This window comes from Cetorhinus maximus, unplaced genomic scaffold (assembly GCF_964194155.1).
Source record: "Cetorhinus maximus unplaced genomic scaffold, sCetMax3.hap1.1 HAP1_SCAFFOLD_2053, whole genome shotgun sequence".
Taxonomy (NCBI): Eukaryota; Metazoa; Chordata; class Chondrichthyes; order Lamniformes; family Cetorhinidae; genus Cetorhinus; species Cetorhinus maximus.
In genome coordinates, this window is record NW_027597993.1 from 2,501 (window position 1) to 57,997 (window position 55,497).

The following is a 55,497-nucleotide window of genomic DNA, read 5'->3' on the forward strand; positions in this document are numbered from 1 at the left end:
ATCAACCCCTCTCTGCCTGGACCCCCAATCCCCATCACCCCCTCTCTGCCCGGACCCCCAATCCCCATCACCCCCTCTCTGCCCGGACCCCAATCCCCATCACCCCCTCTCTGCCCGGACCCCAATCCCCATCACCCCCTCTCAGTCAGAAAGCAGGACCCTCTCTCGCACCATCTGCCCGCCCTCACCCTCTGCCCAGGAACCCCCTGCCCCTCACAGAACACGAGCCCCCCCCCCACCACCATCGCCGCACCCCTTCCTGTACATGAACAAGCCTCTCCCAGTTTTGCTGCCCTCTTTGTCCACGGAGGGGGAGAGTGCCAAGGTCCCACCCCCCCTGTTTGCTCTACAGTCCATCACAGTTCCCTCAGAGCGGAGAAGGTTAAGGGGGAGATTGAATCGAGGCGTTCAGAATCATGAGGGGGGGGTTTGGATCGAGTGAATAAGGAGAAACTGTTTCCAGTGGCAGGAGGGTCGGTAACCCAGAGGGGAGGGGGACACAGATTGAAGAGAATCGGTAAAAGATCCAGAGGTGGGGGAGATGAGGAGAATGTTTTTGACCCAGCGAGTTGTTGTGATCTGGAAGGCGCTGCCTGAAAGGGCGGTGGAAGCAGATAAGAACATAAGAACCAGGAGCAGGTGTAGGCCATTCAGCCCCTCGAGCCTGTCCCACCATTCAATACAATCATGTCTGATCTCATTTCGGCCTCAACTCCAATTTCCCGCCCTCTCCCCATAACCTTTCAACCCGTTACTAATTAAAAATCTGTCTATCTCCTCCTTAAATATATTGTGTCCCGGCATCCACTGCACTCTGAGGTAGTGAATTCCACAGATTCACCACCCTTTTGAGAAAAGTGATTCCTCCTCATCTCTGATTTAAATCTACCACCCCTTAGCCTAAAACTATGGCCTCTCGTTCTAGAATGTCCCACAAGGGGAAACATCCACTCACGTCTACTCTGTCTATCCCCTTTAGCATCTTATATACCTCAATTAGATCTCCTCTCATCCTTCTAAACTCTAGCAAGTATAGGTCTAAACTGCTCAATCTCTCCTCATAAGACAAGCCCCGCATCTCTGGAATCAATCTAGTGAACCTCCTCTGAACCACCTCCAATGGAACTACATCCTTCCTCAAGTAAGGGGACCAAAACTGTGCACAGTACTCCAGGTGCAGTCTCACCAATGCCTTACGCAGTTGCAACAACATTTCCCTATTTTTATACTCTATTCCTTTAGCAATAAATGCCAAAATTCCATTTGCCTTCCTTATTACCTGCTGTACCTGCATACTAGCTTTCAGCGATTCATGCACCAGGACACCCAGATCCCTCTGCACTGAAGCATTCTGAAGTTTCTCTCCAATTAAATAATAAGCCGCCTTTTTATCCCTCCGACCAAAATGGACAACCTCACACTTATCCACGTTAAACTCCATCTGCCGAATTTTGGCCCATTCACCTAACCTGTCCATATCCATTTGTAAATTTATTTCTTCATTGCAATTTACTTTCCCACCTATTTTGGTGTCATCTGTAAATTTAGCTATAGTACCTTCTATCCCTGAATCCAGGTCATTAATATAGATTGTAAATAGTTGGGGCCCCAAGGACTGAACCCTATGGCACCCCACTAGTCACAGCTTGCCATTCAGAAAAAGACCCATTTATCCCGAATCTCTGCTTTCTGTTGGTTAGCCAATCCTCTATCCAAGCTAATATATTTCCCCTAACTCCGTACGATCTTATCTTGTGTACTAATCTTTTGTGCGGCACCTTATCAAAGGCCTTCTGGAAGTCCAGATATACCAAATCTACAGGATCCCCTGCCCGGTGGGCACCGCGGGGACTGGGGTGGTTTGTTGACCCCTTTAATCACATTTTGGTTTAATGTTGGTAAGTTTCCTTTAAACTTTGTCCTTGGTTTTACAGCTGACCTGACTTCGGGGCTGTGCTTGATTTATCCCTTATTTTGTTAATTTAGTTTAATTGGTTGACTCATAAGAGTTACAGGATCCCCATGATCCACTTTGCTTGTCACATCTTCCAAGAACTCTAGCAAATTAGTCAAACACGATTTACTCTTCATAAAACCATGCTGGCTCTGATGGATTGCATTCTGACCTTCCAAATGCCCCATTACTGTTTCCTTAATAATGGATTCCAATAATTCCCCAACGACAGACGTTAAACTAACTGGTCTATAGTTTCCTACTTTCTGCCTCCCCCCCACTTTTTGAATAAGGGCATTATATTCGCATTTTTCCAATCCATTGGAACCTTTCCAGAATCCAGGGAATTTTGGAATATTACAGCCAATGTATCCACTATCTCCACTGCCACTTCCTTTAAGACACTGGAATGTTGGCCATCAGGTCCTGGGGACTCGTCACCCTTTAATCCCAATAGTTTGCTCGGAACTCTCAATAGGAACATTCAAAAGGGGGAATTGGATAAATACTCGAAGGGGAAAAATTGACAGGGCTGTGGTGGTGGGGGGTGGTGGTGGTGCGGGGAGTGGGATTAATTGGATAACTTGCTCTTCGTCATTCTGAACGCCTCCATTCAATCTCCCCCTTCGCCTTCTCCGCTCTAAGGAGAACAATCCCGGCTCCTCCACACATGAACTGAAGTCCCCTCATCCCCGGGAGCCGTCGTGGTAAAAAAATCTCCCTCCGTGCGCGCCCTCTCCGAGGTTCTGGGACATCCTTCCCAAAGTGCGGGTTTGGGGTGGCCCTGAAATCGGGGCCACGGGTTCCTGGATAAATCCCGAGGGAATAAGAGAGGCTCCTCACAACGATGGTCATTTTTTTTTAAAAAAAAAGGTGTTTACTTAATTTAATGAACAGTTTGACACAGGCTTATGAAACACACACACACGCTAACGCACACACACACACACACACACACGCGAAGTTTCGGGCATGTTCTGAGCGGTTGAGGGAGTGTGTGTTCAAAAAGGAACCAACACCCAGTACAACAAACGTTCCATTTGGCAGTAACACTGCTCGGAGCAAATATCTGTTTCAGTTCCCACTTCCGTCCGAATGTCAAATATTCCCTCAGAGTTTCCATCGCTGTGTAAATGTACCCCTCAGCAAAATGTAAATATGACAAGACGTGTATTTTTACAGTGCATTGAACAGTCCTAGGACGCTCCACAGCCCTTGACAAACACTGATGTATGTCCTTTGAAGTCCGCTCCCTCTTGTAACGTAGGAAATGCTGCACCAAATTTACACACACCAAGCTCCCACAAACAGCAATGCGACAATGACCCAGATCACCCGTTTTTTTAAGCGATGTCGGTCGAGGGATAAATATTGGCTCCAGGACACTGGGGCTGAACTCTTCCCCCACCACCCACCACCCCCAACCCATCTCTGCTTCCAACAGTGGCCGTGGGATTGTTTACACCCACCCGAGGGGGCAAACAGGGACTCAGTTTAATGTCTCATCCTGAATCTTGGTACCTCCAACAGTGCGGCGCTCCCTCAGCACTGACTCTCCGACAGCGCGGCGCTCCCTCAGCACTGACTCTCCGACAGCGCGGCGCTCCCTCAGCACTGACCCTCCGACAGCGCGGCGCTCCCTCAGCGCTGACCCTCCGACAGTGCGGTGCTCCCTCAGTACTGACCCTCCGACAGTGCGGCGCTCCCTCAGCACTGACTCTCCGACAGTGCGGCGCTCCCTCAGCACTGACCCTCCGACAGCGCGGCGCTCCCTCAGCACTGACCCTCTGACAGTGCGGCGCTCCCTCAGCACTGACCCTCCGACAGCGCGGCGCTCCCTCAGCACTGACTCTCCGACAGTGCGGCGCTCCCTCAGTACTGACCCTCCCACAGCGCGGCTCTCCCTCAGTACTGACCCTCCGACAGCGCGGCGCTCCCTCAGCACTGACCCTCCGACAGTGCGGCGCTCCCTCAGCACTGACCCTCTGACAGTGTGGCGCTCCCTCAGCACTGACCCTCCGACAGTGCGGCGCTCCCTCAGCACTGACCCTCCGACAGTGCGGCACTCCCTCAGCACTGACCCTCCGACAGCGCGGCGCTCCCTCAGCGCTGCCAATGGGAATTGTTTTGGATTCTCGGGTTTAAGTCCCTGGAGTACAACTCGAACCTTCTGACCTCCCAGTGCCCATGAGGGGTGAAAACCACAACTGACAAATGGAAATCCCCACAGCTGTGTCCTCGTTCAGTGAATCTATTGACGGTCAGGATTAAGAACCCGTAACCCAAAGAAAGTTGCCGTGGACACAGAACAGGGCCATTCAGCCCCTCGAGCTGCTGCTGGCTCCCTGTAGAGCAATCCAGTGAGTCCCACTACCCGCCATCGCCCTCCCCTTAAGTCCCCCATCCAGGTCACTGCCTCTTGCTTCCACCACCCTGGGTACCGAGTTCCAGGTCATTCCCGCTCGCTGTATAACAAAAACTTTTCTCGCATCCACCCATTGCCCAGAACCTTCCATCTGTGTCCCGTCCACCATCCAACCCTTGTAGCATCAGGCTTTTCCTTGTCTACCTGGTCCTAACCTCGCACACCTCCATCGAATCTCTCCCTCTCTTCGAGGACAACAACCCCAGCTTCTCCGGCCTAACCCTGGAGCTACCTCTCCCTCGTCCCTGGAGCCCTTCAGGTAAATCTCCCTCCGTACCCGCTCTCAGACCCTCACATCCCTCCTCAGGTGTGGGGACCACAGCTGGGCGCTCTGCTCCATTGGGACTGTCACCAGAGTTTCACTAAGCTTCAGCACCAGCCCCAAAGTTCAATGTGCTTCCCCGACCCAGTCGCTCAATACCTCCTCCGACCTTCAACCCCAGCTCCCTCTCAGCTCATCCCCCCTGCTCGATCCCTCCACCCCACCCCCCCAGCTCTTTCCTGCCTCCAGATTCAACTGTTCACACCTCCTCCTGCCCGGACTCCCGTTCCCGGTAAACTTCAGCTCATCTGGAACTCTGCTGCTCCCATTCACCCCCCACCCCCTCTGTGTTCACTGACCCCACACTGGCTCCCGGTCCGGCAACACCTCCATTTTCAAATTCACACCCTCGTTTTCCAATCGCTCCTCCCCCCCCCTCCCTATCTCTGTAACCTCCTCCAGCCCCTACACCCCTCCCTATCTCCGTAACCTCCTCCAACCCCTACACCCCTCCCTATCTCTGTAACCTCCTCCAACCCCTACACCCCTCCCTATCTCTGTAACCTCCTCCAGCCCCCTACAACCCTCCCTATCTCCGTAACCTCCTCCAGCCCCCTACAACCCTCCCTATCTCTGTAACCTCCTCCAACCCCTACACCCCTCCCTATCTCCGTAACCTCCTCCAGCCCCCTACACCCCTCCCTATCTCTGTAACCTCCTCCAACCCCTACACCCCTCCCTATCTCTGTAACCTCCTCCAGCCCCCTACAACCCTCCCTATCTCTGTAACCTCCTCCAGCCCCTACAACCCTCCCTATCTCTGTAACCTCCTCCAGCCCCTGCATCCCTCCCTATCTCTGTAACCTCCTCCAGCCCCTACACCCCTCCCTATCTCTGTAACCACCTCCAGCCCCTACTCCCCTCCCTATCTCTGTAACCTCCTCCAGCCCCTACAACCCTCCCTATCTCTGTAACCTCCTCCAGCCCCTACAACCCTCCCTATCTCCGTAACCTCCTCCAGCCCCTACAACCCTCCCTATCTCTGTAACCTCCTCCAGCCTCTACACCCCTATCTCTGTAACCTCCTCCAGCCCCCTACAACCCTCCCTATCTCTGTAACCTCCTCCAGCCCCTACACCCCTCCCTATCTCTGTAACCTCCTCCAGCCCCTACAACCCTCCCTATCTCCGTAACCTCCTCCAGCCCCCTACAACCCTCCCTATCTCTGTAACCTCCTCCAGCCCCCTTCAACCCTCCCTATCTCTGTAACCTCCTCCAACCCCTACAACCCTCCCTATCTCTGTAACCTCCTCCAGCCCCTACACCCCTCCCTATCTCTGTAACCTCCTCCAGCCCCTACACCCCTCCCTATCTCTGTAACCCCCTCCAGTCCCTACAACCCTTCCTATCTTCGTAACCTCCTCCAGCCCCTATAACCCTCCCTACCTCTGTAACCTCCTACAACCCTCCGAGATCTCTGCGCTCCTCCAATTCCGGCCTCTTGACCATCCCCCGATTCCCATCGCTCCGCCATTGGCAGCCGGGCCTTCAGCTGCCTGGTGGGGGAGGCCCTAAGCTCAGGAATTCCCTCCCTAAACCTCTCCACCTCTCTCTCTCTCCTCCTTTAAGACGCTCCTTAAAACCGACCTCTGTGACCGAGCTATCGGTCGATTGTCCCTCGTGTCTCCTCGCGTGGGCTTTGGGGTCACTTTAATCGTTCCTGTGACGTGCCTCGAGGACATTTGGATTATATTACAGGCGCTATATAAATGCAATTGTTGTTGTGGAGGAGGGGAATGTCGTGTCTGTGCTGGGCGGGGCCGCGAGGATACGTGGAGCAGTTTTTAGGTTTGCTAGCATTCCATCGCTTCCCCCTCTGCTTCAAGGGCAGGTCGGCAACGTGAGGCCTCAACGGTCTGCGGCTTTAACACTCGGACAACTGCACACGGACAGAACAACCCAGGCTCCTCCATCTTTGGTATCGCTACTGAACGCCTACACGTGAAAGGGATACAGGACTATGTACAAGACAGAATAAATAGGTTGACAGGAAAACCAAATCAGCCAGGGTTTGGAGGGCGAGGTCAGCCTCGCACCTCCTGATTGCACAGAGACATCTCAGTGACAGTGACAGCGACAGCCTTTTAAGGTGCAACCAAGGATGCAAGGAAAAGGGCCAGCAGGCGAGAAACCCTCAGGACCACAGGCGGGGAGAAGGAAACATGAACTAAAGTGCGGCCCCACGACTCCGGAGTGGATCCCGTGGCCACGGCGAGGCAGAGGACCCCACCTTGGCCCTGCTGCGGCCCTTTACGTGCTGCACAGCTCGCAAAACACACCGCGCCACCCCCCCCACCCCCATCGGACGATCCCAACCTCGCGCCTCTGCCCCTGAGCCTAAAATTTCTTCGAAAGGTCCCCGTGGGAGGAGAGGTCACGGGACCCGGAGAGTGCAGAACCAGGCCATTCGGCCCACCCAGCCTGCGCTGGTCGGGGCGGCAAAAAGGCGGGGCTTATCGACAAGCTCACCACCGGCCGTCGCACGGGAGTGGGGGGGGTGGACTCACGAGTTCCGTTCCCTACCCCCACCCCCCACCACCCACCCGTAATGGTCTGGCCCGGTGGGTAGGGTCTCATTAGCCCGCATTCTGGCTGGGCGCTGGTAGGGGGGTGAAATCAGTCAGGGTTCCCCTCCCTTCGCTTCTGGGGGTGGGGTAATAGGGGGGGTCGGGGGTCGCTGGGGTACAACTCTGCCAACTCCTGCGATGCAGACTGTAGCCGAATATCCGTCGCGGCGTTCATTCGCCCCTCCCCCACCCCGGCACCCACCAGAGCTGGTGGGCAAGGCGGGAGGGGTGGTTAGGGGAGGGGTGGCGGAATGAGATACCACCCCCCAGCCCCCGCCAACTGTGGGTGGGGGGGTGGTCTGCCCGACAGGGGAGGAGGGGATATGGGTGGATTGGTGGTGGGGGTTGGGGTGGGGTCGAGGGGACAGGGCACAGGGGGCGGGCGCCAAATGCCAGCGGCGCCCACATTACCGGGGAAAGAATCAACAGTCAGTCGGCCGTCACCACTCGGTCCTGACCCGGCTCAGTCAGCGACCACGCCGCACGCTCAAGCCGAATAGCAGGTTTCCAGTCCTAGCCTCATCGTCATGTCGGCCGCAACCCCCCACCACCCCACGCCCCCCCACCCCCGCTAGCCCCTAGGAGGCCCTCTTCGGTCTCAGAGAGCGTCTGATCTCCAGCCAATAGTCCTGGCAGTACTGGTTAATGGCCCCGGCTTCGGTTTGGAGGCGAGGGGGTTTGCCGCCAGCGTGGGGCTCGGGGGGGCTCCCCCCGGCCGGCGGGGCCTCCCCGGGGGGCTCGGGCCCGGGACTCCAAGAGGCGGCATGCACGGCGGCCCTGTCGAGGACCCGGAGGTCCACCCGGCCGGCGGTGTGACTGAAGCTGTTCTCGGTGGTCACGCAGTGGTAGATGGCAGTGTCCCGGAGCTCCAGCGAGCGGACGAGGAGGCCGTGGTCCGTCTTCAGGAACCTCTTGTCCCGGCGCAGCTGTGTGGGGGGAGGGGGGGGAAAGCGGAGAGGCCGTTAGCGGCAGCGAGAACCACGGGACATCACCGAGCCCAGAAAGCGGCTGCTGCAGCCCTTTAAGTGCTTCGCAGTTACAGATAAAAACTGAATGCAACAGCCAGCATTCCTGCAGCAGATTTCACTGCCTCAGGACAGGCCTCAGGGCAAGTGCGATCACGGGGGGCAACACAGGAAGCGGGACAGCCAATGCGCGCACAGCAAGATCCCAGAAACGTTGTGACCTGCTAATACCCAGATCATCTGTTTTTAGTGACTGTGCAGCATTCCCTCAGCACTGTCGGAGGGTCAGTGCTGAGGGAGCGCCGCACTGTCGGAGGGTCAGTGCTGAGGGAGTGCCGCACTGTCGGAGGGTCAGTGCCGAGGGAGCGCCGCACTGTCGGAGTGTCAGAGCTGAAAGAGTGCCGCACTGTCGGAGGGTCAGTGCCGAGGGAGCGCCGCACTGTCGGAGGGTCAGCGCTGAAGGAGCGCCGCACTGTCGGAGGGTCAGTGCCGAGGGAGCGCCGCACTGTCGGAGGGTCAGTGCTGAGGGAGCGCCGCACTATCGGAGGGTCAATACTGAGGGAGTGCTGCACTGTCGGAGAGTCAGTGCCGAGGGAGCGCCGCACTGTCGGAGGGTCAGTGCTGAGGGAGCGCCGCACTATCGGAGGGTCAATACTGAGGGAGTGCTGCACTGTCGGAGAGTCAGTGCTGAGGGAGCGCCGCACTGTCGGAGGGTCAGTGCTCAGGGAGTGCCGCACTGTGGGAGGGTCAGTGCTCAGGGAGCGCCGCACTGTCAGAGGGTCAGTACTGAGGGAGCGCCGCACTGTCGGAGGGTCAGTGCTGAGGGAGCGCCGCACTGTCGGAGGGTCAGTGTTGAGGGAGCGCCGCACTATCGGAGGGTCAGTGCTGAGGGAGCGCCGCACTGTCGGAGGGTCAGTGCCGAGGGAGCGCCGCACTGTCGGAGGGTCAGCGCTGAGGGAGCGCCGCGCTGTCGGAGGGTCAGGACTGAGGGAGACCGCACTGTCGGAGGGTCAGCGCCAAGGGAGCGCCGCACTGTTGGAGGGTCAGTGCTGAGGGAGCGCCGTACTGTCGGAGGGTCAGTGCTGAGGGAGCGCCGCGCTGTCGGAGGGTCAGTGCTGAGGGAGCGCTGCGCTGTCAGAGGGTCAGTGCCGAGGGAGCGCCGCACTGTCGGGAGTGAGAGAGGGAGAGGGAGTGAGAGAGGGAGAGGGAGTGAGAGAGAGAGAGAGACTAAGTGAGGAGACTGGACCTCGATCGGGTCATCGTTCCTCTTACCAGTTTCCTGCGAGCAGACCGATCCTGCTGGACAAGCCATTTGGTGGTTGCCCGGGGCGATCGAGGCCGACACTCCAGGAACGTGCTGCTTCCCTCCACTCCAAACTGTACCGTGTCCGAAATCATCCTGCTCACTGCAGAAGAAAATCCGGGGAATTAACCGGGAGAGAACACAAGCTAGAGCGGTATCTCCCTCTGGTGGCACATCAGCTACTGCGCCCTTCGATTTATACAACCCTTAATCGGCAAGGAATTCATAAAGTTTCACCCTCTCCAAAAGAAAACTGAGCAATTACATTAAACTTGTACCAAACCTTGGCTATAGCCACACTCGGGGCACTGTGCACAGTTCCGGTCTCCGTATTCCTCGGTTAGACCACACTCGGTGCACCGTGCACAGTTCCGGTCTCCGTATCCCTCGGTTAGACCACACTCGGAGCACCGTGCACAGTTCCAGTCTCCATATCCCTCGGTTAGACCACACTCGGAGCACGGTGCACAGTTCCGGTCTCCGTATCCCTCGGTTAGACCACACTCGGAGCACTGTGCACAGTTCCGGTCTCTGTATCCCCTCGGTTAGACCACACTTGGAGCACCGTGCACAGTTCCGGTCTCCGTATCCCTCGGTTAGACCACGCTCGGAGCACTGTCCACAGTTCTGGTCTCCGTATCCCTCGGTTAGACCACACTCGGAGCACCGTGCACAGTTCCGGTCTCCGTATCCCTCGGTTAGACCACACTCGGAGCACCGTGCACAGTTCCGGTCTCCGTATCCCTCGGTTAGACCACACTCGGAGCACCGTGCACAGTTCCGGTCTCCGTATCCCTCGGTTAGACCACACTCGGAGCACCGTGCACAGTTCCAGTCTCCGTATCCCTCGGTTAGACCACACTTGGAGCACTGTGCACAGTTCCGGTCTCCGTATCCCTCGGTTAGACCTGGATAAGGGGTCACAGTCTCTGGATAAGGGGGTGGACCATTTTGGACGGAGATGAGGAGAAACGTCTTCACTCGGAGAGCTGGGAATCTTGGGAATTCTCCAGCCCAGGCATCGAGTATGTTCGAGACGGAGACCGAGAGATATCTCGACTCTCTGAGAATGAAGGGATAATGGGGAGACTGGGGGGTGATGCGGGGGAGAGAAGGGGGTCAGCGGAAACTGGCCTGTGACTGACTGAAATATGGAAGGGTCACTCAGGGAGCGTCCGTGTCGGGAGACAATGTCGGGAAGGTGAAGTCCAGGGCGCGGAGCTCCCGAACGCCACAGAGGACGGGAGTTACTGTCCACCTGGATACCCACTGACCCGGAGAGGGTGGGAGTGACTGTCCACCCCGATACTCACTGACCCGGAGAGGGGGGGAATTACCGTCCACCCCGATACCCACTGACCCGGAGAGGGGGGGAGTTACTGTCCACCCCGATACCCACTGACCCGGAGAGGGTGGGAGTGACTGTCCACCCGGATACCCACTGACCCGGAGAGGGTGGGAGTTACTGACCACCCCGATACCCACTGACCCGGAGAGGGTGGGAGTGACTGTCCACCTGGATACCCACTGACCCGGAGACGGGGGGAGTTACTGTGCACCCCCACCCCCACCCCCACCAGCTCCACCTCCGGCCGGTCTCCGCACCTTTCATGTTGTAGCCCCTGCACTGCCTCAATGGGTCACCGTGCCGGACGTCCTGTCTCCGACTGCGCCTGGGGAGAGAGAGAGAAAGGCAAGCAAGCGGTCAGCTGTCGGAGCGTGGGCCATCGCTGACCCCCCTCCCCGGTCCCTCCCCCTCCCCCACCCCTCCCGCACCCTCCCCCCTCCCCCTCCCGGTACCTACCGCTTCAGTGTGGGGGTGTAGCGGGAACAGGCCTGTCCGTCCCAGGCACAGTAAGGGTCTCGGGCCAGGCAGCAGTCCGCGCACCCCAGGCCGTATCGGGCACATCGGTGCAGAGTCAACTGGGTCACCCCCACGTCCGAGGATACATACAGTTGTTGCTGCAGGGAGCAGAGACCAGGCATTATTACCGGCTTATAACCTGACCCTGACCCTGCACAGAAAACACACTGACCGTCCACTCTCTCTCTCAGGGAGATATCTGTACACTGACTGGTGTCTCTCAGTCCCTCTCTCTCTCTCAGGGAGATATCTGTACACTGACTGGTGTCTCTCAGTCCCCCTCTCTCTCAGGGAGATATCTGTACACTGACTGGTGTCTCTCAGTCCCCTCTCTCTCAGGGAGATATCTGTACACTGACTGGTGTCTCTCAGTCCCCTCTCTCTCTCAGGGAGATATCTGTACACTGACTGGTGTCTCTCAGTCCCTCTCTCTCTCTCAGGGAGATATCTGTACACTGACTGGTGTCTCTCAGTCCCTCTCTCTCTCTCAGGGAGATATCTGTACACTGACTGGTGTCTCTCAGTCCCCCTCTCTCTCAGGGAGATATCTGTACACTGACTGGTGTCTCTCAGTCCCTCTCTCTCTCTCAGGGAGATATCTGTACACTGACTGGTGTCTCTCAGTCCCCTCTCTCTCTCAGGGAGATATCTGTACACTGACTGGTGTCTCTCAGTCCCCTCTCTCTCAGGGAGATATCTGTACACTGACTGGTGTCTCTCAGTCCCCTCTCTCTCAGGGAGATATCTGTACACTGACTGGTGTCTCTCAGTCCCCTCTCTCTCAGGGAGATATCTGTACACTGACTGGTGTCTCTCAGTCCCCTCTCTCTCAGGGAGATATCTGTACACTGACTGGTGTCTCTCAGTCCCTCTCTCTCTCTCAGAGAGATATCTGTACACTGACTGGTGTCTCTCAGTCCCCTCTCTCTCTCAGGGAGATATCTGTACACTGACTGGTGTCTCTCAGTCCCCTCTCTCTCAGGGAGATATCTGTACACTGACTGGTGTCTCTCAGTCCCTCTCTCTCTCTCAGGGAGATATCTGTACACTGACTGGTGTCTCTCAGTCCCTCTCTCTCTCTCAGGGAGATATCTGTACACTGACTGGTGTCTCTCAGTCCCTCTCTCTCTCTCAGGGAGATATCTGTACACTGACTGGTGTCTCTCAGTCCCTCTCTCTCTCAGGGAGATATCTGTACACTGACTGGTGTCTCTCAGTCCCTCTCTCTCTCTCAGGGAGATATCTGCACACTGACTGGTGTCTCTCAGTCCTCTCTCTCTCTCAGGGAGATATCTGTACACTGACTGGTGTCTCTCAGTCCCCTCTCTCTCTCAGGGAGATATCTGTACACTGACTGGTGTCTCTCAGTCCCCTCTCTCTCTCTCAGGGAGATATCTGTACACTGACTGGTGTCTCTCAGTCCCCTCTCTCTCTCTGGGGGATATCTGTACACTGCGGGATCTTGCTGTGCCTAACGTGGCTGCCATTTTCCCGACATCGCGGCTCTGACTGCAATGGAAACCCGCTCCGTTGGCCAGAGGCGCTTCGGGACGATGCTGAGGTGGGAACGGGCGCCAGTTGAGCTGATTTCTCCTCCCGCTCCCTGTTTAACCCTCTCGCTACCTCTCCCCTGTTATTCCAAGTCCCTCCTTACCCTTTTCGAGGAGATCTTCATCGTTCTGACAGCCGCCGGGTGCTGAAAGTGTTATAAAAGAGTAGAAGACGTCAAGAAATATATTTCGCTGCACTCCCCAAGTTGGCACCTTCCACCCCCAACCCCACGGATCACCACCTTGTCCCCTGTCCACCCCTCTCCGACTCTGTCACCCCTTCTCCTGAGTTCAGTATCTGAACTGGGACCAGCCACATAAATACCGTGGCTCCAAGAGCAGGTCAGAGGCTGGGAATCCCGCAGAGAGTAACTCACCTCCTGACTCCCCCAAAGCCTGTCCACCATCTACAAGGCACAAGTCAGGAGTGTGATGGGATACTCCCCACTTGCCTGGATGAGTGCAGCTCCCACAACACTCAAGAAGCTCGACACCGTCCGGGACAAAGCAGCCCCCGCTTGATGGGCACCCCATCCACAAACATTCACTCCCTCCACCACCGACGCACAGGGGCAGCAGTGTGTGTACCATCTACAAGATGCACTGCAGCAACTCGCCAAGGCTCCTTCGACAGCGCCGCCCAAACCCACCACCTCTACCGTCTAGAAGGACGAGGTCAGCAGACACATGGGGAACATCACCACCTGCAAGTTCCCCTCCGAGCCCCTCACCATCCCGACTTGGAAATACATCGGCCGTTCCTTCACTGTCGCTGGGGTCAAAATCCTCCCTCCCTAACAGCACGGTGGGTGTACCTACACCACACGGGGACTGCAGCGGCTCAAGAAGGCGGCTCACCCCCACCTTCTCAAGGGGGCAATTAGGGATGGGCAATAAATGCTGGGCCCGGCCAGCGACGCCCACCTCTCTCTTGTGGAAGTTCCAGGGACAAATTCCATGGAAAGACTGTTTCTCTTACCCTGAAAACCTGCACCTCCTCCAGTGTGAGCTCTTCAATCTCCTGATCACCCTTGGGTAGCACAATGACCTTCTGCACGGTGCCCCGGTCTGTAACAGAGAGAGAGAGAGGGAGACAGAGGGCCAAGCACAGGCTGTCAGACAATGCGGCCAGTCCGCTCCGGCGATATTCCTGTGCCCTGCCCCGTGAGCGCCTCCCAGTGGTCTTGACCTCCACGCGCGCGGCCCAGGGAGGATCCAAAGGCCCCACCCCCTGCCCCGCTGAGCTGTGCTTCGGGGGGGTGGGTGTGTCGGCTCGATCCCCCGTCCGGTCAGGGAAGGGTGGGGGGAGGGTGCAGAAGGGCAGCATACATATACCCCACCCACCCACTACCCCCCCACCCCCACCCCCGATCAGCACCCAGCAATACCGGTCAGTCACCGGGGCTCTCCACACCGGGTGCAGCCCATTGCCTGGACGGCGATGGCGCCCCTAGCCGAATAGCCCGGGGAGGCTGGGGGTCGGGGGGGGGTGGCCGCTCGGGGAGGTAGAGGGGGCACTCCCGGAGCTCCCGAAATTCCAATCGATTCCTCCTGACGCCCAGTGAAGGGCGTTGGGGTGGGGGGAGGAAATGGGTGATTTCTGCACAGCAAGATCCCACAATGATAATGACCCAGCCCCATGTGGGTTCGTTTTGTTTTTATCTATAAGTGATGTTAGTCGTTGGGGGAGGTGGGGGGATAAATAAAGTCACCCCTCACCCCCTCACCCCCTCACCCCCCCACCCCCTCACCTCCTCACCCACTCACCCCCCACCGCTCTCCCTCTGGTAGTTGCCGTGTGGGGACAGTTACCCCTCCTCACGCGCTCTCTCTCTCTCGGGGGGCCCTACCTGTCCCGAGGAACAGCACCGGGTAGCGGCCGTCGACTGCGTCCACCTGGTCCACGGCGATGGTGGTGAATTTGTAACCCACGTTGGTGCGGATGACCAGAGGCTGCCGGTGAAGTGGGTAGACGGGGTTGTACATCAGAGGGTGCGAGCGGATAAAGTGCGTCACCTCGTCCGGATAATCCCCGGTCGACCCCATCCCCGGGGTGAAGGACCCGCCCGGGCACTGCGGGCACAGAAAGATCCCACAGTTTGACCTCAGCCGCTTCAGCCCTAACTCAGAAGCCGGAGTGGGGTCAGCCCATTCATCCTCCGCCCCCCTCAATCGAGAGCCTGCTTCCCCCACCCCGCTCACTAAGACCGTGGCCTTCTTGAGTCCCCGCCCGGGTGGTGTAGGTACACCCCACCCCGCTAGTGAGGTGTCAGCTGTGGCTCAGTTCATAGCACCCTCACCTTTCGAGTCAGAAGGTTGTGGGTTCATGTCCCACTCCAGGACTTTGAACCAAAAAAAAAAGTCGAGAACTGTGAATGTACTCGAAAGAGTTACACCCGCCGCGCCACGAGGGAGGGGAGTTCCCAGGATTCGGACCCAGCGACAGTGAAGGGACGGCCGATTATATTTCCAAGTCGGGATGGAGAGTGCGGGGCTTGGAGGGGGGAACTCGCAGGCGTCGGGTGTTCCCCATGTGTCTGCTGCCCTCGTCCTTCTAGCAAACCATAAGACATAGGAGCAGAAGTAGGCCATTCGGCCCATCGAGTCTGCTCCGCCATTCAATGAGATCGAGGCTTATCTGATCAGCCTCAGCTCCACTTTCCTGCCTTTTTCCCCCATAACCCTTGATTCCCTTACTGATTAAAAATCTGTCTATCTCAGCCTTGAATATACCTAATGGCCCAACCTCTACAGCCCTCTGTGGGTAAAGAGTTCCAGAGACTCACTACCCTCTGAGAATAGAAATTCCTCCTCATCTCTGTTTTAAATGGGCGCCCCCTTACTCTGAGATTATGCCCTCTGGTCCTAGACTCTCCCACAAGGGGAAACAACCTCTCAGCATCGACCCTGTCAAGCACCCTGAGAATCTTGTATGTTTCAATAAGGTCGCCTCTCATTCTTCTAAACTCCAATGAGTACACACTAGGTGGTAGAGGTCGTGGGGTTTGGGCGGCGCTGTCGAAGGAGCCTTGGTGAGTTGCTGCAGTGCATCTTGTAGATGGTACACACACTGCTGCCCCTGTGCGTCGGTGAGTGGAGGGAGTGAATGTTTGTGGATGAGGTGCCGATCGAGTGGGGGCTGCTTTGTCCCGGACGGTGTCGAGCTTCTCGAGGTATGGAACAGGTTGGCCACTAGATGGGAGCATTTCTCCACATTACAGAGACGGTCAGCGCTCGAGGATTCACTATGAACAGCGCAGTTAAAAGCAGAAAGAATAGAAAGCAAAGCAAAAACTGCCTTCAATTCGAGACTGATCGAATAAGAAAGAGGTAATTTATGCCAAACTTGTTTTGAACTTTGCTTACATCACACATGGGATCCCTGTGCACAGCTCTGCTCTCCAAGATACACAGTGCGGCGCTCCCTCAGTACTGACCCTCTGACAGCGCGGCGCTCCCTCAGTACTGACCCTCCGACAGTGCGGCGCTCCCTCAGCACTGACCCTCCGACAGTGCGGCGCTCCCTCAGCACTGACCCTCCGACAGTGCAGCGCTCCCTCAGCACTGACCCTCCGACAGTGCGGTGCTCCCTCAGCACTAACCCTCCGACAGTGCGGCGCTCCCTCAGCACTGACCCTCCGACAGTGCGGCGCTCCCTCAGCACTGACCCTCCCACACTGCGGCGCTCCCCCAGCACTGACCCTCCGACAGTGCGGCGCTCCCTCAGCACTGACCCTCCGACAGCGCAGCGCTCCCTCAGCACTGACCCTCTGACAGCGCGGCGCTCCCTCAGCGCTGACCCTCTGACCGTGTGGCGCTCAGTGACTCACCGCTCCTGGTCTGGGATAAGGGACCTTCCCAGAGTAGGGCACCCACTGGTAATTCAGGCCTTCCTTGTGGGCGAAGGGACCGTTGAAGACAGTGCGAATGTCCATCATCGAGTAAACACAGACAGCAGTGCCTCGGAACACAGAGCTAGAGGGCAAAACAAGGAGAGGGTGAGGGGGAGAGTTTGCGGGGGCAGAGAGAGAGATACTGGGGAAGGCACAGGCAGTGAGGGAGAAGAGGAAGAGTGGGATATGGGGAGGATAGGGAGGGTTGTAGGAGTTTACAGAGATAGGGCTGGGTGTGGGGGCTGGAGGAGGTTACAGAGAAAGGGAGGGTTGTAGGGGCTGGAGGAGGTTACAGAGATAGGGAGGGTTGTAGGGGCTGGAGGAGGTTACAGAGATAGGGAGGGGTGTAGGGGCTGGAGGAGGTTACAGAGATAGGGAGGGTTGTAGGGGCTGGAGGAGGTTACAGAGATAGGGAGGGTTGTAGGTGCTGGAGGAGGTTACAGAGATAGGGAGGATTGGAGGGGCTGGAGGAGGTTACAGAGATAGGGAGGGTTGTAGGGGGCTGGAGGAGGTTACAGAGATAGGGAGGGTTGTAGGGGCTGGAGGAGGTTGCAGAGATAGGGAGGGTTGTAGGGGCTGGAGGAGGTTACAGAGATAGGGAGGGTTGTAGGGGCTGGAGGAGGTTACAGAGATAGGGAGGGTTGTAGGTGCTGGAGGAGGTTATAGAGATAGGGAGGGATGTAGGGGCTGGAGGGGGTTACTGGGATAGGGAGGGGTGTAGGGGCTGGAGGAGGTTACAGAGATAGGGAGGGGTGTAGGGGCTGGAGGAGGTTACAGACATAGGGAGGGGTGTAGCGGCTGGAGGAGGTTAGAGAGATAGGGAGGGTTGTAGGGGCTGGAGGAGGTTACAGAGATAGGGAGGGTTGTAGGGGGCTGGAGGAGGTGACAGAGATAGGGAGGGGTGTAGGGGCTGGAGGAGGTTACAGAGATAGGGAGGGTTGTAGGGGCTGGAGGAGGTTACAGACATAGGGAGGGGTGTAGGGGCTGGAGGAGGTTACAGGTTTAGGGAGGGTTGTAGGGGCTGGAGGAGGGTTAGGGTTAGGGAGGGTTGTAGGGGCTGGAGGAGGGTTAGGTTTAGGGAGGGTGTATCTCGGGCTGGGGGTCTCTGTACTTACCCGGATGTGGAGAAAACGCCAAAAATAAGAGGATTCTTCTCATCCTGACTCGGCTGAATAAACACATCTCCTGGAGAGAGGGAGAGAGAGAGAGACAGAGAGAGAGAGAGAGAGACAGAGAGAGAGAGAGAGAGACAGAGAGAGAGAGAGACAGAGAGAGAGAGAGAGACAGAGAGAGAGAGACAGAGAGAGAGAGAGAGAAGGTTGGAGAGAGAGAAAGAGAGAGACAGAGAGAGAGAGAGACAGAGAGAGAGAGAGAGAGAGACAGAGAGAGAGAGAGAGAGACAGAGAGAGAGAGGGAGAGAGAGAGAAGGTTGGAGAGAGAGACAGAGACAGAGAGAGAGAGAGAGAGACAGAGAGAGAGAGAGAGAGAGACAGAGAGAGAGAGAGAGAGAGAGAGACAGAGAGAGAGAGAGAGAGACAGAGAGAGACAGAGACAGAGAGAGAGACAGAGAGACAGGGAGAGAGAGAAAGAGAGAGAGAAGGTTGGAGACAGAGAGAGAGAGCGCGAGGAGGACAGAGTTAATGAGAGGGGGGGTGTTGATGTGGAGAGTGAGGTCGGGGGTCAGAGAGGAGCAATGAGACAGAGGGAGAGTCCGCGGGAAGGACGGAGGGCGAGAAACAGAGGGAGAGAGCGAGACAAAGGGAAAGATGGTTAATTTTACCAAGCTTTTCGCGCTCCGACGATGAACTGCAGCCCGACCACCTGTGCCCTCTCTCCCACCTCCCCCCCCCACCACCACCCCCCCGCGTCTCCTCCAGGCGCCCCAGGGCATTGAGAGGGTTCACTTACCCAGCTGGTCAAAGTGTGTCTCCACGTCGTCCACTCCTCCCACCGAGCAAACCAACCTCGCCTTCAGGAAACTCGTCCACTTGTTGACCAGGGAGCGCTTCCCCCCACTGTCGTTCTGTGGACGAGCACATCAGACTCAGCGTCAGTGACCTGCTCCCCGCGGCTGCTTTTAACACACCCGACCGGGCAGGGAGAGTGTGTGTGCGTCAACACCCAGTGAGAGATCTCCCCAATCCCACCCGATAGCGTGGCCAGTGCAGAGATACCGGGAGTCGGGGGCTGAAAGGGTTAAGCTCCAAGGCTAACTCGCACAGACTGGGCTCCCTCGAGTGTCGGACATTTAGAGGGGCGGGGGTGATCCGATCGAGGGGCTTAAGATGGTTAAAGGATTCGATGGGGAGGGGGGGGATGTCAGGAAGCACATCTTCACACAAAGGGGAGCGGGAATCGGGAACTCTCTCCCCCACCTCCCAGCTACAAGAAGCTGTCCAGGATGGGAGGGCAGCGGGATGGTAGGGGGTCCATCAGAAATATCAAAACTGGGACTTTCGTTGGGTCAGGGGGGATTTAAGGGTTGTGAAACCAAGATGGGTATATGGAGTTAAGGGACAGAGCACCGTGGTCTGATTGTGTGGGACAGCAAGTGCGAGAGGGGCTGAATGGCCTCCTCCTGTTCCTGTGTAACAGGCTCGAGAGGGGCTGAATGGGCCTCCTCCTGTTCCTGTGTAACAGGCTCGAGAGAGGGGCTGAATGGCCTCCTCCTGTTCCTGTGTAACAGGCTTGAGAGGGGCTGAATGGCCTCCTCCTGTTCCCGTGTACAGGCTAGAGAGGGGCTGAATGGCCTCCTCCTGTTCCTGTGTAACAGGCTAGAGAGGGGGGCTGAATGGCCTCCTCCTGTTCCTGTGTAACAGGCTCGAGAGGAGGGGCTGAATGGCCTCCTCCTGTTCCTGTGTAACAGGCTTGAGATGGGGGCTGAATGGCCTCCTCCTGTTCCTGTGTAACAGGCTCGAGAGGGGGGGCTGAATGGCCTCCCCCTGTTCCTGTGTAACAGGCTCGAGAGGGGGGCTGAATGGCCTCTTCCTGCAACATTGTGAGTCAACGATTCGGGGTAGCGCGCACTCACCAGGCAGACGCGGCCCACTCTGGAATAGAACTGACCGCTCCCGGCCTCGGTGGACCTCTCCCGGAAAAAGAAGTAGAGTTTATCGTCGGTCCGCTCGGCGCTGTCCGGGATCACCTGAGCCCGGAGGAAGATGGGATCTGCGAAACAGGGAGACTCCATTAACAGGACGGTGATCAGCAGTGTACGCACTTCCTCAGGACGTCCCCAAAACCCCCACGGCCAATGATGGGGTATTTTTTTTTTTTTAACCAAATTGTGCCCCCTGTTGGAATGCAGCAACCTCAGCCGTCACTGTGCGCACAGCAAGATCCCACAAACAGCATTGTGATAATGACCCGGATCATCTGTTTTTTTGGTGATGTTGAATGAAGGATAAATATTGGCCCCAGGACACCAGGGAGACCTCTTCCCCCCCACCCCCCTTCCACACTCCCTCAGCGCTGACCCTCTGACAGTGCGGCGCTCCCTCCGCACTGACCCTCCGACAGTGCGGTTCTCCCTCAGCACTGACCCTCCAACAGTGCGGTGCTCCCTCAGCACTGACCCTCCGACAGGGCGGCGCTCCCTCAGCACTGACCCTCCGACAGTGCGGCGCTCCCTCAGCACTGACCCTCCGACAGTGCGGCGCTCCCTCAGCACAGCGCAACACTCCCTCAGCACTGACCCTCCGACAGCGCGGCACTCCCTCAGCGCTGACCCTCCGACAGTGTGGCGCTCCCTCAGCGCTGACCCTCCGACAGTGCGGCGCTCCCTCAGCACTGACCCTCCGACTGTGCGGCGCTCCCTCAGCACTGACCCTCCGACAGTGCGGCGCTCCCTCAGCGCTGACCCTGGATTACTACTCCAGTAGGTGTGCGTTTCCCCAGATCCATACCAGCTCCTGCTTTGCGTTTTCTTACCGTGTAACCATCGTGAATCGTATTGTTCTGTACGAATAGCTGGGCGATTTCCCAAACTCCGGAATAAGGCAGCATCCATTCCCATAAAATCTATGTGCACTCCAGCGTACAGGTTCCCGTCTGCGGGAGGTTCCGGGGGGGTGGGGAAGTGGGAGTGGGGGAAGAATCAGAGCCTTAAACAGCGTCCAAACTCAGAAAGCACATGTCAACTGACCGGGCGGTGTCCGAAATATTTCAGAGCGTTCGACAGCGCGGTATGCATAGCAAGATCCCACCAACCTCAGTCAGGTAAAGCAGCCGTATCATGGTGATGGTTCAGGGGTAAATATCGGCCCCAGGACACCGGAGAGAAATCCCCCCTCCTTTTATACCCACCCAAGAGGGCCAGACGGGTGCTCGGCTTAAAGTCTCACCCTGAAGGACGGCACCTCCGACAGTGCGGCGCTCCCTTAGTACTGACCCTCCCACAGTGTGGCGCTCCCTCAGCACTGACCCCTCCGACAGTGCGGCGCTCCCTCAGCACTGACCCTCCGACAGTGCGGCGCTCCCTCAGCACTGACCCTCCGACAGTGCGGCGCTCCCTCAGCACTGACCCTCCCACAGTGCGGCGCTCCCTCAGCACTGACCCTCCGACAGTGCGGCGCTCCCTCAGTACTGACTCTCTGACAGTGCGGCGCTCCCTCAATGTTCACCCTCGGACAGTGCGGCGCTCCCTCAGTACTGACCCTCGGACAGTGCTGCGCTCCCTCAGTACTGACCCTCCGACAGTGCGGCGCTCCCTCAGCACTGACCCTCCGACAGTGCGGCGCTCCCTCAGCACTGACCCTCCGACAGTGCGGCGCTCCCTCAGCACTGACCCTCCGACAGTGCGGCGCTCCCTCAGCACTGACCCCTCCGACAGTGCGGCGCTCCCTCAGCACTGACCCTCCCACAGTGCGGCGCTCCCTCAGCACTGACCCTCCCACAGTGCGGCGCTCCCTCAGCACTGACCCTCCGACAGTGCGGCGCTCCCTCAGTACTGACTCTCTGACAGTGCGGCGCTCCCTCAGTGTTCACCCTCGGACAGTGCGGCGCTCCCTCAGTACTGACCCTCGGACAGTGCTGCGCTCCCTCAGTACTGACCCTCCCACAGTGCGGCGCTCCCTCAGCACTGACCCTCCGACAGTGCGGCGCTCCCTCAGCACTGACCCTCCGACAGTGCGGCGCTCCCTCAGCACTGACCCTCCGACAGTGCGGCGCTCCCTCAGCACTGATCCTCCGACAGTGCGGCGCTCCCTCAGCACTGACCCTCCGACAGTGCGGCGCTCCCTCAGCACTGACCCTCCCACAGTGCGGCGCTCCCTCAGTACTGACCCTCCCACAGTGCGGCGCTCCCTCAGCACTGACCCTCCCACAGTGCGGCGCTCCCTCAGCACTGACCCTCGGACAGTGTGGCACTCCCTCAACACTGACCCTCGGACAGTGCGGCGCTCACTCAGCACTGACCCTCCGACAGTGCGGTGCTCACTCAGCACTGACCCTCCGACAGTGCGGCGCTCCCTCAGCACTGACCCTCGGACAGTGTGGCACTCCCTCAACACTGACCCTCGGACAGTGCGGCGCTCACTCAGCACTGACCCTCCCACAGTGCGGCGCTCCCTCAGCACTGACCCTCGGACAGTGCGGCACTCCCTCTGTACTGCAGTGCGAGTGTCAGGCCTGAGGATTTGAAATCCTGGGCTCAAAGCCACAAGGTCTTGGTCCAGAAGTGGGTGAGAGACCTCCCGAGTACCTGCCAATGCCCTTGTGAGGCATTGGAACTCTCAGCCATGGGGAGAGTGAGAGGGGGAAGAGAATGAATCTTACTCACTGATTAGGGCTGCCATACTCTCCTCTCTGGGGTCGTAGGGACATTTGCCCTTCCCTGATTCTAACTGTCCTGGGACCAGCCGGAAGATGTAGTCCTGTGGAGAAGAGAGGGCAAATCGTGAGGTTAACATGGGTCACAGGTCGTATGGCCATTGAGGCATGGGGGCATAATAAATGGCGGAGGGTAATGGGGTCAGTATCCGTGGAGATCTCAGCGATATTGTCACTGGGCTACCAATCCAGAGGCCTATTCTAAGTGTTATTTGTTGTCTGACTGAGAGCTCTGGAGGCTTCTATGGTTGAACATTAAATGTTTATTAACAACTCGGAACTATATCCAATGTCCAGGCCTCCATGAGTGTCGTCTCCACGCTGACTTGTTCCAGACTCTTCTACACACAGTCTACTATCACCTGACTCTCTACATCAACTATGTCGGTGGTACCATTTCCCCAGTCCCACATTAACTCTTGCTCTGCCGACCAACCTTATACTACACCTCCCCCCTCCAAGTCCTTACCCACATATATTCACGATCCAGTCTTTATCTTTATTTCCATCGCTACGTGGGTGGTACCATTTCCCCAGTCCCACATTAACTCTCGCTCTGCCGACCAACCTTATACTACACCTCCCCCCAACTCCTTACCCAAATATATTCACGATCCAGTCCTTATCTTTATTTCCATCGCTAGGTGGGTGGTACCATTTCCCCAGTCCCACATTAACTTCGGCGGGAGTGGGGCGATGCCAGCAGCGGGCGGGCGGTGGGGGGGCGAGCCGGAAACTCCCGCCCCGTTCAGTTCCGGGCGGCGACAAGCGCTGGCCCCGCCCCCAGGCGGAAGCCCGAGGTCCCCACGGGCGAATAGTAGACCAGCCGAGAAACGAAGGAGGAGAAGTACGCGCAGAGGGATTTGTCATGGGGATTCCCTATGTAAACGTGTCACGCTGGGAGGGCCGCGATGCACACTGCAGTCGGATAGCCTGCTCACACAATTCGGCTGGTGCGCGTGATAGAGAGAGAGAGAGAGGGAGGGAGAGGGCGCGGCACAGATAGACCGCAACGCCTTTAGGCTATAGACCCCACCGACCAGTCCCACCCCTGTACCCACCTCAGAGCGCCAACCTCGATGGACGAAGGTGCAGGCCGGGTTGAAGGCGCCCGTGCCGCAGGTGTAGAGGTGGGTCCGGTTCCAGCGCTCGATCAGCCGGACGTAATTCGCACACTCACCCTGGGAGCGGTGGGGAGGGGAGAAACAGACAAGAGACGTGACCAAGGCAAACTCACTTCGACCCTCCTCCCCGCCACCTTCAGCCCCTGGCCCACCCCCTCACACCCCCCCACTCCAAGAATGCCAACCTCCGTTCCCAACCGGACAGGAACCTCTCTTCAGCCCCCTCGCACCCTCCGGCCACAACGCAGAGACTCAGGAGGGATATATCGGCCTCGGAGAGCGGGGGTGGGGGTGGGGCCAGCGCAGGTTCGATCCCGGGGCGCTGAAAGGGTTACACTACGGACAAATCGCACAGACCGAGCTTGTGTTCCCCTCGAGTGTCGAAGATTAAGGGGTGATCCGATCGAGGGGTTTAAGATGATTAAAGGATCCGGTCGGGTCGATAGAGAAAAGCTATTTCCCTCTGCTGGGAAGGGGGCGTTGGGGAGTCCGGAACGAGGGGGCTCGAGAGGGGCTGAATGGCCTCCTCCTGTTCCTGTGTAACAGGCCCAAGAGGGGCTGAATGGCCTCCTCCTGTTCCTGTGTAACAGGCCCAAGAGAGGCTGAATGGCCTCCTCCTGTTCCTGTGTGACAGGCTCGAGGAGAGGGGCTGAATGGCCTCCTGTTCCTGTGTGACAGACTCGAGGAGAGGGGCTGAATGGCCTCCTCCTGTTCCTGTGTGACAGGCTCGAGGAGAGGGGCTGAATGGCCTCCTCCTGTTCCTGTGTGACAGGCTCGAGGAGAGGGGCTGAATGGCCTCCTCCTGTTCCTGTGTGACAGGCTCGAGGAGAGGGGCTGAATGGCCTCCTCCTGTTCCTGTGTGACAGGCCCGAGGAGAGGGGCCGAAAGGCCTCCTCCCTGTCCCTAGGTCTCCCCCCCCTGTCAGACAGCCCTCTCCAGCCTCGAGTCTCCTCTCGGCTTCCCACCTGCACTAGGGAACAGTCTGCCTCCTGGGAGCGGCCGCCCAGCAATGGGGGCAGGGGTGAAGCGATGGAAGGGAGAATGGGACTAAGATCTCGTTACTTACATCCCGACCTTTCCCGGCCATTCGGCATTCATCCCGACGAAATTCTGAAGCCGGCCAGTGGATCTGTAAATTAACAGTAAATATTACCCGGTCTGCACAGGGAGCGGGTTCCAAATTGCACAATAAACTCACAAGGCACAGGAGGAGGCCATTCAGCCCATCAGTCAGGTGCCCGCTCTTTGAAAGGTCTGTCCAATTAACTCCGCCCTCGCCCAGTTGGCTCCATCCCCTGCAAATCTTTCCCCTTCAAATATTATCCAACTCCCCCCCTTTGTGAAAGTTGTTACTGAATCTGAGGGTCAGTGCTGAGGGAGCGCCGCACTGTCGGAGGGTCAGTGCTGAGGGAGCGCCGCACTGTGGGAGGGTCAGTGCTGAGGGAGCGCCGCACTGTCGGAGGGTCAGTGCTGAGGGAGCGCCGCACTGTCGGAGGGTCAGTGCTGAGGGAGCGCCGCACTGTGGGAGGGTCAGTGCTGAGGGAGCGCCGCACTGTCGGAGGGTCAGTGCTGAGGGAGCGCCGCACTGTCGGAGGGTCAGTGCTGAGGGAGCGCCGCACTGTCGGAGGGTCAGTGCTGAGGGAGCGCCGCACTGTCGGAGGGTCAGTGCTGAGGGAGTGCCGCACTGTCGGAGGGTCAGTGCTGAGGGAGCGCCGCGCTGTCGGAGGGTCAGTGCTGAGGGAGAGAGAGAGAGAGAGAGCGGTAAAGATTGACGAGAATGGTTCCAGGGATGAGGAACTTCAGTTCTGTAGACAGATTGGAGACGTTGGGACTGTTCTCCTCGGAGAAGAGAAGGTCGAGAGGAGTTTTGATGGAGGTGTTCAAAATCACAAGGGGGTCTGGGACAGAGTGGACAGAGGGAGAAACTGTTCCCAGTGGCGGGAGGTTTGAGAACCAGAGGGATGCGGATTTAAGGCGATCGGTAAAAGAAGCAACGGAGACGCGAGGAGAAACATTTTCACGCAGCGAGTGGTTAGGATCTGGAACGCGCTGCCCGAGAGTGTGTGGGAGAGGCAGGGTCAATCAAGGCTTTCCAAAGCGGGAATGGGATCGCTGTCTGAAAAGGAAGAATGTGCAGGGTGACGGGGAGAAGGCTGGGGGAGTGGGTCAGATGCTGACTGGGAGAGCATGTACCGACCCGACGGGCTGAATGGCCTCCTTCTACCACCCCCCATAACCATTCGGTGACTCCAGACTCACAATGAGAGGCTCCTTGTTAATGTTGTGCATGTCCAGAGCCACCACGTATTCCCGGGTTCCCAGGTACATCCGGTCCTGATCCTGATCCATCATCAGGATACGGAAATCGCTGGTGTTCAGCATGAAGTTGAGTGGCCGGGCAGTCCCTGTCTGTAAAAGCTCTGCAAGACAGATAAACACACACGCCCGTATTCACCAAACCGTTTCCTAATGCACATACCCCACACACACAGTCCGGCACTGAACTTCACACCCATCACATTCAGTGCCCTTAACTCGAGTGACAGACCAGGCAACACTCCCCAGTGTCAGCGCTGAGGGAGCGCCGCACTGTCGGAGGGTCAGTACTGAGGGAGCGTCGCACTGTCGGAGGGTCAGTACTGAGGGAGCGCCACACTGTTGGAGGGTCGGTGCTGAGGGAGCGCCGCACTGTCGGAGGGTCAGCGCTGAGGGAGCGCCGTACTGTCGGAGGGTCAGTGCTGAGGGAGCGCCGCACTGTCGGAGGTTCAGCGCTGAGGGAGCGCCGCACTGTCGGAGGGTCGGTGCTGAGGGAGCGCCGCACTGTCGGAGGGTCAGTGCTGAGGGAGCGCCCGCACTGTCGGAGGGTCAGTGCTGAGGGAGCGCAGTGGGGAGTTCTGCCTGGTGTCCAGGGTCCAATATTTATCCCTCAACCACCCTCACTAAAAACAGACAATCTAGGTCATTCTCACATTGCTATTAGTGGGAGCGTGCTGTGCATAAATTGGCTGCTCCATTTTTGAGATTGAGCGAGAGTTGGAAGATTCAGAGAGAGAGGGTGGCACAGAGAGAGAGAGAGAGAGAGGGAGACAAAAGAAAGTGGGAGACGGACAGGTGGACAAAGAGAGACAGAGAGAGAGGGAAACAGAAAGACAGAGAGAGACAGGTAGAGAAAAAGACAGAGACAGAAAGAGAGAGAGAGAGAGACAGGAAGAGAGAGAGAGAGAGACAAGTAGAGAAAGAGAGACAGAGAGAGAGACAGAATGAGAGAAAGAGGGAGAGAGACAGGTTGAGAAAGAGAGAGAGAGACAGAAAGACAGAGACTGGCAGAGAGAGTTTGAGAAAGAGGGAGAGAGACAGGTAGAGAAAAAGAGAGAGACAGAAAGGGAAAGAGAGAGAGACAGGTAGAGAGAGAGTTTGAGAAAGAGAGAGAGACAGAAAGAGACAGAGAGAGAGGGAGAGAGAGAGACAGGTAGAGAAAGAGAGAGAGAGAGACAGAAAGAGAAAGAGAGAGACACAGAGAGAGAGAGAGACAGAAAGAGAAAGAGAGACAGAGAGAGACAGAAAGAGAAAGAGCGACAGAGAGAGAGAGAGAGAGACGGGCAGAGAAAGACAGACAGAGAGAGAGACAGAAAGAGAAAGAGCGACAGAGAGAGAGAGAGACAGGTAGAGAAAGAGAGAGAGAGACAGGTAGAGAAAGAGAGAGAGAGACAGGTAGAGAAAGAGAGAAAGAGACAGGTAGAGAAAGAGCGACAGAGAGAGAGAGACAGGTAGAGAAAGAGAGAGACAGAGAGAGAGAGACAGAAAGAGAAAGAGAGAGAGAGAGACAGAAAGAGAAAGAGCGACAGAGAGAGAGAGAGAGAGACAGGTAGAGAAAGAGAGAGAGAGAGGGACAGAGAGAAAAAAAGAGAGAGAGAGACAGAGACAGACAGATAACAAAAGCCTGGCAGAAATAGCTCATCCCTTTAGCCTCTGGTTAACAAGTGAATCCCTTGCCTGTGCTGCCAAGGCAGCATACTTTGTGATGCAGGCTCTCGCTCCCAGTGCTCACTGGGCAATGAGCCCTCGCTGACGTCAGTTGGGACTTTGGAGCACTGACTGATCTGGTGCCAGTTCGCAGTGGGGGGAGCGGTGGGGAGGAGGGGGGGGGGAAGATTCCCTCTCCATTCCCTGGGAACTGACCTCGCTGGCAGGGCTGGCGCTCAAGCGGACTGGCACCTGCTGATCGCGTCGGCATTTCAAAAGGCTTGGCCAGCTCAGGGGGGCGATGGGGGGTCTCTGTCAGGGCCCCCTCGGTGAGCCTCCCCTCCTGCCTCTCCCCAGCCTCCGCGCCGCCTCCCTTAGTCTGTCAGTCTGATTAATAACCACCGACACTAGGGAGTTTCAGGCCCTGTTTGTGGCCTTGGTTCTGAAGGACATGGGCCGCTGTTCCCATTCAAACCCCACCCCATCCCCCCAAATCGTTCCGCCGCGGCAATTCGACTATGTGGGGCATCGCAGCCAACCCCTGATCAGCACCCCACCCGACGGTCCCCTGTGTATCTGCCTCAGCGGCGGGTCGGAGTGGGGATCAGGGGACAGTCAGCTCCCTCTCCCGCCACCAACCCCCTACCCCTGCCCCAGGGGCCTCGAGGAAGCTCTGGCAAAGCTCCACGGGATCCTGCTGTGCCCCGCAGTGGTGACCTGATCCACCGCCCCACCACTCCACATCCCACCCCACCCACCAACTCCCCCCCCCCCACACCCGTCCACAATCCCCCTCCCCCCTCCGCACGCTCCTGTCCAGGCCTTTGGTCTGAGGAAACGGGTTCTGATTTTGCCCAGGGAGAGAGGTGGGCTAGGTTACGCAGGGAGGGCCGAACAGGCTCCCCTCAGGGGTATCAGCAGCTCAAAGGGGGTGCAGGAGCAAAGAGACCCGGCGGGGGGTGAGGGGGGGTGGGCTCAGAGTGAGAGGCGGAGGGCTATTCGACTGCAGTGTGCATCGTGTCGGCTGCCCACGGGTTATCCATCGGCCCTCGTCGCTGTCACATGTGCTGCTCCGGTAGGGATCGCTGGAAACGGCTCAGATACAGGAGCCATTGTCGATTCCCCCCCATCCCTGACACCAGGCTGGGGGGGGTGGTGGTGAGGATGGGAGTGGGAGGAGATGAGCTTCCTTGCAGGACCCTGTCCTTCTGATGTTGGACAAACCGCACTGTGAACTGTGGGCTCTTTCTCATCCCATTCATCCAGTCCCCGCTACCACCCCCCCACAAAATACTCCCTATCTCTGTAACCTCCTCCAGCCCCTACAACCCTCCCTATCTCTGTAACCTCCTCCAGCCCCTACATCCCTCCCTATCTCTGTAACCTCCTCCAGCCCCTACAGCCCTCCCTATCTCTGTAACCTCCTCCAGCCCCTACAACCCTCCCTATCTCTGTGACCTCCTCCAGCCCCTACAACCCTCCCTATCTCTGTGACCTCCTCCAGCCCCTACAACACTCCCAATCTCTGTAACCTCCTCCAGCCCCTACAACCCTCCCTATCTCTGTAACCTCCTCCAGCCCCTACAACCCTCCCTATCTCTGTAACATCCTCCAGCCCCTACAACCCTCCCTATCTCTGTAACCTCCTCCAGCCACTACACCCCTCCCTATCTCTGTAACCTCCTCCAGCCACTACACCCCTCCCTATCTCTGTAACCTCCTCCAGCCCCTACAGCCCTCCCTATCTCTGTAACCTCCTCCAGCCCTTACAACCCTCCATATCTCTGCAACCTCCTCTAGCCCCTACAAACCGCCCTACCTCTAGTATCCTCCTCCAGCCCCTACATCCCTCCCTATCTCTGTAACCTCCTCCAGCCCCTACAACCCTCCCTATCTCTGTAACCTCCTCCAGCCCCTACAACCCTCCCTATCTCTGTAACCTCCTCCAGCCCCTACACCCCTCCCTATCTCTGTAACCTCCTCCAGCCCCCTACACCCCTCCCTATCTCTGTAACCTCCTCCAGCCCCTACACCCCTCCCTATCTCTGTAACCTCCTCCAGCCCCTGCATCCCTCCCTATCTCTGTAACCTCCTCCAACCCCTTCAACCCTCCATATCTCTGTAACCTCCTCCAGCCCCTACAACCCTCCCTATCTCTGTAACCTCCTCCAGCCCCTACAAACCGCCCTACCTCTAGTGTCCTCCTCCAGCCCCTACATCCCTCCCTATCTCTGTAACCTCCTCCAGCCCCTACACCCCTCCTTATCTCTGTAACCTCCTCCAGTCCCTACAACCCTCCCTATCTCTGTAACCTCCACCAGCCCCTACACCCCTCCCTATCTCTGTAACCTCCTCCAGCCCCTACACCCCTCCCTATCTCTGTAACCTCCTCCAGCCCCCTACACCCCTCCCTATCTCTGTAACCTCCTCCAGCCCATACAACCCTCCCTATCTCTGTAACCTCCTCCAGCCCCTACACCCCTCCCTATCTCTGTAACCTCCTCCAGCCCCTACAACCCTCCCTATCTCTGTAACCTCCCCCAGCCCCTACACCCCTCCCTATCTCTGTAACCTCCTCCAGCCCCCTACAACACTCCCTATCTCTGTAACCTCCTCCAGCCCCTACAACCCTCCCTATCTCTGTAACCCCCTCTAGCCCCTACAACCCTCCCTATCTCTGTCACCTCCTACAACCCTCCGACATCTCTGCACTCCTCCAATTCCGGCCTCTTGACCATCCTCCGATTCCCATCGCTCCACCATTGGCCCTCAGCTCTGGAATACCCTCCCTAAACCTCTCCACCTCCCCGTCTCTCTCTCTCTCCCTCCTCCTTTAAGAAGCAACTTAAAGTTGACCTCTTTGACCGGGCTTTTGTTTGGCTGCCTCAAATATCTCTTGATAACTTTGCACTTTTGAACCCACTTGTGGTATTTTTATATAAAAAAACAACTTGATTTTGGAAAGCATCTTTCGCAATTCCAGGATTCCTCAAATCTCCTCTCAGCCAAAGACGCAGTTGTTTTTACTGAAATCTGCTCCCTGTTGTAATGTAGGAAACATGGAAGCCAATTTGCGCTCAGCAAGATCCCACAAAGCGCTACCCCACAAGCAGCAATGTGATAATGAGCCACATCATTATGTTTTCAGTGATGTTGGTTGAGGGATGAATATCGGCCGCAGGACACCGGGGGAGAATTCTACCATCCACCCCCGCCTCTCACACCGGTCTTCTTCCAATACACCCACGTGAGGGGGCAGATGGGGATTTAATGTATCATCCTGAAGACACCACCTCCGACAGTGCGGCACTCCCTCAGCACTGACCCTCCGACAGTGTGGCGCTCCCTCAGCACTGACCCTCCGACAGTGCGGCGCACCCTCAGCACTGACCCTCCGACAGTGCGGCGCTCCCTCAGCACTGACCCTCCGACAGTGCGGCGCACCCTCAGCACTGACCCTCCGACAGTGCGGCGCTCCCTCAGCACTGACCCTCCGACAGTGCGGCGCTCCCTCAGCACTGACCCTCCGACAGTGCGGCGCTCCCTCAGCACTGACCCTCCGACAGTGCGGCGCTCCCTCAGCACTGACCCTCCGACAGTGCGGCGCTTCCTCAGCACTGACCCTCCCACAGTGCGGCGCTCCCTCAGCACCGACCCTCCAACAGTGCGGGGCTCCCTCAGTACTACACCGAGGTATTGGGAATTATTAGATTGTGTATTTTGCAGTGGGGTTGAACCCATGATTTTCTGAATCACAGATGAAACCTTCCGGTTCTCTCGGCCTCCAGGTTGACATGGACATGAGGCGGAGGGAGTGTGTAAAGTGCTCCAGCATAATTCCCAGGTTCCCAAGGCCAATAACCTTGATCCCAGCAGAACAACATCTCACTCACCCTTCCGGGATATCAGTTTGGGAACAGCAGACGACAGGATAGAAATGCTGCAATTCCCAGAATTACCTCAGGAAGCCGGAAACAAGTCATTTCCCAAGGTTTCGATTTAAAAATAGTCCCATTTTACGCAGGTTTCACCAGGAAGTTCCTGCTCGGCACAATCTTCCCTCAAACACTCCCAGGACAGGTATAGCACGGGGTTAGATACAGAGTAAAGCTCCCTCTACACCGTCCCCATTAAACACTCCCAGGACAGGTACAGCACGGGGTTAGATACAGAGTAAAGCTCCCTCTACACCGTCCCCATCAAACGCTCCCAGGACAGGTACAGCACGGGGTTAGATACAGAGTAAAGCTCCCTCTACACCGTCCCCATCAAACTCTCCCAGGACAGGTACAGCACGGGGTTAGATACAGAGTAAAGCTCCCTCTACACCATCCCCATCAAACACTCCCAGGACAGGTACAGCACGGGGTTAGATACAGAGTAAAGCTCCCTCTACACCATCCCCATCAAACACTCCCAGGACAGGTACAGCACGGGGTTAGATACAGAGTAAAGCTCCCTCTACACCGTCCCCATCAAACACTCCCAGGACAGGTACAGCACGGGGTTAGATACAGAGTAAAGCTCCCTCTACACCGTCCCCCATCAAACACTCCCAGGACAGGTACAGCACGGGGTTAGATACAGAGTAAAGCTCCCTCTACACCGTCCCCATCAAACACTCCCAGGACAGGTACAGCACGGGGTTAGATACAGAGTAAAGCTCCCTCTACACCGTCCCCATCAAACACTCCCAGGACAGGTACAGCACGGGGTTAGATACAGAGTAAAGCTCCCTCTACACCGTCCCCATCAAACACTCCCAGGACAGGTACAGCACGGGGTTAGATACAGAGTAAAGCTCCCTCTACACCGTCCCCATCAAACACTCCCAGGACAGGTACAGCACGGGGTTAGATACAGAGTAAAGCTCCCTCTACACCGTCCCCATCAAACACTCCCAGGACAGGTACAGCACGGGGTTAGATACAGAGTAAAGCTCCCTCTACACCGTCCCCATCAAACACTCCCAGGACAGGTACAGCACGGGGTTAGATACAGAGTAAAGCTCCCTCTACACCGTCCCCATCAAACACTCCCAGGACAGGTACAGCACGGTGTTAGATACAGAGTAAAGCTCCCTCTACACCGTCCCCATCAAACACTCCCAGGACAGGTACAACACGGGGTTAGATACAGAGTAAAGCTCCCTCTACATCGTCCTAAGTTGCTGACAGGTGCTATGGAAATTCAGTTCCTTCACTTTCGACTGTGACTGGGCAGAGGGGAGTTCCCCCCGTTGCCCTGGGAAACAGGTCATCCACAATGTCACAGGCAGGATTACGTGGGGAAGGGAGAAGGACTGGCAGCTCTGAGCAGTCAGGAAATTGTCCGCTTCCCGTCCACTTCACTCAGGAAGCGGCTGGGATCCGACAGGAAGGAGCCAACAGCTCGGGAGACTCCATCGCACCCACTGGGGACAGGTACTCAGCTCAGCGGACAGATTGAGGGAGGCTGGGATCATTCGCGGAATCCTCGTCACCGCCAGTGACCCAGAGGACTCACCGCCAGTGACCTGGGGGACTCGCCGCCAGTGACCGGGGGACTGGCCGCCAGTGACCTGGGGGACTCGCCGCCAGTGACCCGGGGACTGGCCGCCGGTGACCCGGGGACTCGCCGCCGGTGACCTGGGGACTGGCCGCCGGTGACCCGGGGAACGGCCACCGGTGACCCGGGGACTCGCCGCCAATGACCCGGGGACTGGCCGCCGGTGACCCGGGGACTCGCCGCCAGTGACCCGGGGGATTGGCCGCCAGTGGCCCGGGGACTGGCCGCCAGTGACCCGGGGATTGGCCGCCAGTGACCCCGGGGACTCGCCACCAGTGACCCGGGGACCGCCCGCCAGTGACCCGGGGACTCGCCGCCAGTGACCCGGGGACCGCCCGCCAGTGACCCAGGGACTCGCCGCCAGTGACCCGGGGACTCGCCGCCAGTGACCCGGGGACCGCCCGCCAGTGACCCAGGGACTGGCCGCCAGTGACCCGGGGACTCACGCGTGACTTGCTAAGTCGCCTGGAGCTCTGAGGAGATAAGACCCTGAATAACAGTCTCCATCGCCTCTCAACACCTCAGTGCTCCTCGCAACCAATGGGATGTTCTGATTTTCCACTGCGCTCCCTGTTGTATCGCAGCAGCCAATTTGCGCACAGCAAGATCCCACAAGCAGCAACGTGAAAATGACCCAGATCATCTGGTTTTTTTTTTTAGTGACATTGGTTGAGGGATAAATATTCGGGGGCAACTCACTCCCCCCCCAAGCCCCACTTTCTTCCAGTAATGGCCGTGGGATCTTTTACACCCACGAGAGAGGTCAGACGGGTCATTGTTTAATGGCTCAACCCGAAAGATGGCACCTCCGACAGTGCGGCGCTCCCTCAGCACTGACCCTCCGACAGCGCGGGCGCTCCCTCAGCCACTGACCCTCCGACAGTGCGGCGCTCCCTCAGCACCGACCCTCCGACAGCGCGGCGCTCCCTCAGCACTGACCCTCCGACAGTGCGGGCGCTCCCTCAGCACCGACCCTCCGACAGCGCGGCGCTCCCTCAGCACTGACCCTCCGACAGTGCGGGCGCTCCCTCAGCACTGACCCTCCGACAGTGCGGCGCTCCCTCAGCCACTGACCCTTCGACAGTGCGGGCGCTCCCTCAGCGCTGCGCTGGTCAACGTCGGGCCTGACTTGTGGGGTCTCGGGTCTCTGGAGTGGGGGCTCGAACCCACAACCTTTCGACTCGGAAGCTGGGGAGGGGGAGGCCCCCTGAGCTGAGGTTTACCCCCTCCTGTCAACGTCGCGAAGTTGGAGATGAACAGAAGCCATTTAAAGGGACGGCAACGTGTTGATGGTGCTTAGGAGGCTGAATCGCTCCCCTCTGTGCATTCTGAGCTCCACAGGCTAATAAATGCCACGTTTGTGGACTGGCATTCAGTGCTGGCCTCACCCACACAGGCGCCAGCGCTGGTCGAACTGAAGGAATTTGAGAAGGACATGGTGATATCAGAGGGGATTGTTGTTTGGAGCGACAGCCCTGGTGAAATTACTGACCAGCTCAGCTCCTCTGAATGGGGCCCTTTCAGGAGAGCTCACGGACTGTGAACCTATCCCTCCGTTCGCCTCTTTTGTTAAAGGGAGACGTGGGCGTCGCTGGCATCCGCTGCCCGTCCCCTAATCGCCCCCTTGAACTGAGGGTCCTCCGGCTCGGCCGTTTTAAAGGGGCAGTCACGCGGCTGCGCGGGGGCCTAGAGTCACGTGTAGGGCCAGACCGGGTAAGGACGGCAGGTTTCCCCCTCCCCCTGAAGGGACACGAGTGAACCCGATGGGGGTTTTTTTTTTTTTTTTTTACAACAATCGATGATCGTTGGACTGGCTTCCGATTCCAGATTTTATTCACTGAATTTAAATTCCACCAGCGGCCGGGGTGGGGTTTGACCCCGTGTCTCTCTCCCACCCCCCACCGCCCCCAGAGCATTAGCCTGGGCCCCTGGGGTTACTGACCCAGTGACATTACCCACCAGGCCACCATTCAAGTTTGCGTGTGAGAGAGCGTGTGTGTTTATGTGTGTATGTGTGTGAGAGAGGGTGTGAGTGTGAGTGAGTGTGATTGTGTGTGTGTGTGTGAGTGATTGTGAGAGTGTGTATGTGATTGTGAGAGTGTGTGTGTGATTGTGTGTGTGTGTGTGTGTGTGTGTGTGTGAGTGATTGTGAGAGTGTGTATGTGATTGTGAGAGTGTGTGTGTGATTGTGAGTGTGTGTGTGTGTGTGTGTGTGAGTGATTGTGAGAGTGTGTGAGTGATTGTGAGAGTGTGTGTGTGATTGTGAGAGTGTGTGTGTGATTGTGAGAGTGTGTGTGAATGAGTGTGAATGTGTGAGTGTTTGTGAGTGTGTGTGTGAGTGATTGTGAGAGTGTGTGTGTGATTGTGAGAGTGTGTGTGAATGAGTGTGATTGTGTGTGTGTTTGTGAGTGTGTGTGTGTGTGTGTGTGTGATTGTGAGAGTGTGTGTGTGATTGTGAGAGTGTGTGTGTGATTGTGAGAGTGTGTGTGAATGAGTGTGATTGTGTGTGTTTGTGAGTGTGTGTGTGAGTGATTGTGAGAGTGTGTGTGTGATTGTGAGAGTGTGTGTGTGATTGTGAGAGTGTGTGTGAATGAGTGTGATTGTGTGTGTGTGTGTGTGAGTGATTGTGAGAGTGTGTGTGTGATTGTGAGAGTGTGTGTGAATGAGTGTGATTGTGTGTGTGTTTGTGAGTGTGTGTGTGTGAGTGATTATGAGAGTGTGTGTGTGATTGTGAGAGTGTGTGTGAGTGAGTGTGATTGTGTGTGTGTGAGTGAGTGTGATTGTGTGTGTGTGTGTGTGCGTGATTGTGAGAGATTGTGAGAGTGTGTGTGTGTTGTGTGTGTGAGTGTGTGTGTGTATGTCTGTAAGTGTGTGTATGTGAGTGTGATTGTGTGCATGTGTGAGCGAGTATGTCTGTGAGTGTGTGTATGAGTGTTGTGTGTGTGAGTGTGTGTGTGTATGTCTGTAAGTGTGTGTATGTGAGTGTGATTGTGTGCATGTGTGTGTGAGAGTATGTCTGTGAATGTGTGTGATTGTGTGTGAGTGATTACATCATGAATGCAGAATTGGATCTGCCTGTGATGCTTCCTGCAGTCGATCAGCTCACCAGCTCTCAGTCCCCAGGTGGAGAAGGGCTGAGTGCAGCGGTTGATGGCGGAACTGCAGGCAGCAGCTCGGGCTACTTGGGAGGCTGTGGGGATGGAAGTGGGAGTCTCAGTGAAGCAGTCACAGCCGAGAAGCCTAGTATTCACTCCGGGGATAGAGGCAGAGACGGAGCTGGGAATACAGAGGAATGGTCTCCAGCAGTTCAACAACACATTCTCAGCACAGGGGGAGACTCAGTGGAGAGCCCCCATCATCGGGACCTTCAGGGTGGGGTCTGAGATCAGTGAATGTGGGTTAGTGTGACCCAGAGACAGAGATAGAGAGAGAGAGAGAGAGAGAGAGAGAGACAGAGAGAGAGAGAGAGATAGAGAGAGAGAGACAGAGAGAGATAGAGAGAGAGACAGAGAGATAGAGAGAGAGAGACAGAGGGAGAGAAAGGGAGAGAGAGAAAGTGAAAGAGAGAAATGGAGAGAGAGAGAGAGAGAGCGAGACTCAAAGATACACTGATAAGGCAGATACACTTGGCAGTGACTGTTGTCGGAAGAAGGGATGTGCTCTGATTCTGCCCCCCCAGCCCGTTCCTCCCCACCCAGGGGTACTGAGGACAAGCAGCAGGATAGGCCTGCAGCCTCACGGACAGAGAGCAGCTCCCAGGGCAGGGCAGGGCAGGGCAGGGATGGAGGCTGGGGACGTGTTCCTGTGTACGACAGCAGCAGCAGCGGCAAGGGCTCTGACCCAACCCATCCCGGGAGGCGAAGGGGGGAGGAGGGAGCGAGGAGTACGTGTGACAGAAAGCAGAAGGAGTACTTGGAAGCGATGGGACACTTCAGCAGAGAATGCCTCTCCTTTCCGGGAATGCTCTTGTCAGACTAAAGCTCGCTCTGTTTTCCATCCAGGCCTGAAAATCGAGACATGGCATTTTTCACCAGTAATCACAGCTTGAACTCCCCTCGCAACATCGGCACAAACGGGCCACGGTCACCCTCTCCGGACAGGCAAACCCAACCCCCACGCGGACATCAGCGCCGCCTGTTACCAACAGCAGGCCGCAGGAACAGGAGGAGGCCATTCAGCCCCTCTCGAGCCTGTTGCACAGGAACAATAGGAGGACATAAAGCATGAGGGTCAGCGCTGAGGGAGCACCGCACTGTCGGAGGGTCAGCGCTGAGGGAGCACCGCACTGTCGGAGGGTCAGCGCTGAGGGAGCGCCGCACTGTCGGAGGGTCAGTGCTGAGGGAGCGCCGCACTGTCGGAGGGTCAGTGCTGAGGGAGCGCCGCACTGTCGGAGGGTCAGCGCTGAGGGAGCACCGCACTGTCGGAGGGTCAGCGCTGAGGGAGCGCCGCACTGTCGGAGGGTCAGCGCTGAGGGAGCGCCGCACTGTCGGAGGGTCAGCGCTGAGGGAGCGCCGCACTGTCGGAGGGTCAGCGCTGAGGGAGCACCGCACTGTCGGAGGGTCAGTGCTGAGGGAGTGCCGCACTGTCGGAGGGTCAGTGCTGAGGGAGCGCCGCACTGTCGGAGGGTTAGCGCTGAGGGAGCGCCGCACTGTCGGAGGGTCAGCGCTGAGGGAGCGCCACACTGTCGGAGGGTCAGCGCTGAGGGAGCACCGCACTGTCGGAGGGTCAGTGCTGAGGGAGCGCCGCGCTGTCGGAGGGTCAGTGCTGAGGGAGAGCCGCACTGTCGGAGGGTCAGTGCTGAGGGAGCGCCGCACTGTCGGAGGGTCAGTGCTGAGGGAGCGCCGCACTGTCGGAGGGTCAGTGCTGAGGGAGAGCCGCACTGTCGGAGGGTCAGTGCTGAGGGAGCGCCGCACTGTCGGAGGGTCAGTGCTGAGGGAGCGCCGCACTCTCTAATACCTTCACATCCTTCCTAATGTGCGGAGCCCAGAACTGGACACAATACTCCAGTTGAGGCTGAACTAGTGTTTTATACAAATTCAACATAACCTCCCTGCTCTTGTACTCGATGCCCCTATTAATAAAGCCCAGGATACTGTCTGCTTTATCACCCGCTCTCTCAACCTGTCCTGCCACCCATCACAACCTTCAAATACACTCCACTTTACCACATTTCACACACTTGGGAGCTCAAGTCTCTCCATGGCTGCCTCGACCCCTCCCTATCTCTGTAACCTCCTCCAGCTCCTACACCCCTCCCTATCTCTGTAACCTCCTCCAGCCCCGACACCCCTCCCTATTTCTGTAACCTACTCCAGCCCCTACACCCCTCCCTATCTCTGTAACCTCCTCCAGCCCCTACACCCCTCCCTATCTCTGTAACCTCCTCCAGCCCCTGCACCCCTCCCTATCTCTGTAACCTCCTCCAGCCCCTACAACCCTCTCTATCTCTGTAACCTCCTCTAGCCCCTACAACCTTCCCTATCTCTGTCACCTCCTCCAGCCCCTACACTCCTCCCTATCTCTGTCACCTCCTCCAGCCCCTACAACCCTCCCTATCTCTGTAACCTCCTGCAGCCCTTACAACCCTCCCTATCTCTGTAACTTCCTCCAGCCCCCTACACCCCTCCCTTATCTCAGTAACCTCCTCCAGCCCCTACAACCCTCCCTATCTCTGTAACCTACTCCAGCCCCTACACCCCTCCCTATCTCTGTAACCTCCTCCAGCCCCTACACCCCTCCCTATCTCTGTAACCTCCTCCAGCCCCTACACCCCTCCCTATCTCTGTAACCTCCTCCAGCCCCTACAACCCTCCCTATCTCTGTAACCTCCTCCAGCCCCGACAACCCTCCCTATCTCTGTAACCTCCTCCAGCCCCTACAACCCTCCCTATCTCTGTAACCTCCTCCAACCTCTACACCCCTCCCTATCTCTGTAACCCTCCTACAACCCTCCGAGATCTCTGCGCTCCTCCAATTCCGGCCTCTTGACCATCCCCCGATTCCCATCGCTCCGCCATTGGCGGCCGGGCCTTCAGCTGCCTGGGGGGCGGCCCTGAGCTCTGGAATTCCCTCCCTAAACCTCTCCTCCTCCCTCTCTCTCTCTCCCTTTAAGACGCTCCTTAAAAACCGATCACTTCGACCCCGAGCTGCCGGTTGCTGGTCCCTCACGTCTCCTCGCGTGGCTCGGGGTCAACTTCTGTTTGTTAATCACGTCTGTGAGACAGGCGTCGGGGACGTCTGACTGCAACAGGGCGCTACAAAAATGCAAGTAGTTTGTGTTAGAGGCCCGGAGGCTTATCTTCAAGCCACGGCCCCCCTCCGCGAGAGGGGATGAGGGGGTTAGGCGCCCTCGAGGCTCCTCTCCGCGAGGAGGAGGAAGCCAGGCCCCTGTTGATCGAGGTCCTTACCTTTAAAGCTCAGTTGGACTCTGGGCGCCGTGCGGGGATCTCCATGCAGGCGAGCGGCCCAAAGCACCAGGCCCAGACATAGCAATGGCCAGGGGAGCACCATGGCAACCAGAGGCCTCGAACACAACCTAAAAATGGAGGCCTCAGTTACACCAACTGCAAGTGACATACAGAACACATCGAAAACATTAATTTACAAATACTTACACCCCCCCGAACCCCTCGATTAGATTCCAGTCTGTAACTCACTCCCGGGTATCTGTTATTCTATATATAAACCCCCCCCGAACCCCTCGATTAGATTCCAGTCTGTAACTCACTCCCGGGTATCTGTTATTCTATATATAAACCCCCCCAAACCCCTCGATTAGATTCCAGTCTGTAACTCACTCCCAGGTATCTGTTATTCTATATATAAACCCCCCCGAACCCCTCGATTAGATTCCAGTCTGTAACTCACTCCCGGGTGTCTGTTATTCTATATATAAATCCCCCCGAACCCCTCGATTAGATTCCAGTCTGTAACTCACTCCCGGGTGTCTGTTATTCTATATATAAACCCCCCCGAACCCCTCGATTAGATTCCAGTCTGTAACTCACTCCCGGGTATCTGTTATTCTATATATAAACCACCCCGAACCCCTCGATTAGATTCCAGTCTGTAACTCACTCCCGGGTATCTGTTATTCTATATATAAACCCCCCAAACCCCTCGATTAGATTCCAGTCTGTAACTCACTCCCGGGTATCTGTTATTCTATATATAAACCCCCCCGAACCCCTCGATTAGATTCCAGTCTGTAACTCACTCCCGGGTATCTGTTATTCTATATATAAACCCCCCCGAACCCCTCGATTAGATTCCAGTCTGTAACTCACTCCCGGGTATCTGTTATTCTATATATAAGCCACCACGAACCCTTAGATTAGATTCCAGTCTGTAACTCACTCCCGGGTATCTGTTATTCTATATATAAACCCCCCCCGAACCCCTCGATTAGATTCCAGTCTGTAACTCACTCCCGGGTATCTGTTATTCTATATATAAAGCCCCCCCGAACCCCTCGATTAGATTCCAGTCTGTAACTCACTCCCGGGTATCTGTTATTCTATATATAAACCAACCCGAACCCCTCGATTAGATTCCAGTCTGTAACTCACTCCCGGGTATCTGTTATTCTATATATAAACCACCCCGAACCCCTCGATTAGATTCCAGTCTGTAACTCTCTCCCGGGTATCTGTTATTCTATATATAAACCCACCTGAACCCCTCGATTAGATTCCAGTCTGTAACTCACTCCCGGGTATCTGTTATTCTATATATAAACAGGGGTTGGAGGAGGTTACAGAGATAGGGAGGGGTGTAGGGGCTGGAGGAGGTTACAGAGATAGGGAGGGTTGTAGGGGTTGGAGGAGGTTACAGAGATAGGGAGGGGTGTAGGGACTGGAGGAGGTTACAGAGATAGGGAGGGTTGTAGGGGCTGGAGGAGGTTACAGAGATAGGGAGGGTTGTAGGGGCTGGAGGAGGTTACAGAGATAGGGAGGGTTGTAGGGGCTGGAGGAGGTTACAGAGATAGGGAGGGCTGTAGGGGCTGGAGGAGGTTACAGAGATAGGGAGGGCTGTAGGGGCTGGAGGAGGTTACAGAGATAGGGAGGAGTGTAGGGGCTGAAGGAGGTTACAGAGATAGGGAGGGTTGTAGGGGCTGAAGGAGGTTACAGAGATAGGGAGGGTTGTAGGGGCTGAAGGAGGTTACAGAGATAGGGAGGGGTGTAGGGGCTGGAGGAGGTTACAGAGATAGGGAGGGGTGTAGGGGCTGGAGGAGGTTACAGAGATAGGGAGGGTTGTAGGGGCTGGAGGAGGTTACAGAGATAGGGAAGGTTGTCGGGGCTGGAGGAGGTTACAGAGATAGGGAGGGTTGTAGCGGCTGGAGGAGGTTACAGAGATAGGGAGGGTTGTAGGGGCTGGAGAAGGTTACAGAGATAGGGAGGGTTGTAGGGGCTGGAGGAGGTTACAGAGATAGGGAGGGGTGTAGGGGGCTGGAGGAGGTTACAGAGATAGGGAGGGGTGTAGGGGGTTGGAGGAGGTTACAGAGATAGGGAGGGGTGTAGGGGCTGGAGGAGGTTACAGAGATAGGGAGGGTTGTAGGGGCTGGAGGAGGTTACAGAGATAGGGAGGGGTGTAGGGGCTGGAGGAGGTTACAGAGATAGGGAGGGGTGTAGGGGCTGGAGGAGGTTACAGAGATAGGGAGGGTTGTAGGGGCTGGAGGAGGTTACAGAGATAGGGAGGGTTGTAGGGGGCTGGAGGAGGTTACAGAGGTAGGGAGGGGGGTGAGGAGCGATTGGAAAACGAGGGTGAGAATTTGAAAATGGAGGTGTTGCTGGACCGGGAGCCAGTGTGGGTCAGCGAGCACAGGTGGGGGTGGGGGGCGGTGACGAGAGAACAGGACTCGGTGCTAGTTCGGACACGGAGAGGGGGGGTGGTGGGCAGCAGAGTTTCAAGAGGGGCAGATGTTTACCGGGGGACGTGAGTCCGGGGAGGAGAGGGTGGGAACAGTCGTGTCTGGAGGCGGGAAAGACAGAGGGAGGGATTGAGCGGTGGGGTTGGCGGGGAGGAGAGACCCAGTGGGTCGGTGGAGTCTCCGAGGGGTCCAGTCTGGCCAAGCCTGCGCTCCGTCCTCCCAGTTACAACCCGTACATACCGGTCGCGTCCGTGCCTCTCCGCAGCCTGCAAGACTGTGAGTCGCGATTAAAAAGCCGTTTGCAGGTTATAACACGACTGACAACTCTGACCCAGACAGTCTCCCTTTGATGTGCCTGACAACAAAAGCAGACCTCTCCCTCTATCCCTCTCTCTCTCCCTCCCTCCCTCCCTCTCTCTCTCTCTCTCTCTAATCGAAGGATCAAACGGTAGGATTTGCAAAGATACCTACCCAGCTGCTGCTGCCGAATCGCTTGATCATCCCGCCCAATCCTTTATGATCCCCACATTCCACAGTAGCAGCTGCCGCCGCAAAATAAAAGCCACTTCGTTCCCTTTCATCGCCCCTACCGCTCTCCCACCCCCCCTCACCCACCCCACCCACCCACCCCCACCCACCCCCACTCCTCTCCGCCTTTCCCCGCTCCCTCCTCCCTGTGATCCAAACATCTCCGAACCAAACAGAATTCTGCCGCGGACAGGGGCGGTGGGCGGGGTCGGCGGGAGGGCCTGCGATGCCTCCCGCAGTTGAATTGCCCACTTCCCTCCCGTGGCATTTTCCGAGGCCCCCCTCCCCCACCCCCCACAGGACGTCCCCAATGCTCTTCCCTGGGCGCCAGGGAGAGAGCAGCCCGAGAACACGAGCGTGGCGGGATATCAGACTGTGGGAGCCATCACACTCGGCTCGGGTCTCCCCCCGCCCTTTTCCAGCAGGAGGTATGGGGTAGTAAGCAAGGGGGTCCCGGCTGATCACTTGTCCGTCCTCTCGGCCCCCTCTCTGAACCGCTCGCGAACAACCCCCATCGCACTGTCCCGATTGTCAGCCCACAGCAGAACAGAGCCTTCAGGCTCTCCACCAAGGGAGACTGGGAAAAACCGAGTGAAAATGTCAGAGAGAGAGAGAGAGAGACATGGACAGAGAGAGAGCGAGAGAGAGACAGGGACACAGACAAAGACAGAGAGAGAGAGACAGACAGACAGAGAGAGAGAGAGAGAGGGAGACAAAGAGAAGGAGAGACAGAGGGAAAGAGACAGAGGGAGAGAGAGAGACAGAGAGAGAGAGACAGACAAAGACAGAGACACAGAGAGAGAGAGAGACACAGAGAGAGAGAGAGAGACACAGAGAGATAGAGAGAGAGAGACAGAGACAAAGACACAGAGACAGTGAGAGACAGAGAGAGGGAGACAAAGCGAAGGAAAGACAGAGAGAGAGACACAGCGAGAGAGAGAGAGAGAGAGACAGAGAGAGAGAGAGAGAGAGACAGAGAGAGAGAGAGAGAGACAGAGAGAGAGAGACAGAGCGAGAGAGAGAGACAGAGACAAAGACAGAGAGAGAGACAGGCAGCAAGACAGAGACAAAGAGAGAGAGACAGAGAGAGAGAGACAGACACACAGAGTTTATGATTAGGACTGTCTAGGAGTTCAGGAGTTAATGTACCAGTGTATCTGCCTTGATTAAAGTTGACATAATTACTTCCTGATTGATTCAATGAAAACAATACTGTAAACGGGGTGAGCACAACCGCATGGTCCTAGAGACACTCCACCATCACCATCAGCACAGCAGGAATACATCACTGTACACTACACATCATCTCCCCTGCCTGGGAGTGTTTGATGGGGACGGTGTAGAGGGAGCTTTACTCTGTATCTAACCCCGTGCTGTACCTGTCCTGGGAGTGTTTGATGGGGACGGTGTAGAGGGAGCTTTACTCTGTATCTAACCCCGTGCTGTACCTGTCCTGGGAGTGTTTGATGGGGACGGTGTAGAGGGAGCTTTACTCTGTATCTAACCCCGTGCTGTACCTGTCCTGGGAGTGTTTGATGGGGACGGTGTAGAGGGAGCTTTACTCTGTATCTAACCCTGTGCTGTACCTGTCCTGGGAGTGTTTGATGGGGACGGTGTAGAGGGAGCTTTACTCTGTATCTAACCCCGTGCTGTACCTGTCCTGGGAGTGTTTGATGGGGACGGTGTAGAGGGAGCTTTACTCTGTATCTAACCCCGTGTTGTACCTGTCCTGGGAGTGATTGATGGAGACAGTGTAGAGGGAGCTTTACTCTGTATCTAACCCCTGTTAAAGGTGGTGTGTAACTAAACTGAGTTATCAAATGATTTGTTTTGAAGTTTATAGCTGTTCTGTCCCTCACTACCCAGTTCTCTGCAGGTCAGTGGCAGGGAACACTGTGGGAGGGGTGAGGAGTGGGGGAGAGAGAGAGAGAGGGAGAGAGAAAAAAGAGTCAGAGATGGAGAAAGTCGGAGAGAAAGACAGAGAGACAGAAGCAGATGAGAGACTGAGCAAGACAGATAGAGACATAGAGAGAACGATGTAGACAGAGAGAGACAGGCAGACAGACATAATTCAGGACAAAGAGACAGAAGTAGAGAGAGAGAGACCAAGGGAGTGACAGACAGGGAGAAGGACAGAGAGAGGGACAGATTGAGACACAGAGGGAGGCTGAGAGAGAGAGAAGGCAAAAAGAGAGAGAGAGACAGACAGATAATTCAGCACAGAGTCAGAAACAGAGAGAGAGAGAGACAAAGGGATAGACAGACAGAGAGAAGGACAGGGACAGAGAGATAGAATGAGACACAGATGGAGAGAGAGAGAGAGAACGAGGCAAAATGGGAGAGATTTAAGGACAGGGAGAAAAAGAGAGAGAGCACAAAGGACAGAGAGCAGGACGGAGAGAGGGGGCAGAGAAAGAGAGAGAGAAGGAGAGAGAGAGATACCGAGGGCGATGTAGAGAGAGAGAGGGAAGGAGGCAGAAAGGGAGAGAAGAGAGAGAGACAGGGAGAATAAGAGAGAGAGCACGAAGGACAGAGAGAGAGACCGAGGGCGATGTAGAGAGAGTGGGAACGAGACAGAAAGGGAGAAAGAGAGAGACAGGGAGAATAAGAGAGAGAGCACGAAGGACAGAGAGAGAGAGAGAAAGGGAGAGGAGAGAAAGAGTGAGAGAGAAGGACAGAGAGAAGGGCAGAGAGAGAGAGAGAGAGAGAGAGAGAGAGAGACAGAGAAAGTCAGAGGGTCACGGAGAGAGAGGGAAACAGGGATTTTTCGTGTCTGCTGTTGGACATACATTATCCATCAAACGAGGGATGATTTAGTGGAGTCAGACAGCTGAGATAAGAAGCAGCCAGTCACGGTGAGATAAGGGTTCTGGCCACGTGCCCCCCCCGCTCAAAATATTTATCCGATGAGGCTGTTTGTGAGGTAACCAACAAGGGGATGTATTAATAGACCCAACCCCGCAGAGAAACACTGCTTCCCATGACAGCGAGGCAGCTCGCTCTCGGGTCTGCGCATGGGGCAGACACGGAGTGGGGTGTGGGGGGAAGGGAGGAGTCCATTCGGCCCGTCACATGGTGCTAGCCCTCCCTCCACGCTGAAGCCTTTTTCCAAGGCTAGCGTCAAGTTCCCCGTCACTCAGTCCCCAGGCACCGCACAACATGCCCCCACCCCCACCCACCCTCTGCCAGGGCCGCAACGGACGATCGGGTCAGTTACAAAGTGCCGGCCGCCGCACAGGAAGATTCCAGATCCCACCACGCCTCACCGGCCCCTCACCCACCCCCACCATCACCCCCACCCCCCTTCGCCGAGCTGGCAGAGCTCCCCAGCTGACACGGGCAATCCGGGTTAAAGAGCGGCGGCGGCGGCGGCGGGATATTCGACTGCAGGGGGCATCGCGCTATCAAGCTGTCCTCTTGGACGCTCCCGCTCGCCCTGTGCTCTCGTTGTGCCGGGGGTGGGGGGGGGGAGAAGGTTAATCTCCGGGGGACAGGCCGCACAGACTCTGGGCCCCTGCGCTGCCCTCGAGTGTCGACGATTACGGGGGGTGGGGGCAAGTCCAGTGCGAGGGGGCAGAGCCTTAAACTTAGAGCCAGGCCATTCAGAGGGGGGGGGATGTCAGGAAGCTCATCTTCACACAAAGGGGAGCGGGAATCGGGAACTCTCTCCCCCCCACCCCACAAAAAGCTGTCAAGGCTAGGGGGGGACGCGGGGAGGGTGGTGGGAGTCAATCGGAGATTTCAAAACAGGGATTGATAGATTTTTGTTGGGTAAGGGGGGGATTGAGGGTTATGGAACCGAGGGAGGTAGATGGAGTTAAGGTACAGATCAGATGTGATCTGATTAGTTGAAGGAACAGGCTTGAAGGGGCTGAATGGCCTCCTCCTGTTCCTGTGTAACAGGCTCGAGAGGGGCTGAATGGCCTCCTCCTGTTCCTGTGTAGCAGGCTTGAGAGGGGCTGAATGGCCTCTTCCTTTCCAAAGTAACAGGCTTGAGAGGGGCGCAATGTCTTCCTCCTATTCCTGCATAACAGACCCAAGAGAGGGGCTGAATGGCCTCTTCCTGTTCCGAACACTGACTCTGTCCAGTGGTGTTGGAGCAGCGGGGGAACACAGGGCAGGTCGGCAAAGGGAGGCATCACAGCGGGTCCATCACCATCTCCACCCACACAAAATTAAACAGGGGTCAGAGCGGGGGTGGGGGGGGGTTTAAAACCTGAAAGCTGGTGGGGGGGAGTGGGGTGCGACTCAGACATCCGATACGATCAAACGTTTCTCCTCAGAAAGAAAACTCATCTCCGACAGGAGAAAAGAGGCCGATCTCGCCCGTGCACCGAGTTCCAGAACATTCCTTGGCCCCCGTCCAACGGGCCAAGGGATTAATAAGATGGTGGTAAATAATTAAACCGCTTCGACTGTCGCAGTCCCGAGGGAGTCGTTCAGTCAGAGATTCACCTCACCCGGCTCCAGAGGCAGACGGGGGCCTTGGATCCTGGGTGTTGTTGCCGGGGGGGAGAGTGGGGCTGGGGTGAGGCACATAAATGGGCCCGAGACTCAACCCCACCCAGCGGACTGAACCAGAGACAACCCCCCCCCGCCACCGCCCTTAAAACATCGCCCCCTCGTTCCCCCCACCACTTTCACCTCAGAGCCAGGGGACACAGAGGCCTGAGGCCTAGCGACCAGGCCCGACTCTTACTTTCGGAGCCAAAACCGAGTGAGTCAATGTTGACCCCCTCAGCGAGCGTCACCAAAAGCAAAAGGATTTCCTCTGTGGGAGCTTGCTATGCGCAAATTGGCTACCACGTTTCATAGCCACCCCTCGGCACCACCCTTCACCAGGGTGACTTCACTTCCAAGCTGAAAGGTCCTTCCTTGGCGGTGGGAGGCTCTGGGGGGGCTCCGAGGTGAAAGACAGAGGGACTCTGAGGGACTCCATGACTCAAGACAGTGAGGGCATGAACCCAGGGAGCCCCAGGACAGGGCGACCAAAAGTATGGGCATAGGGGTCATTATTAAGGAGGGTATTGAAAGGAGGAGAGAGAGGGATAGGGACGGAGAGAGAGAGAGAGAGGGAGGCGGAGAGGGTTCAGGGAGGGAATTCCACAGCTCAGGGTCCCCGTAGGCAGCTGAAGGCACGGCCGCCAATGGCGGAGCGATGGGAATCGGGGGGATGGTCAAGAAGCCGGAATTGGAGGAGCGCAGAGATCTCGGAGGGTTGTAGGAGGTTGCAGAGATAGGGAGGGTTGTAGGGGCTGGAGGAGGTTACAGAGATAGGGAGGGTTGTAGGGGCTGGAGGTGTTTAGAGATAGGGAGGGTTGTAGGGGCTGGAGGAGGTTACACGGATAGGGAGGGTTGTAGGGGCTGGAGGTGTTTAGAGATAGGGAGGGTTGTAGGGGCTGGAGGAGGTTACATGGATAGGGAGGGTTGTAGGGGCTGGAGGAGGTTAGGGATAGGGAGTGTTGTAGGTGCTGGAGGAGGTTACAGAGATAGGGAGGGTTATAGGGGCTGGAGGGGGTTACAGAGACAGGGAGGGTTGTAGAGGCTGGATAGGTTACAGAGATAGGGAGGGTTGTAGGGGCTGGAGGAGGTTACAGAGATTGGGAGGGATGTAGGGGCTGGAGGAGGTTAGAGATAGGGAGGGTTGTAGAGGCTGGAGGAGATTACAGATATGGAGGGTTGTGGGGGCTGGAGGAGGTTACAGAGATAGGAACCCTGGCTGATTTCCTCTCTCTCTCTCTAACCCAGGGATCACTGGACAGTGATCAGGAGCAGGAACCCTGGCTGATTTCCCCTCTCTCTCCCTCTAACCTAGGGATCACTGGACAGTGATCAGGAGCAGGAATCCTGGCTGATTTCCCCTCTCTCTCTCTAACCCAGGGATCACTGGACAGTGATCAGGAGCAGGAACCCTGGCTGATTTCCTCTCTCTCTCTCTCTAACCCAGGGATCACTGGACAGTGATCAGGAGCAGGAACCCTGGCTGATTTCCCCTCTCTCTCTCTAACCCAGGGATCACTGGACAGTGATCAGGAGCAGGAACCCTGGCTGATTTCCTCTCTCTCTCTCTAACCCAGGGATCACTGGACAGTGATCAGGAGCAGGATCCCTGGCTGATTTCCCCTCCCTCTCTAACCCAGGGATCACTGGACAGTGATCAGGAGCAGGAACCCTGGCTGACTTCCCCTCTCTCTCTCTCTAACCCAGGGATCACTGGACAGTGATCAGGAGCAGGATCCCTGGCTGATTTCCTCTCTCTCTCTCTCTAACCCAGGGATCACTGGACAGTGATCAGGAGCAGGAACCCTGGCTGATTTCCCCTCTCTCTCTCTAACCCAGGGATCACTGGACAGTGATCAGGAGCAGGAACCCTGGCTGATTTCCTCTCTCTCTCTCTCTAACCCAGGGATCACTGGACAGTGATCAGGAGCAGGAACCCTGGCTGATTTCCCCTCTCTCTCTAACCCAGGGATCACTGGACAGTGATCAGGAGCAGGAACCCTGGCTGATTTCCCCTCTCTCTCTCTCTAACCCAGGGATCACTGGACAGTGATCAGGAGCAGAAACCCTGGCTGAATTTCCTCTCTCTCTCTCAACGAAGTTTTAAAAAATCTTTGAGCCTCTCAAGAGAGAACGGAATTGGAATGAGTTTAAATTAAAATCACTTCCCCTGTGACAGACGTTCGGAGTCCCTGTGAACAAGAGGCGCAAGTGGTTTGGAAGGATGTGCAGTTATCTCCCTTGTGAGTGGGATTTCTCCAGGATGAAGCTCAGCTTGTGTCGGGAATGGTCCCAAAATTCCCCCCGCCCCTTGTCGGACATGAGCCCTCAGGTTCCACAGGGACATACCCCACCATCCTCCCCACTCCAGGTGTGTGAGCGTCTCTCCGGGCGGCTCAGGACACAGGGGCAGTGTCCAGCCCCGCTGACCGGGGTCTGGCAGAAACCCCTCGATCAGGGAGGCAGAGCGGCGAGGAGATAGACCCCGACTGACCCGGCCTTTCCCACTGGACAAAACCGGAGGAGGGGGGGGGGGGGGGGGCGCTGAGACCAGCGACCCCACCCACACTCTCCCCCTGCAGCTGATGAGTGGGGGGGTTGGACAGTGAACGGTGGCGGGATGTTCAACTCTGGAAGGCATCACACATAAGTTCAATGCTGCTCTCACCCAAAGAACACTCTCTCTCTCTCTCTTTGTCTCTCTCTATCCCTTCTTCGCTCGCTCTCCCTCTCTTTGTCTGTCTCCCTCCCTGTCTCTCTCTCCCCCTCCATCTCTCTCTCTCCCTGCCTCTCTCTCTCTGTCTCTCTCTCTCCCTGCCTGCCTCTCTCTCTCTCCCTCTCCCTGCCTCTCTCTCTCTCCCTCTCCCTGCCTCTCTCTCCCTCTCCTGCCTCTCTCTCCCTCTCCCTGCCTCTCTCTCTCTCTCCCTGCCTCTCTCTCCCTCTCCCTGCCTCTCTCTCCCTCTCCTGCCTCTCTCTCCCTCTCTCCCTGCCTCTCTCTCTCTCTCTCCCTGCCTCTCTCTCTCTCTCTCCCTGCCTCTCTCTCTCTCCCTGCCTCTCTCTCTCTCCCTGCCTCTCTCTCTCTCCCTGCCTCTCTCTCTCTCCCTCTCCCTGCCTCTCTCCCTCTCCCTGCCTCTCTCTCTCTCTCTCCCTGCCTCTCTCTCCCTCTCCCTGTCACTCTCTCTCTCCCTGTTTGTCTCTCTCTCTCTTTCTTTGTCTCACTCTCAATCTCTTTCTTTGTCTCACACACTGTCTGAGTCTCTCTCATTCTCTTTGTCTCACACACACAGAAAAATACAATAATCCAACTCAGAAATGTAACCACACACTGCACCACAAACACTTGGGCACCCGCCATCCCAGATTTAACCTGTTCCGTGCTCTGAAATACAACAAAATCAACAGTGCACAGAGCAACCAACTCGAGACACTGTGGGCTGAGGGAGCGCCGCACTGTCGGAGGGTCAGTGCCGAGGGAGCGCCGCACTGTCGGAGGGTCAGTGCCGAGGGAGCGCCGCACTGTCGGAGGGTCAGTGCCGAGGGAGCGCCGCACTGTCGGAGGGTCAGTGCCGAGGGAGCGCCGCACTGTCGGAGGGTCAGTGCCGAGGGAGCGCCGCACTGTCGGAGGGTCAGTGCCGAGGGAGCGCCGCACTGTCGGAGGGTCAGTGCTGAGGGAGCGCCGCACTGTCGGAGGGTCAGTGCTGAGGGAGCGCCGCACTGTCGGAGGGTCAGCGCCGAGGGAGCGCCGCACTCTCCTCTCGGAGGTGCCGTCTTTCAGGATAAGATGTTAAACTGAGGCCCCGTCTGCCCTCTGGGGTGGGTGTAAAAGATCCCTTGGCCACTATTGGAAGACGAGCCGGGGTGGGGGTGGGGGGAGAGAGTTCTCCCCCATGTCCTGGGGCCGATATTTACCCCTCGACCAACATCACTAACAACAGGTGATCTGGGCCATTATCCCAACGCTGTTTGTGGGATCTTGCTGTGCGCAGATTGGCTTGCCGACATCCCAACAGGGAGCGGCCTTCAAGACTCAAGGTTGGGGTGGGGGAGGAGAGGAGGGGGAGGGAGTTTTGGGGTGAGCTGAAGTGGGGCGCAAGGCTGGGGACCCACAGGCTCCCCCCTGTCAGCCCGGGTTAGGGGGCTGTGCAGTGGTGAGCGACTCAGGTCCCCAGACGCTCCTTCCCCACCCCCTCCCCAAACCCACCCCCCGGGGGGCTGCTAAACTCTCGGCGCGATCGGGATGGCGGGATCTGAGCTGGTAGGCCAGGTGGGGCATCGCCAAGCCGAGCTGGTCTCAGTCGGGGTGGAGGGAGGAAGGAAGGGTGAGCAGGGGCTGGGGTTTAGTTCGTGGGTGGCGGGGTGGGGTGGGGGGCAGGAATAGGCACTCCCACTCAGCACCCCATTGATCCCAGCCAGAGACGGGTATCTAGGGGTGCGGCTGAAGGGGACAGTTCCTGGGGAGCCCGGACCCCCTAAACTGGGACCTCGGGTGTCGAGGAGGAGGAGGGATTAAAACTTATACAGTGTCGAACTGCCAGCATTTCAGTGACCCAGCCAGCAGGAGGCCATTCGGCTCCTCGTCTCCGTGCTAGCCCTGCCAGTCTTTATAAGTCTTTCTCCAACTCCCCCTCCTTTTTGAACGTTCCTATTGAATCTGCTTCCGCCGCCCTTTCAGGCAGCGCCTTCCAGATCACAACAACTCGCTGGGTCAAAAACATTCTCCTCATCTCCCCCCCACCCCCTCTGGATCTTATACCGATTCTCTTCAATCTGTGTCCCCCTCCCTCTCCCTCTGGTGACCGACCCTCCCGCCACTGGAAACAGTTCCTCCATATTCACTCGATCCGAACCCCCCCCTCGTGATTCTGAAGGATTAAATCCTACCTTTAACCTTCTCTAGACTGGGAACAATCGCTCGGCTCTCCTCCAATTTAACATCGACCAGCTTCTCACTGTGACAGAAGCCAGTCTCCCTGTGGGCTCAGTATCTGCTTCCCTCACTCTTACCCGCCACCCCCTTCACCCACACACACAAACCCCAGAACACCCCCCAAATCAGAGCTAATCTCCCCCCTCCCCAACTCAAATCAGAGCTAATCTCCCCCCTCCCCAACTCAAATCAGAGCTAATCTCCCCCCTCCCCAACTCAAATCAGAGCTAATCTCCCCCCAACTCAAATCAGAGTCAATCTCCCCCCTCCCCAACTCAAATCAGAGCTAATCTCCCCCCTCCCCAACTCAAATCAGAGCTAATCTCCCCCTTCCCCAACTCAAATCAGAGCTAATCTCCCCCCTCCCCAACTCAAATCAGAGCTAATCTCCCCCCTCCCCAACTCAAATCAGAGCTAATCTCCCCCCTCCCCAACTCAAATCAGAGCTAATCTCCCCCCTCCCCAACTCGAATCAGGGCTAATCTCCCTCTCCCCAACTCAAATCAGAGCTAATCTCCCCCCTCCCCAACTCAAATCAGAGCTAATCTCCCCTCCCCAACTCAAATCAGAGCTAATCTCCCCTCCCCAACTCAAATCAGAGCTAATCTCCCCCCTCCCCAACTCAAATCAGAGCTAATCTCCCCCCTCCCCAACTCAAATCAGAGCTAATCTCCCCCCTCCCCAACTCAAATCAGAGCTAATCTCCCCCCTCCCCAACTCAAATCAGAGCTAATCTCCCCCCTCCCCAACTCAAATCAGAGCTAATCTCCCTCCCACAACTCAAATCAGAGCTAATCTCCCCCCAAACTCAAATCAGAGCTAATCTCCCCCAACTCAAATCAGAGCTAATCTCCCCCCAAACTCAAATCAGAGCTAATCTCCCCCCAACTCAAATCAGAGCTAATCTCTCCACCCCCCAACTCAATCAGAGCTAATCTCCCCCCAACTCAGAGCTAATCTCCCCCCCCAACTCAAATCAGAGCTAATCTCTCCACCCCCCCAACTCAAATCAGAGCTAATCTCCCCCCAACTCAGAGCTAATCTCCCCCCCCCAACTCAAATCAGAGCTAATCTCCCCCCTCCCCAACTCAAATCAGAGCTAATCTCCCCCCCTCCCCAACTCAAATCAGTGCTAATCTCCCCCTCCCCAACACAAATCAGAGCTAATCTCCCCCCTCCCCAACTCAAATCAGAGCTAATCTCCCCTCCCCAACTCAAATCAGAGCTAATCTCCCCTCCCCAACTCAAATCAGAGCTAATCTCCCCCCTCCCCAACTCAAATCAGAGCTAATCTCCCCCCTCCCCAACTCAAATCAGAGCTAATCTCCCCCCTCTCCAACTCAAATCAGAGCTAATCTCCCCCCTCCCCAACTCAAATCAGAGCTAATCTCCCCCCTCCCCAACTCAAATCAGAGCTAATCTCCCCCCTCTCCAACTCAAATCAGAGCTAATCTCCCTCTCCCCAACTCAAATCAGAGCTAATCTCTCCCCTCCCCAACTCAAATCAGAGCTAATCTCCCCCAACTCAAATCAGAGCTAATCTCCCCCTCCCCAACTCAAATCAGAGCTAATCTCCCCCCAAACTCAAATCAGAGCTAATCTCCCCCCAACTCAAATCAGAGCTAATCTCCCCCCCAACTCAAATCAGAGCTAATCTCCCCCCTCCCCAACTCAAATCAGAGCTAATCTCTCCACCCCCCCAACTCAAATCAGAGCTAATCTCCCACCTAACTCAAATCAGAGCTAATCTCCCCCCCCAACTCAAATCAGAGCTAATCTCCCCCTCCCCAACTCAAATCAGAGCTAATCTCCCCCCCTCCCCAACTCAAATCAGAGCTAATCTCCCCCCCCAACTCAAATCAGAGCTAATCTCCCCCCTCCCCAACTCAAATCAGAGCTAATCTCTCCACCCCCCCAACTCAAATCAGAGCTAATCTCCCCCCAACTCAAATCAGAGCTAATCTCCCCCCCCCCAACTCAAATCAGAGCTAATCTCCCCCTCCCCAACTCAAATCAGAGCTAATCTCCCCCCCTCCCCAACTCAAATCAGAGCCAATCTCCCCCTCCCCAACTCAAATCAGAGCTAATCACCCCCCTCCCCAACTCAAATCAGGGCTAATCTCCCTCTCCCCAACTCAAATCAGAGCTAATCTCCCCCCTCCCCAACTCAAATCAGAGCTAATCTCCCCCCTCCCCAACTCAAATCAGAGCTAATCTCCCCCTCCCCAACTCAAATCAGAGCTAATCTCCCCCCTCCCCAACTCAAATCAGAGCTAATCTCCCCCCAACTCAAATCAGAGCTAATCCCCCCCAACTCAAATCAGAGCTAATCTCCCCCCAACTCAAATCAGAGCTAATCTCCCCCCTCCCCAACTCAAATCAGAGCTAATCTCCCCCCAACTCAAATCAGAGCTAATCCCCCCCCCAACTCAAATCAGAGCTAATCTCCCCCCAACTCAAATCAGAGCTAATCTCCCCCCAAACTCAAATCAGAGCTAATTCCCCCCAACTCAAATCAGAGCTAATCTCCCCCCCCCCCAACTCAAATCAGAGCTAATCTCCCCCCTCCCCAACTCAAATCAGAGCTAATCTCTCCACCCCCCCAACTCAAATCAGAGCTAATCTCCCCCCAACTCAAATCAGAGCTAATCTCCCCCCCCAACTCAAATCAGAGCTAATATCCCCCCTCCCCAACTCAAATCAGAGCTAATCTCCCCCCCTCCCCAACTCAAATCAGAGCCAATCTCCCCCCTCCCCAACTCAAATCAGAGCTAATCACCCCCCTCCCCAACTCAAATCAGAGCTAATCTCTCCCCTCCCCAACTCAAATCAGAGCTAATCTCCCCCCCTCCCCAACTCAAATCAGAGCTAATCTCCCCCTCCCCAACTCAAATCAGAGCTAATCTCCCCCTCCCCAACTCAAATCAGAGCTAATCTCCCCCTCCCCAACTCAAATCAGAGCTAATCTCCCCTCCCCAACTCAAATCAGAGCTAATCTCCCCCCTCCCCAACTCAAATCAGAGCTAATCACCCCCCTCCCCAACTCAAATCAGAGCTAATCTCCCCCCTCCCCAACTCAAATCAGAGCCAATCTCCCCCTCCCCAACTCAAATCAGAGCTAATCACCCCCCTCCCCAACTCAAATCAGAGCTAATCACCCCCCTCCCCAACTCAAATCAGAGCTAATCTCCCCCCTCCCCAACTCAAATCAGAGCTAATCTCCCCCTCCCAACTCAAATCAGAGCTAATCTCCCCCCTCCCCAACTCAAATCAAGCTAATCTCCCCCCTCCCCAACTCAAATCAGAGCTAATCTCCCCCTCCCCAACTCAAATCAGAGCTAATCTCCCCCTCCCCAACTCAAATCAG

The 55,497-nt window shown here is 56.7% G+C and overlaps 1 protein-coding gene across 1 annotated transcript; it reads right to left on the reverse strand.

Annotated features, from left to right (window-relative positions):
- Positions 1–7,840: 7,840 nt before the first annotated feature.
- sema3gb (sema domain, immunoglobulin domain (Ig), short basic domain, secreted, (semaphorin) 3Gb) lies at positions 7,841–39,816 on the reverse strand. The gene is made up of 17 exons (XM_078537205.1): positions 39,714–39,816; positions 26,056–26,216; positions 24,863–24,925; positions 23,734–23,853; positions 22,623–22,716; positions 20,774–20,893; positions 19,875–20,011; positions 18,752–18,866; positions 17,959–18,028; positions 16,781–16,925; positions 14,801–15,023; positions 13,930–14,018; positions 13,055–13,096; positions 11,341–11,498; positions 11,142–11,209; positions 9,506–9,639; positions 7,841–8,194 (listed from the first exon to the last, which is right to left on the reverse strand). The coding sequence occupies exons 1-17, from the start codon at positions 39,814–39,816 to the stop codon at positions 7,847–7,849; spliced, it is 2,190 nt and encodes a 729-aa protein (XP_078393331.1). The 3' UTR covers positions 7,841–7,846.
- Between the last annotated feature and the right edge of the window lie 15,681 nt (positions 39,817–55,497).

Excerpts from the sequence above, each read along its gene's own strand:
- sema3gb (XM_078537205.1), bottom strand. The coding sequence starts at position 39,816 with ATGGTGCTCCCCTGGCCATTGCTATGTCTGGGCCTGGTGCTTTGGGCC. Across the intron at positions 22,717-23,733 it reads ATCGAGGTTGGCGCTCTGAG|GACTACATCTTCCGGCTGGT; the intron begins GTGGGTACAGGG and ends TCTTCTCCACAG. Across the intron at positions 16,926-17,958 it reads GGCGTTTTCTCCACATCCGG|CTCTGTGTTCCGAGGCACTG; the intron begins GTAAGTACAGAG and ends TTTGCCCTCTAG.